Source organism: Rhododendron vialii, chromosome 2a, assembly GCF_030253575.1.
Source record: "Rhododendron vialii isolate Sample 1 chromosome 2a, ASM3025357v1".
Lineage (NCBI taxonomy): Eukaryota > Viridiplantae > Streptophyta > Magnoliopsida > Ericales > Ericaceae > Rhododendron > Rhododendron vialii.
In genome coordinates, this window is record NC_080558.1 from 18498671 (window position 1) to 18549409 (window position 50739).

General features: G+C 39.5%; 4 protein-coding genes across 20 annotated transcripts in view; 3 read left to right on the forward strand and 1 right to left on the reverse strand.

Annotated features, from left to right (window-relative positions):
* Positions 1 to 2616: 2616 nt before the first annotated feature.
* LOC131311870 (B3 domain-containing protein Os07g0563300-like) lies at positions 2617 to 19579 on the forward strand. 2 transcript variants are annotated; one of them, XM_058339500.1, is made up of 13 exons: positions 2617 to 3293; positions 6228 to 6309; positions 6485 to 6583; positions 7200 to 7539; positions 7706 to 8030; positions 8285 to 8381; positions 8881 to 9055; positions 9664 to 9743; positions 10409 to 10786; positions 16123 to 16172; positions 16698 to 16811; positions 18134 to 18204; positions 18533 to 19579. In XM_058339500.1, exons 1-13 carry the CDS (start codon positions 3181 to 3183, stop codon positions 19198 to 19200), a joined length of 2592 nt encoding a protein of 863 aa, XP_058195483.1. In that variant the 5' UTR covers positions 2617 to 3180; the 3' UTR covers positions 19201 to 19579. The 2 variants fall into 2 exon arrangements, with proteins under 2 accessions (XP_058195483.1, XP_058195475.1); XM_058339492.1 differs by having other exon boundaries at positions 2732 to 3293; positions 18134 to 18216.
* Positions 19580 to 23352: 3773 nt separating this feature from the next.
* LOC131311887 (U4/U6 small nuclear ribonucleoprotein Prp31 homolog) lies at positions 23353 to 24767 on the reverse strand. The gene has a single exon (XM_058339512.1). The coding sequence runs from the start codon at positions 24709 to 24711 to the stop codon at positions 23716 to 23718; it is 996 nt and encodes a 331-aa protein (XP_058195495.1). The 5' UTR covers positions 24712 to 24767; the 3' UTR covers positions 23353 to 23715.
* Positions 24768 to 27730: 2963 nt separating this feature from the next.
* On the forward strand, positions 27731 to 34566 carry LOC131311894 (uncharacterized). Of its 13 annotated transcripts, none has more exons than XM_058339554.1 (4): positions 27731 to 27954; positions 29686 to 30644; positions 33686 to 33794; positions 34379 to 34566. In XM_058339554.1, exons 2-3 carry the CDS (start codon positions 29765 to 29767, stop codon positions 33784 to 33786), a joined length of 981 nt encoding a protein of 326 aa, XP_058195537.1. In that variant the 5' UTR covers positions 27731 to 27954; positions 29686 to 29764; the 3' UTR covers positions 33787 to 33794; positions 34379 to 34566. The 13 variants fall into 13 exon arrangements, 11 of the variants coding, with proteins under 11 accessions (XP_058195537.1, XP_058195552.1, XP_058195585.1 ...); XM_058339547.1 differs by lacking the exon at positions 27731 to 27954 and adding an exon at positions 28006 to 28078; XM_058339532.1 differs by lacking the exon at positions 27731 to 27954 and adding an exon at positions 28012 to 28078 and having other exon boundaries at positions 29667 to 30644.
* Positions 34567 to 47563: 12997 nt separating this feature from the next.
* LOC131311948 (internal alternative NAD(P)H-ubiquinone oxidoreductase A1, mitochondrial-like) overlaps positions 47564 to 50739 on the forward strand; it is a 10253-nt gene continuing 7077 nt past the window's right edge. The window contains exons 1-3 of one of the 4 annotated variants that reach the window (XM_058339613.1): positions 47799 to 48188; positions 49014 to 49072; positions 49901 to 50568. In XM_058339613.1, the coding sequence (XP_058195596.1) occupies positions 49984 to 50568 (585 nt within the window). In that variant the 5' untranslated portion in view covers positions 47799 to 48188; positions 49014 to 49072; positions 49901 to 49983. Of the gene's footprint in view, positions 48189 to 49013; positions 49073 to 49900; positions 50569 to 50739 lie in introns of all 4 variants that reach the window. The other 3 variants (XM_058339627.1, XM_058339635.1, XM_058339618.1) reach the window with 3 other exon arrangements.

The following is a 50739-nucleotide window of genomic DNA, read 5'->3' on the forward strand; positions in this document are numbered from 1 at the left end:
TTCGGCGGTATCTTCGAGACAACTTTGCGGATAGTCTAGAGATGATTTTTGAACAATTTAAATTTGGACCAGTTCAGAAATTCAGTATAGATGGTAGCCATGTGTTTTGGTTTAGACTGAAATTGTAGCCTTGACCCCTCATGTTAGGTTATCATCTCAGGTTTGGTCTAAGAATCGTGCACTTTGACTTTCAGACATCACCGAAGGTGATCCAGAGATGATTTTTGAGATTTCGGATAAAGGTCTTGTCTGAAATAAGAAAACAAAGGTAGAACATCTACTGCTTTCGGCTGACATTGCGTATAAACTATGAATTAGGCCACAAGCATGTTTCAAAGTTGGGAGGTCTATTCAATTGAAATTTCAAAGTTTCAAATTTTTCCATGGAATTTCGAGAGTAGAGCGATTCTTAAAATTATCTAATTAGTCTACGGCATGAATTTGGTATTTTTCTGAGATCGAATCCTAGAAAGTTTTTGTAGGTGCGCCGCGCTCCGAGTTTTTGCATGGCTAGGTGGCAAGAGTGAACTAGCATGTGTCCAAGTCTAGGACGCATGTCACAACCCACTCACCTATTCTTTTGCCTATAAATAGGACTTATTTGCATTCTAGTTACATTTTTTTCAAAACATAAAATCACACTAGAGAGAGAGAGAGAGAGAGAGAGAGAGAGAGAGAGAGAGAGAATATGCGTTCAAAAAATATAATGAGAATAAAAAATGAATGTACAAGTATTTCTACATTTTCACTCGATCATTTATTATATTTTTATTTGCGTAATTGATAAAAATGTATGGTTTGGCTTTGTGGTACTATAACTTCCTAAGTCTAGCATATACTTGGTTCAATCCAAGAATTCTTTTTTTTTCCAAACTTATATAAGTCAGTTAGTTAGAAAAAATAATCAAAGAGCATTACCGTGTTTCAAACACACAACCGTACAACTTGATCTAGGCGTCCATCCTGCTCTATTTTGGATAGTCTAATATTTCATGTTTCGATTCAAAAAAAAAATGCCAATAATTTCAGAAGGGTCATGTGGCTCTCTTATGCCTACATTGGATTGCCACTGCATATGAAGCATGTGCTTTTTCATTTAAATTTATATTCGAGTTGGATAAAAGCCACTAAACAACTAGTGAACCACGTTAAAGTCAAATGAAAAGTGTAAGTTGTCACTTGACACTGTTGATGAAATTAAAGTTATGGGGAGAGAGTAAAAATTTACTCAAACTAGAGGGACCAAAAGTGAAAGTTCTCTCTTTGGCCCGTCTTCCAAAACTGTCCCCAAAATCTCGTGCTCCCTGCTTGTGTTTAGGCCATAGGAAGGAGTGATTATTCACAAGCAATGCTATATACCCCAAAATGGTATTCCAAAAATATCCCGAAAATACCCCAAAAGAAAATCATTGGGTGAATTTGAACCGTTGATTTCTCTTTTTAGAGTATTTTCGGGGTACCTTTTCTAGATACTTAGAATTATCGTTTTGAAACACCCATTATGTGATGGTCTATAACATTTTTTCACCATGCATTAAAGCAGTGTGACACATGTTTAGAATAGATTATGCATCAATTTGAGTAAGAATCTCGAAGTATCAAATGGCATTTTTGTACTTCAAAGGCACAAAGTAGTTTTCCCTAGGAGCGAGTGAGTATATTTCATAAATAATATTCCATTTATACTAAATTTTTTGTTATTTTTTGGCGTATATATTTTTTATAAATACTTTTTGACCTACAAGGTCTTTTATATAATCATAAAAACTTTGTTCAATATATAACCTTAACATACATCAAATAAGATTCGTGTGACTGATAAAACATTTATCTATTAAAATATAAGTACTCCTTCTTAGAGCATCTTAAATTCTTACTCATTTTATTATTCATATTCAAAATTTGAGTAAAAAGTCTGAAAATTCATCTCCAATGCTATACCTATTTACCTACCCATTTTGAGTTTTACTCTTTTCCTCACCAAAATTTTAAGAGACCCATACTCTTATCTATTTTTCTCACATCCTCTTTTCATTCTCATTAATTACAAGTTTGTCATTTATTAATTACAAATGTGTCATTTAGTGAAAAATTTGGATAAAAATAAGGGTTTAGTACTGGAGATGCCTTACCCAAACCAAGCTTTTGATCAAAATCTCTATCCAAAATTGGGTGAAGAAAATGGTCAGGGTTGGTGATAGTTGAGACAAGAGTAATGACAATTTTATTTGATGATCTTGAGGTATCACCACATAGTGTCCAAATATTTTTATCCACCACACATTTTTACGAAGTCCTATACTAAATGTATGAATCATACAAAAATATGTGATAGATATGAGCGTGAAAATATGACATAGATCTAACAAAAATTCAGAAAAGACGGACAAAATTCAAAAAAAAAAAAGAAAGTTCACAAAATTGGAGTTAGACAAGGGTGCGGGGCCACCGCCGAAGACCACCAAATAATTACCCGGAGTAGTGCGGAATTTCCCCATCGACAACTACGACGGAGCTGGGACGACGACACTTCTCATGGTAAAAAGAGAGAGTTAGAGAGAGAGAGTGCGTGAGTGAGCGAAGTACGCCCAAACAAGAGAGAGCAAACAAGAGAGAGGGAGAGAGAGAGAGAGAGAAGAGAGAGTGAGAGAGAGAGAGAGAGAAGAGAGAGTGAGAGAGAGAGAGTGCGTGAGTGAGCGAAGTACGCCCAAACAAGAGAGCAAACAAGAGAGAGAGAGAGAGAAGAGAGAGTGAGAGTGCGTGAGTGAGCGAAGTACGCCCAAACAAGAGAGAGAGAGAGAGACGACGCCAGTCACGACTCAACGTGTTTCTAAAGCCGTGTATCTTTCCACATATATCTACTACGCACACATCTACTCTCTCTGTCTCTCACTCCTCTCTTATATTCTCTCTCTCTCTAAAACTAAAACCCTCTGCCGCAAGCCTCCTCCCCCTCTCCCTCTCCCTCTCTCATGCTCACAGATACGGCAACGTCCACCAACTCACCCACTCTCACTCTATCTTCCACTAACGTCTTCTCTATCGTATCCGTTCCCTTCATTTTGAAACACCCTATAGATGCGTTACCGTCGTTGTCCTACTCTCTCTCCTTCGCCGTCTCTGCTTTCTCTCTCTACAGTCACCTAGGGTTTTACCTCCGGTTCGTCCGTGAGTGCCTCGATGTCGTCGACCAAGGTCTGCTTCAACTCCAACTGTAAAGACACGTTGGACCGGTCCAGGAAAGGCTGGCGGCGCCGGACCGGCGAGTTCGCCGACCTCTGCGATCGTTGCGCGTGAGCAATTTCTCCCCTTTTTTTGTTTTTCCTTTGTTAAGTGCTGATTTCTGTTATTTGGAGACTTGTTGATTTGAATGGTTTAAGTGGCTTTATAAATGAAGTGCCTGCTCTTCTTTATCCGGCGCACCCGAAAATAGGAGTGAAACAAACCAAACCAAACCAAACCCAGCCGATTCTTGTGTCCAATCGATTGGGGTCGGCCGCATGAACCCTATTTTACCATTGAGCTCTGTCCAGGCCGACCCGTTCACTTAGATTTAGAAAGTCCAGTAGTGAAACAAACAACGTTAATATTTTTATTTACGGCTTTGTAGAGTACTTTCTTCATTTGCTTGATTTTGGTTGGTTACTGGAGGTTTTGTTATGTGCTTCTTCAGTGACTATCTCTACGGTTGTTGACTGGTTCAGTGGTTTTAGGCTCTATTTGTTTTTGCTTTAATTAGGTTTGATTTTCAGTGTTTGGGATTTGTGGAATGGTTTAAGTGACTTCTTTTTGATGTGGTACTGCCGAAGGAAAAAAAAGTGGAATGGAGAAAGTGTTTGTTTTTGGGTTTATTTTTCTTTATTTTCTCGATTTCGTTGCTTAGAGGAGGTTGTGGGTTCGTCTGGAATATGGGGAAAGGAAGAGAAAAGAAGGGGAAGTTGAGAAATTACCCCTTCCCTTGTTTGGTTTGGGGAATGGTTCAAGTGGTTTCTAGAAGCTGTTCAAAAAAAGTGTAACAAAGGAAGTGTCTTTAGGGCTTTGGCAAGGCTTTTATCTTAGTTTGCTTGTTTTTGGTTGCTTAGCGGAGGTTTAATTACATCAATGTTCTAAAAGTCGCTAGGCGCTAGTCGGGCTGTCGGCCGCCTTCGAGCGATTAATCGGTGCATATTAATTAGTAATCGGTGATTAATCGTTAGTTGGACCTAATTGGATAGGTCCCGGCAGCAATTAATCGGGGATCAATCGCCGATTAATTCCTTTTTTTAGAACACTTAATTATGTGGTAATGGACTAAGTTGTGGCGCAAGATGCGACCTTTTTTAAGGACTTGATGCTGAATAGTGATATTATTGTTGTATTTGCTTGATGAAATTGGACGTTTGTGGGATGCATTTGCTATAGTAGTAGAGTGTTATTTTTGTCACATTGAATTGCTTTTTAAGAAGGGGTTGTGAAGCACAAGTTTCAACTTTTGCCCGATACCAAGTGAGAAATTGCACATTGCGGTTGGGGCTGCAGCAGGGTTGGGTTAATGAAAGACATGGTAGACCTATTTTTTTTGCTAAATGAAAAATCGTAAGCGCCGAAATGTGCATAGTCTTGTACGCAGGGAGGATACAACGAAAAAAGCAACCAAAAGAAGATCCAAAAAAACACTCTACTTATCTACCAGGATATGCAAATCCCCGTAAGATCAATTACCTGGATGTTCTACAATTCGCAAAAATTGACAAAAGCATCCAACAAAAAGTGAAATGCCCTCTCTAAACCATAATTACAAGGTAGAAAGGACCATTCTTTTAAAGAAGAAAGGCTGAAACAGTACTTTCAAATTTCAAAACGTTCCAAAGTTCTACTATTTCTCTCTCCGTACGCTACAGTACTACACTTAATTTAATGAGGCACCGCAGCCTATACATTGTGATCACCTCTTTTAGGGTACTAGGGCAACACGAAAAAAAGGCCCTGCATGGAGCTTGGCATGACCCATGAAACATTGATGTCTGTGGAAAACAGGTCCCAAAGCTCAGAAGCTACCGGAGAATTGGATAAATGATGAGTAATGGAGAGTGTCCTGCTAAGTGTCATTTGCAGTTGTTTGTTTGCCAGCAACACTGTGTACGATGCTGTCTTCTTGGCACTGGATATGTTTTTCCTCACCCATCCCCCAATAAAGGAAAAGAAAAACAAGAATAACGAAAAAGACTTAAAAAAATCAAGAGAGAGAGATTCTGAAGCTCATTTTCTTACATGCATATAACACACTACAAAATTTTTTGGGGAAACTTGTATGGGAGTTGTTATTCTTCCATTTTAAAGGAAGTTATGTAGTGGACAAATTTAGTTTCACTGGCTATTGCAATGAAGCCAGAAGCTTTTTTTAATCATCTCACGGGATAAAAGTCACTATTGGGACAAAAATCTTGAAGCATTTATCTTCGTTGATATTGCTGTTTGTAGACCTACTTGTATTGAATAGGTTTCTTAAAATAGGAAGCAAAAGCAAGCCAATTAGAAGTACAGATGGCTAAATTTAGTGGGTTTGTAGCCAACCAATTGAAACTTAAAAGCTCTTTTGGATTCATTAGTCTGTCTCGTTATATGGCAATGGAAAAGATGGCAGCTGAATTGAAGTTGTTAGTGTTCCTTGATCTCATAAAACTAGTTGTAGGTGTGTTTGTGCCTCCCAACACTGGAGGAGTCCAATATTGAGGAAAGATGAATGTGAATAAAATTTTGAACAGATCCATGCTCTCACATTATTTAGTTTGCTATTGACCACGGATTGTTGCTGATGCTGAATGCTATGATTTACTTAGGTGCATACAGCCAATTATGCTTGCAAGTTGCATCCATATCAAAACAAACCAATCCCTTGACATTCTGATCCATACACCATTTTCTTTACAGATTGGTGATATTTCCGAGGCCACTCTACATTGTATGCTACATGGATCCATTTTGTATTCACTTATTTTGAGATGTTGAACACAGTTCGCTGAAAACTCATCAGTGACATAGAGCTGGAGATAAAGCATAATTATGTTGCATACAGCCAATTTTGCATGCATCCATTTCAAAACAATCCTCGTTTGACATAATGATCCATACTTCGTTATCTTTACTGATTGGTGATATTTCCATGGTCACTTGTTTTGTAAATTATGCGGATCCAGTTTCTGTTCAGTTACTTTTGAGATGTTGAACACAGTTTTTTGTGTCCACAGTTCTGCTTATGAGGAGGGAAAGTTCTGTGAGACTTTCCACTTGAATGCTTCTGGTTGGAGGTGTTGCGAGTCTTGTGGGAAGGTGAGAGAAATATTTAGTTTTTGTTGCCCTGTTTTGCAGAATTCTAGACCTTCTTCTGTTGAAGTCAGTAGTGCTGACATGAGATAAACTGTAATTTGTCTCTGAGACCTTTTTTTTTCTGAATCTTTTTGTAATTTATTATCCAGATGTTCTGATGAATAGTTCATCTTTGCAGCAAATTCATTGCGGATGTATAGTGTCATTTCATATGTTTGTACTGTTGGATGCTGGAGGTATTGAGTGCATAACTTGTGCACGGAAAAGTTTTATTTTGGTGAGTTGTTTACATTATTGTTATGGTTCATCTGCTTTGGGAACCACTAGTTTGTTACTTGTAATCTATTATTGATGAACTCCTTGCAAACTTGAATTGTTTAATGCTGATTCTCGACTTGGGTTGCGTTTTTTTTTTCTTTTGAACTGCTACTTGGGTTGAGCTGGGTTGACATTCTGCAAATAAACTGAGGTGGTCATATGATTCGCTCAAATTGGGGATGGGTCCATGATCCAATCTGGTTTAAGATAGCCTAGCCTAACTAACATTGATCAATCCTGATCCCTACTTAAAACATCTCTTTGACCTGAGTATTACCTGACCAGATGAATCTGTGTTGTGAACAGATCAGTTTGTTTCTGTTAGTTTACAATTCATGTAGCGAGATAAACTTGGCGTGCTCCATGTGCCATACCCATTTAGGTATTTGCACTTCTTGTAGTAGCACTCTAGTTCGGTCTAAATTGTATTGCGAGATATCTTCTGTCTTAATACTTCATAATGAATGCCTTTCCCCTAGTGTAGCACCTGCTTCTACTGTATCTTCTAGTATATTATGCCTCTCAGTTTTGTGTGAACGTTCATCTTTGGTATATGGCATTATTGCATGTTTCAGACGCCAAATCCTGCATGGCCGCCGCCTTCTCTCTTCCTTCCTGTACTGCCTGAAAGAAATAAAGACTTCTCTTCCAAAAACTGGACTCAGATAGCTGGCTCAGGTCCCATGCCATGGCGGCAAGCACCCAGTTTGTTCAGTTCTTCATCTGCTCAGTTGGAATTGCAACCAAGGATCCCTTTTGAAGTTGATACACGAAGTGGCAGTGATAGACTTTTTAGCATTGAACGCCCATCTACCGCCTCTTTGGAAAGGAAGACAGCAGACAAGCTATCTGAACGGTTAATGAATGGTAGCCTGAAGCTCGGTGCATCTGATGTACTAGAAAATGGGAATGCAGGTACCTTTTCCTACGTACACATGATCCAACTAATAAATAAAAGTCCAGGATGTGCTATGTCCAGTCGATTACTTGCTTTGTCCCTCCAGCCTGCTACATTCTATTGAGCATATTCTAACATTTACTTTGAGTTGTTGGTTATCTTGATGTGAGCATTGTGATGCAGGAATCAACTGGGCGGAACAAGCTAATGTACGTGTAAATGTTCCCCTGAAATCATCCTTTTCAAAAAATGACACTTCTACTTCACACTTTAGTTTGTCTGTATCGTCTCTATCCCCAAATGATGCAAATGATCAAACAAAGGTTCCTGGCACTGCTGCTCCAAGACCAACTCCTACACCTGTAATTGGGAAAATTGGAGCCGGATTGTCTGGTGAGACCCAGATACGAAATGGAAGGCCTAGGGGAGAAGCCCGACCACGAACTCAGTTACTTCCTCGGTACTGGCCGAGGATAACTGATCAAGAGCTGCAGAAAATCTCTGGAGAGTATCCTAATGTTGGACATGTTTCTATGTTATATTATCCAAATCATATGGTAATATGGTATGTAGTTATAGTAGTAGAAGTAGGCTCTTCTGAATTCATGATTTCCGGTATGCCCTTTAATTATTTAACATTTGAATTTTGTTCCAAAAAGGATGCTACATTTATAACTTATGTTTGACGTGTCCTTGTACATGTAAATTTGTCCAATTTGCAAGTGAGCAGTTTATCACCTTATTACCTTAACCACATATAAGTTCAAACTCTGTATTTACTCCTTTATTTGAGAAGATGCTAAGTGCCAGTGATGCGGGGAGGATAGGGCGCTTAGTGCTTCCCAAAAAATGCGCAGAGGTGAGTCTTTATGCTTGGTTTCCATCTTTAACCTTCCACTGCGTCTATCCTTTTAAATTTGCAAGATCCTGGTGACATTAAGTGATAACAGTGATTGCATGTGTACTGTATACCAAAGGCTTGTTGAGTTGAGTTTTGTATTTTTTCTGTACAGTAAACCTGCACTTGAAAAGTTGTCTAGTACTTGATTAAAAAAGGATTTGGAATCCTGAAAATATTGAGTTTACGATTTATTTTTGGGCAAGTGTATGAAAAGAATATGTTATCCAAATAAAACAGAATTAGTACATGCACACTGTATCTAAATGGCATGTACATATATGAATTACATTTAATTGGAAAACATAACCTTGATTGCTTTGGTAACTATTTAATGATGACTTTGTAAGAACCCAAGTAGCTAAAAGCCTGACAGCTGTAGTTTTCAAAGCTAGCTTCTCGGAGTAATTCATCTGATATTATGCTGATACATTAATTGTGCGTTGTCAATGTGAGACAGACCTACTTTCCGCCAATTTCCTCACCAGAAGGTTTACCCCTCAAAGTCCAGGATTCAAAGGGGAAGGAATGGATCTTTCAATTTAGATTTTGGCCAAACAATAACAGCAGAATGTATGTTCTAGAGGGGGTTACTCCTTGTATACAATCAATGCAATTGCAAGCTGGTGACATAGGTAACTTTCCCCTACATTACTAGACCGAAATTCCTTTGTGCCTTTGAGTTATTTGAATGGTGCCTGACTGCCAGGAGATACTCATGGTTTAGATGCTTTTGGTTGAGATGGGGTTTTGTGACATAATAGGTGTAATGTTCCAGTTGGCCAGATACCTCGCTTGGAGGCTTACTGTGCTCCCTTAGTTATTCCTTCTTTTCCGTCATATGGACAATTTCTTTGCATGGTTTTCCTTTTACTTGCATTTCTTTCCTTTCTTCCTTGACTATAGAGGGAGACTCAAACTTGAGCCTCTTTGTTCAGGGAGGGCGACCTAAGCCTTTGCGATGTTTCCGCTAAGGGACATTTGGTCTTAATACTTTTTTAATATTTAATTTTTCATCAATTCAGCTTTTCATATTCACCTGCCATAATAGTGACTTTTATCCTTCTCCATTTTGATAATCTTCTAAGTTTCTGCCGTTCAATATTTTTTTTTTATTATCTTGCAATTTCTGTTTCTCCGCTGCTTTTTTGTGTCCTCTCTCCTATGTGCCCGTGAAATTATTTGATTGTTCGTATAACGAGTTCTTTTGTTTCGGTGCTGAGGTTTGATGTTGTTTCTTCAGTAACATTTAGTCGGATAGATCCAGAAGGGAAGTTAGTCATGGGATTCAGAAAGGCCTCGACTGCTCCAACATCCGATCAGGTTTGTCTTTCAAAATAAAGCAGTGCTTTTTGTGTTTTTTTTAGACAAGAAAACCAGCATGGTCTTTAGAACCGAGCACATGGTAGAGATTCAACTCTGGGTCCCAAGTGTGCATGCAGTATATTCCCTTTTCTTGGTATCAGTTTTGCACTTGGAGAATGCTAGAGAGTTGACAGGCTTGTTTATTGTTTGCTAGGCATGGTTTGTTTTCTATCACTTGTCATAATTCATTACGCATTTAACATTGTTAGATTCCCTTAAACTTCAGCAAAAGCTTGGAATTCCTTTTGTGTCCGCGCGATGCTGTAAATATTTTGCTACTTTTTATTTGTAATAATAGAAGGGATAGCACACGCTATACAAATTGTTTAGTCCAATCTGATTCTAGAGGGAGCAGCACACACCATACATTGGTGGAAATTGTAGTTTGTTTTGGACTTGTTGATTAGATATATTTGCTCTACTACAGTCTTAAAGTGTTACGTTTAACTGTTAAGAACGAAGTAGCTTTTAGTCTTCTAGTAGAGTATAAAACCACTTGTGAAGTAAAACTGAAGTGATGGGTGGGTGGGTTGGGACTGGATTCATTGTTACGTTATAGAAGTTTCACTCCAAAATTATCTTTTAAAGTGCTGCACATTCACTCCATTCCTATCTATATACAGGGCAATGAAGCTGTCAATGCTAGATCTGGAGATGCGAGTGCGAAGAAAACAAAAGCTGGTGAAGTCTTTTCAACTCCTCATCAATTGAAAGGTCGCTTAGTATCGCCTGGCATTTCGCCAATCAACCAGGCTAATTCAGCTGATCAAACAAGTCCATGGCCCAAAGATGATGTATCTCGGTGCTTAACCAAGGAAGTAGTTGGAGCTAAGAGGAAGAATAGCACCTTGGGTTCAAAGAGTAAACGCCCAAGAGTCGAAACTGAGGAATTGATAGAGCTCAAACTGACATGGGAACTAGCTCAGGGACTATTCCGACCGCCACCAAACAATGTCTCAAGTGTTGTGGTGATTGAAGGATTTGAATTTGAAGAATACGAGGTATTACACTTTTTTCTCGGTGCATGTTTGACTTGGTCTCTAGGGTTAATGCTTAATTACAACAGCATATTAGTCTAAAGTCCAAATGAAACAATCCCATAAGGGCTTTAGTCCTGTCTAAGTTTCTGTGATGTATAGAGTCCATTAATAAAAAATATTTTAGAGTTTAGAGTCTGTGAAAAGACAAAATTGACTTTAATGAGACAAGGGCTTTGTTTGGCTAATACAAAAAAATGTCTTTTTTCATTTAAATTGTCTTAAATGAGACAAGGGTTTTGTTTGGCTAACACAAAATATGTCTTTTTTCGTGATTTTCGATCTTGTTGCACTTTTATAGTGTACCCTAGGGTTTTAGGCAGTTTCATAGGGTTTTAGGGTGCACTTTCCTATTATAGAGTTTTGGCGGTTTAGGCACTTTCATAGGGTGCCTTAGGATTTTAGGCACTTTCATATATATGGTACCCTAAGGTTTTAGGCACTTTCATAGGGTATCCTAGGGTTTTAGGCACTTTCAACGCCGGTCAACCTTGGTCAATGCTGGTCAACATTGGTCAACGCCAGTCATTGGTCAACACCGGTCCTTGGGAGGGGTTTTTTGTAAATCCTGGGCAGAAACCTTTATAGTATGTCCTACTCAATTTGCTCTAATTACAATTCCTGACTTCTTGATATAGTAAGAATGTAGTCTTATTTTAAAGTAAATAAATGTCCCATTACGGAATTCAAGAATACATCCATAAACAAGTTCAAATTTGATTTATCAATCAAGTTAACAAAGGAACATGCCACGGATGTATCTTTGCATCTAGTGATGAGATTTTGGAAAGTAGAGGCATGTTCCATGGAAGATACTTATTATGGGGACAAAGCAGACCAAACGTAAATCCAAGTGTTTGATTATCATATGTGACCTATATAGCACGCACACAAATACGAATATGAACATGGACACGGGACACAGGAATTCTAGAAAGATGTGGACACAGACATGGAGAAAGAAAATTAGTACAAACACATATGTACATTGTATCTTTCATACTGATGGATATATATTGATGAAACTTTAGAGATGGTGGAGGAGAGTGATTGTTGCAAAGTATGGTAGTGGGTGGGGAGGGTGGTCCTTAGGTAATTTGAGGTTGCCTTATGGGGTGGCACTTGGAGGGGTATCATTTATGGATGGGAAGGTTTCGCTAATAATACTCGCATGTCAGTTGGTGATGGGAGAAGGGTAAAGTTTTGGGCCCATGTGTAGTGTGGGGATGTGACTTTGCGGTAGCCTTCTCCGAACATCTATCTTTTGGCTTGTGATAGGGATGTGACAGTCTCAGATTATCTTCTACTGCATGAGGGGGCATTGGTCTTTGGGACATCCGGTTACGAAGGCATGTTCGTGATGGGGAGGAGGAAGAGTTGATGACTTTTTTTCTAGAGTGTATGATATGCAAGGGATAGGAGTAGGGGGTGATGAGATGCGCTGGAATTTGTCAAAATCAGGATCTTTTCAGGCCAAATCTTATTACCAAGCGTTATGTGGGAGTGAAACTCTATCCTTCCTTGGCATGCGATTTGGAGAACAGCGGCACCATTGAAAGTGAGTTTTTTTTGTTTGGTGTGCGGCGCAAAGGAAGATTCTTACCATTGACAACCTGATCCGAAGGTGGAGAATCATTGTTAATTGGTGTTCTATGTGCAAGAGAGACGAGGAGACGGTGGATCATCTTTTAATCCATTGTCCTTTGGCTTGGGAGCTTTGGTCGTCCTTTGGCTTGGGAGCTTTGGTCTGTGGTGTTCTGCTGGTTCGGTTTACAATGGGTTGTGTCAAAGGAGCGTTATGGAACTCTTAATCACTTGAAGGGGTGCTAGAGTGGTAAAAAGAAGGAAGCATGTTTGGGCCATGATTCCGCTTTGTTTGGTGTGGACTATCTGGCGTGAGAGAAATGTGAGATGCTTTGAACTTTGAAGGAGTAGAAAAGCCTTTATTTAAAATCAAAAGCTTTGTGGTTAGTTGTTTGTATAGTTGGGACAAGGGAGCATGCAATCCTTCTCTTGATCAATTTCTAGATTGGTCTGAATTGTTTATCTCACATAGTGGTGTATATAGGCCTTTTTGTCTATGGCCTTTTTTGTATACGGGCGGCATCACCTTAATGCCTTATTTCTAATATAATTTATTTACTTATAAAAGAAAATATTGATGAAACTCAAGATATGTATATACTGATATAGTTATGCATAGTATTTATATGTCCATGCCTGCTGCTTTAGTAGTGCTGCATCATACATACGTATATAGTGATGCCCCCCACCACCCATGCGAGCACACATATACATTTTCAATGCTTGCAGACATAGATGTAAAATACATATGTATGTATTTCATGGTTGGAGAGGCTAGGCTTCTATGGAGTGTTTCTTTTCTCTTTTGGGAAAAGGGTCTTTAACCCTAACCATTGAAGTGATAACATATTTGTTACAACCTAAGAAACAAGGATACGGACACGTGGACACATTATTCCTCTAAAAATTAGGACACGGACATGTTGGGGACACTTCAAATGTAAAGTGTATCTGTATTACAGAGGTCAATGAATTCATATAAACGTTGGAGACATTTTAACGTGTCCTTAGTATGTTCCAGGAGTGTTCCCAACATACCCTGGGGTATCAACAATGTGTCTAAGGGTGTGTTCCACTAACTAAAATAAGTAATTATTTTTAAATAAGTACATATTTTTTGAATTAAAGGTGATGTATTGTGAGAGAATGACGTAAAGCGGGAAATAAGGACTTAACAAATTAATAAAAACATTGGACAAGTATTAGACATGTCCAATACATGTCTTGAGAGTGTCGTGTCCGTGACCGACATGTGTCGAACACAGATACGTGAGGCATTTAGATGTGTCTCTGCTTCTTAGGTTACATCCCCTTTGGATGGTAAGAAAGGGTGAGATAGAAAGGGGAGCCCTTTCTATCTAAATCTCACTTTTTTAATGAGATTGGGTGAGAAAGGGGGAGAGCCTATCAAAAAATTTTATTTTTGTCTTTTTCTCTCCATTTCTCACCAAAATCCTCAATCCAAATGAGTGATTTGGCTAGATACCATAACCCTTTCTTTTCTTTTCTTATGAAATCCCTCCATTCAAAAGGGTTGTTAGAGCTTGTCCCACATTGGTTAATTATAACCTTGTTTCGTTTTGATCTAAATGTTGTGGATCATTTGTTTACCTTTTCACCTGCTGGCCAGGGTCGCACGTGCAGGGGAGTGTTAGAGTTTGTTCCACGTTGGTTAATTGTATCCTCTATAAATAGTATATGAGCTTGGGTGGCTTCTTCACTTATTGCCAATTGGTTTTGAGTTAGATGTTTTAACAAAATGATGTAAAACAATTAACAAAACCTAGGTCTCCCTGTACCCAAGGGTGAACAAACCTTAGGTATCCCTATACCTAAGGGTGAATTGGAATCCCCGTGCCAACTCAAGAAGCAATATTTTTATAGATTTAGACAATAATCCAAATAACAAATGAGAGCCCCAATAAATAGGCTTCCCCAAAGAGAGAACAACTAACTAAGATAAACATCATCTAACAAGAAGGATAATCAATCTAAAGTTCTAATGAGATAAAACTCAAAAAGAGTAATCAATCTAGATGAATATTGAATAAACAAATCTAATAAAATCTAGATTGGCCCACAAATATCATCCTCCAACCATAAGGTCACTGGTTGGGCTATCTTCCGGCTCTGGCGCTCGTAGAGTTGCAAGAATAGGGCTCGGGGCCTGGTGTCCTCACCAACTCTCCTGGGTGAGCAAAACTCGACTCTGTCAAGTCTGGGGAATGCTGCTTTGGTAAAATTCAAGTAAATCAGGAGCAAGTTGCTGTAACTCATCTCATGTCATCCATATGGAATCCGATGCAGGGTGGCCACCCCAATGAACTAGGAGCTGTGGGATGCCTCCATTCCTGGTGGACACAATTATGATTATCTAAAATAGCCTCAACGTAATCTTTTTGTGCTGGTTGGACAGGCAAGGGAGTAGGGTTGAGAAATGGAAGGTCATTTGGTGGGTCGGAAGGGTCGACAAACGGGTCAGATGGGATAAACCCGGGATTGTGATAAGCACTCAAGTCTGCAACATTAAAAGTGGAGCTAACACCATACTCGGGTGGAAGATCGAGCATACAGCCATACACGCATTTGGGCCAACTTGTTTTAAGACTTTGAAAGTGCCTGCACTACGAGACTGTAATTTTCGAACAGCGCCAGGCTACCATACTCGCTTTTTTTAACTATATATATTTTGTACGAAACAAATAAATAAACAGAAGAAACAGAGCAAATTAACTCTTTGCTTATTCATAGAAATAAATGGACATAATGAAACAAAATCTAAAGCTTGGAACCTGGAATGGTGATCGATGACGCAACTTGATTTCTTTGCCGCCCTTGAATCCATGGTTGCAGAGCTAAGGGTGTCTTCGAACCCCCTTGCCAATTCAAGAAGCAATATTTTTATTCATTCAAACAATTCAAACAGTAATCCAAGGTGACTTGGAATCCCCATGACAACTCAAGAAGCATTATTTTTATTCATTCAAATAATTCAAACAGTAATCCAAATAACAAATGAGAGCCTCAGTAAATAGGCCTCCCCAAAGAGATGAGAACTAAGTAAGATGAACATCACCTAATCAAGCTAAAGTCCTAACAAGATAAAACTCTAAAAGAACAATCAATCTAGATAAATACTATTGAATATACAAATCTAATAAAATATAGATGGGCCTGCAAATATCATCCTCCAACCATAAGGACATTGGTTGGGCTATCTTCCAACTCTGGCACTCGTAGACTTGCGAGAATCGAGATCGGGCACGAACGTCTGCACCACAATATTTATCCCTCAAGTTACAGATACAACCCCGTCGTGTCCCCATGTGTCCACCCAACCCCCCCCATCCCACTGTGGAAAATAAATTAAATGTTATGGGCACGCCACCCATGCGTTTTCTTGCATGTCCATTTCCCGGGCGTGTCGTACACGGGTACGGCAAACTCTGAGGAGTGTCAGTGCTTCAAAGTAAGTGACAATGTCGTCTTTGATTTGTTATGTCATGTGGGCACTTCTTTCAACGTGAGATGCTGCCTCAAACTCATTAACTCCTTGGTTCTAAAATCAGCATGCGAGGCTGTTGTTATCTGCATGTAGTTTCTTAGAAATGATTTTCTACTAGTTGTGACTTAATTTAAAGCTTCTGGTGAATATTTTCATGTGTGTTTGTAGTGATATTTAAGCTAGCAGGGTTCTGACTTGATTCACTTTGCAGGATGCACCAATTATTGGGAGGCCTACAATTTTTGCAACAGATAATTCTGGGTAAATCACTTGAATCGTCAAACTTGTACTAATATGGGATTTTGACATCAGTTTCTGATACTAATCCTTCGAGTTCTATCTGTGGTGAGGGAGTGTTTTCCACAGGATTCGTCCCAAGGCTAAAACAAGTAAAATAACCTCATGCTATATGGGTCTTACAAATAAAGCTATGGCAATACCTACTCATCTAGTTTCCGGTGTCTTTTGGTTTTTGTATGAATTTTAAGGACTTGATATCTTTGGATTGGACACCCCTCACCTTTGCCAAATCTTGGGATTTATTGTGGATTTCATCAATTAAAGAATGCATTCTGCAAGTTTCTGCAGCATTTATTTCATCCGTATTTGGTCTCCATATGGGAAAAAAATACCAGAATGCTTTTTGTCTTGAAATTATCTTTTTTCATTTTGCCGTGATGTGTTGCCAGATGCCAAGGTCTTTCTACAATTTTCTAAATTGATGTAATTATTCGATTTACATCTCTTTGTTCTACTAAATACCAATGCTGTTTCGCAAATATTCAGTGAAAAGATCCAATGGGCTCAATGTGAAAACTGTTTTAAGTGGCGCAAACTTCCTGCTGATGCTTTTCTTCCCTCAAGATGGACCTGCTCTGAAAACTCGTGGGATCCAGAAAGGTAAAATGGACATCCTTTTCCGTTTATGAAACCTGATTCTGTCAATATATCTTTTGGCCTATGTGTGGATTACCCCCAAAACAAGCAATGAATCCACCATATAATCCTCATCTCCTTGAGGGATGCAAATTTGTGTACATTATACAAGTATGTTTCCGAAATGCGTTTTATTGCATCATGATGATTTTTTTTAGGTTGCTTGGCTATGTCGATGTTCTGAGCTGTGTGGTTTGTATCAGGGGCTGTGATGCTTAGATCACTATATATATCCCGGCGGTTCGTTTTTTTGATTAGTTTCAAACTAGTTATGTTTAGCACTGACACACAGTATTGAAGTTGTTAAAACAGTTGACTATCATTTTCTGTATCCTAAGGTCCTCGTTGCATTTTGAATTTTTTAAATTTTCTAGAGAGTTCTATAAAACCCTACTGAAAGTGTCTGGAAGCTTGCAACCTCAAAATGTATTCTAAAGTGGCTCAATCACTGTGGTTAAGCATGCTTCCGCATTGGTTTTTGGTTTTATTTGTTGTTCTTAAACTTAGCTCCTATTCAGTAGCAAAACATAGCCTTCCAGCAATCCGTGGTAGGCAGTTTTATCTTTTTCGGCCATTGTAACTCTATTTGCAACTGCCTATTTTTTCCATGTTAAATTGCCACATTTCCAAGCTATCTTGATTGAGCTATGGTTAACATGGCTCTCACATCGTTTTTTGGTATTTGCCCTGGTTCGCATTATTCCTTCCATTAGTATTTCTTTTTGTTGGTACATACATTCCTTTTTAAATTCCGAAATTGTATTGGGTTCAGCTTTTGCTTATCATCTACTATTCTCGCAACGACTCATACGGGTAGATGATCTTCAAAGTACATCATAAGCACGTAAATTGGGAAGCTCTAGTACAATCTTCCTCATTGGATTCTCCTCTGCCCACATATGCATGTCTTCAATTTTCCTCATTTTGGTGAGCAAAACCTTGCACTCTCCAGGCCCATGGTGGGAGTGGACTTATTTGGGAAATGATCGTCAGTTCATTTTTAAGCAAAATAAGAAGGGCATCGATGTGTTCTCTTAATCATTATTTCCATCGAAAGTTCTCAAAGTATTACCAAATGAATGCTTCCTTAGGTGTCTCAGTGATATCTTCCCTCAACTTGAGTAATTTGAATGAAACAGAGAAAATCTGATGGTACCTCTTAAAACATTCACAATGGAAGCTCGAGTACTGGTGTCTTCGTCTCAATTCATAGTGGTCCTTTCTGCCACCTCAGTACTCCAATGGCACTTAAGGAACTATGTTAATATTTCCCATTTCTGCAACAGGTCTCTGTGCTCAGCGGCTCAAGAATTGACTGCAGAAGAGCTTGTATGTCTTCTGCCCACCAGTACTCAGGGTATGGAAACATGTATTTCTCTTTCTTTCTAAATGTATCCTAATTTCACTCAATAAATGATTCTTCAAGAGCCCGAGGAAAAAATGGATGGAGGGGAGAAAAAAGTTCAATCTGATCGTTGGATCACGTCATTGTGCTAACGTGGTTTTACAAACCAATTGCAAACACTATCATGTAGAAAGTGAACTACTATGTAAATATGACCAACTGATCCCCTAATCCCGCTAAGCACAAGATCTGCATAGTGGGGTTTACCATACACATACATGTGGTAGCTATGCTCGGTATTGTCGACTAAGTGATTTCACTCGTGATTGTGATTCCGCAGCTCCTTTTAAGAAAATCAAGGCGGCCAAACGGGATCCAGATTCGGATGAAGCTTTACAGGCACTCGATGCACTTGCCAACCTAGCCATCCAAGAAGAGGGCGAGAACCTACCAGAATCCTCACAGGCCACAACAACAAAGCACCCGCGCCACAGACCCGGATGCACATGCATCGTTTGCATTCAACCCCCAAGTGGAAAGGGCCCAAAGCACGAACAAACCTGTACCTGTAACATCTGTTCAATGGTGAGGCGCCGTTTCCAAACCCTAATGTCTCGGCGCGAGAAGAAACAATCGGAGAAAGAAGCAGAAAAAACCGCTCTTCAATATCCGGAACAAAATCCCGAGTTTCCTCTTATGTTTCCGGATGACGAGGAATTCCAGCTGTGTACTGTAAGTCCAGTCGAAAAAACAGTAAACCTCGCTTCACCGTTGAAAGGCAACATTATTGACCTGAATATACAGCCGGAGAGAGATGATGAAGTGTCATCTGGTTCGGATTCCGGTGGGATGATGAGGTTGGTTCAAGATGCTACTGAGAGGTACCTCAGGCAGCAGAGATTGTCGAGCTCTAGGAATGGGAATTTAGGCGGCGAACAGACACTGCTTAGCGGGGTTTTACCTTTGGGTACAAATGCATCAGCATCTACATCAGTCACTGAGCGGTAATAGGCGAGACCTATGTTATGAAGATGGGAATACCATTTCGTTGTATATTTATTCGCATTGGCTTTGTGCAGTTGCAAATCTGTACATAAGGAAGAGGACAGGTAGGAGATGGACCGTATGGTGTAGGAACCTATAGTTTTGCTGATTTATGTATGGCATTTTCATCCTCCTATCTGTAGTAATAGAAGTGGAAACCATTGTTGCAATGGAGGGAAAGATGGTAATGTGTCTGACTGGGTAGTGGGTTGAAGCTATTCATTTCTCTTTGTTGGAGCTCACCTTGCTGCCTTTAGGTTTATAAGATGTAACTAAGATATATGGATGTTTTTGTTCATTTTACTTTGGTCAATTGACTTGAATAGAAATCGATTTTAGGTAATTTGTGCTCTCTCTCTCTCTCTCTCAAAATACCAACTTTTGTCAATGAATTCAAATTTTACCAATGGTCCCCAAAATATTAGAGAATTGTCAATTTGATCCCCAACATACAAATCATGTCTATTTTTTTTGATCCGCAAATCATGTCTATTGCATCCCCAATTTTTACAATGTACGTTTAAATGATTCCCGGAGCTACCTCCGTCCGCATTTACAGTCAACTACAAGGGCATTGTTGTCAAACCCCTCTTTTTTTTTACCAATGGTCCTCATCATATTAGCAAAATGTCAATTTGGTCCTCAACATACAAATCATTTTCTTTTACACCCAGAGATTGTATCTATAACATATACAAAGCCGCTAAAGCCTGCATGACAAAGAGAAGAGGTTAATGGCTATACTTAAAAATGGCCATCTACTCATCTCTATGGTAACGAAAGAAAAAAGGAAGAAAAAAGTAACACGGGTAAAGAAAGAAGTACCCTAAACAAGGTAATTCGAAAACCACAAAGCATGAATTCAAAAGCTCATAATGAAGAGCTTTATGAGATTAAAGGACTATTGACAATTACCAGCAACAATGAAATTTTGGATACGTGCAACAGTAGTCCCTTCTGAATGATATCTATGATTCTACTCTACCAAGTCGTGGCAAACGCAATACACTGTTTATCATTGCCTTTGAAACAAAACGACCATGTTCGTTCCACTTATTTACAAGCTCACACAAACCAGTCAAGTCCCAGAACTGGGCAATGCCGCGATGGAAGAGTTGTAGGACGACTCCAAATCAAAAAGAAGTTAACGAACCTGCTGCTTTGTCAACTCATCCACTGCTCCCATCTTAGACAGGCTGGCAATCCACTCCTTCATCTTTGTCTTCCCCTCAAAATCAGAGGGCAAAATGGCAAAGCTTGTTGAGTGAGGATAAAAGATCCGAAAGCAACGGGTGGACCTGGTCAACCGCGATCATATTCATTTGTAACGCGTGGGAAGCTGCTTACTATTTATCAAAGAATGACTCCAGGTCTTCCGGGAATGATTTATGTCGCAGATGCAACAATGCCAGGGAAGAAGACAATTTTATTATGTTGACAATTTTATTTATCTCCCCAATGGCACTCAAAGGTCCACTCTTAACAAGTAGTGCGTACATACTATAATATTTTTAAGCGAATAGAAAAGTACTCATCGAAAGCATCTGGCAAGGGTTAAGGTTGAAAAATCGAACTAAAATATTTTCCTTCCGTTGAATTTGTGATGCAATTTAACCCCTGATTATAATCGTTGTTGTAACTTGTAAAGCAACCGAAGTCCAACCAGTTTTTTTCTAATAGAACCAATTAGAACTTCGCTTGTTTGGCATTGAAAATTGTAATTAACATTCACCTTTGACTTAATCTTTATTAAAACCTAAATAGTTCAAAGTCAGCCCTCATTCCATAAGCAACCAGACACGGCTTACCATGAAAGCCTATTCTGCGGGTGGCAAAGTGAGCGCCTTGCTTGGCTTTTTGACCGTCTCTTGCAGGCTCCCGTGATTATCGAATCTTTGAAACCAGTCCTCTTTTTTTTTATCAACAAAAGTAACATTTTATTAATGATAGAAAAAGGGATTTCAATTGAGAATTGTGAAAAATACAGCTTGTGGGACAAAGCCCAAAACAACACCTGAAGGCCTAAAGTGCCCAGATAAAAACAATACAGCTCAAACATCCTAAAAGCCAAAAATGTCAAAAATTAACAATGAAGCCCAGCTCAAAGAAAATCCAAAACCTAGCCCTAAGAAGACTGCCCTTCCGAAACAAATAGAAACATCCAAGCCACCGCTGGCCACCCCTTCGGAGATGCCTCCCGGAACCCAAACATACTAACACTGCTACATATGCTACCCTTGCCTTTAGGCGAGAACCGGGCCATCCAACAACAACCACGACAGGAGCCACGCCAACCACACCATCGAAAAACTCAACAGAAAACCGACCGGGCTTTCACAGGCTAATTTGGGCATACACGATGGTAGTGGGTCAAAAAAATAGAGGGGAGAAAGAGAAGACAAGGAAATCGAAAACCATAGCTGTCATCTTTCAACCATTTAAACCAGAGGTACACTGGTACTGATTCGGTCTGGAGTCAGATGAGGTAAACCTTAGGCTATATATGCCAGACATGAAAGAGTTGTTAATTTGATTCAGTTGGTAGTCCGCCTGGCTTGGTAGCTTAATTTAGACACTTTTGTCAGTTGTGTAGTGTAGTATAAGTGGATCTCTCAAAGGCATAAGTTGACATAATTAGTCATCCCTTGTTCGGTCTTTTTTTTTTCTTTGCGAAGCGATGAAGCACAGTTGCGTGATTCTCCATAGCCCCTCTCTGGGCTTTTAGTACAAAGCACAAGCCCCTGATTTGGAAGCTTTGTGTGAAATTTCATGAAGAAACAAAAGTGTGCGACTTCAAGCGCATATATGTATCGACTTAATCACTCTAATGGTCTAGTCGACCGAACAAGGAACCATGCGAGCTGGTTAGATCGGTTAGTTAGCCGGCAAGGGAGAAAGAACCTCTAAAATCCTCATAAGAATGAACCTCCTAACACCTTCATTTATACTCGTATGTAAATGAGTTCTTACTCTATGCATGGTTTGCTTAAATTTAAGAAGAAACTCAAAACTTTCAAGGTCATTTTTGGCTTTTAAATCAACTGGTCCATAATATTGTCAAATTTTATTTATCTTCCCAATAATGGTAATCAACGTCAACTCTCGATAAGTGGAACTTTATCATAATATTTTAGGTGAATAGGAAAGCACTAACCGGAAGCATCTTACAAGGGTTAAGGTTTATATGTGCTGTTCAAAAAAAAAAAAAAAAACGTTTAAATCATGAGCTAAAATGTTTTCCCCCATGACACGTAGCATAAGTAGTGACACTATTTAACCCCATTATTATAATCGTTGGTGTAACTTGTAAAACAACTGAAGTTTATTTATATCTCCAATAATGGCAATCAAGGCCAACTCTCAACAAGTGGTACCATATCATAATATATTAGGCAAATAAGTACTAACTGAAAGTATCTAGCAGGGGCTAAGGTTGAAAAAATAGAAATAAAATATTTTCCCTCAATGATGCTATTTAACCCCACAATCATATTCGTTGGCGTTACTTGCAAAACAATTGCCATGTAACTTATTTTCTACTAGAGCCAACCAATTTGAACTTCGCATGTTTGGGAATTGAAAATTGTAGTTAGCAGTCGCTTTCGAAAAATTTCAGCAATCATGTCGCGAACATAAGCCTTCTCGAGCTTCTCTATGGCTTTGATGATGGCAAAGAGCTCTGCAAATACATAAGCAGACCTTAACTTGCATACTTATATTTACAGATCCCTATGCTGAATACAGAGCCAGAAGCAAGGGGATTTAGAGCATGCCCAATCCAAAAGGCCTTTTTGGCCATCCAAAATGCCGAATTTGCGCATGCTACAATGGTTCAAAATGTCAAAATGTGGCAACCAGGCTCCAAATTTGTGTAACTATATTTCTTTTATCTTCACAAAAAACCAAATACAAATAGCATCGTGGGCTCGCCACAAGAGAGGAGGAACAAAATCTCCTTCCAAGATTTGACAATGGCCAAAGTTTGTGCCTGATTTTGCCAAGACTTTGGCCACCAGTTTGGTGATACATTGGAGAGCACCAAAAATAGGTGATGGCACATCCACTTATACTTTGGCCCCAAGCTTAGCATTGGATTTCTATTGAGAAAAACTGGCTTCCAGATCAGATCAGCATGGGTTTTATGTAAGCTGTTCAAGAGAGTCGAACTGTGAAACAGAACACACGCGATTATGTATGCAGAGCAGACATTCTTCCAAATTACATATGCCCTGCATGTGTCTAGATTATTTGTCCAAAATATAATACTCCATAGGAAGCACCTAGCATAATGTATGAGATGAATGAAAACAAAACAAACAAATCAGGGCAATTTGATTGAAGGAAAGATCGAAAACCTACGTCAAAACTTAGGCTTACTAAACAAAAGTACCATATCTACTTGCACTAATTTCAAAACCAGTCAACCAACAAAAGAAAAACCCAAGTCGATCTCCAAGTCCATCACCTAAAGAACTCTCATCAGGAACTAACCGACCGCCACCTCAGTCCCTTTTTATTGGGCTTAGAATCAGGTACCGGAAGCGGTTTAGGTTGCTTCGCTGGTGGTGGCTCTTGCCACTTTTCAATCTTTCTATGAATCACATCGCGAAAGGCTCTCCCTGCAGTCTTCCCAGTTGGATCTACTTTGTTAGAATCAAAACGTGCCGCCAGCGTCGATTTTGCAGACACTAGCCGGCAGGCACGCATCCTTAGAAAAGGGGGTGTACTCTGAAAAATCTCTGCTTGTTCAATATAGCCCACACGACACTGGGATGTTACAGTAGAAAAACCTGCCAACTTCTTCTTCTTAGCACCAAGGCACTGGACATTGCAACCAGGCATCTCAGCCAATGCCGATAGACCACCAGCAGTCCCCATAAGTTTCGCCGCAACTGCACTCCCAACAATAGCGGAGAGATTCGGTGCAATATGTCCCATCCTACTCTCCACACAATCAAGCAACTTTTTCTTTGACGAATCAAGAGCAAGAGCACGATCACACGCGTCAATTGTCTTTCTTAGGACTTCCTTTGCAAGTGCTTTACCGCTAGTGGTTGAAGCCGCAATGGAAACCACCATGATAATGGCAGACGGTACAAGGCCTTCCAAATCGACAACGGTCAAGTCCATCTGATTGCCGATCCTTTTAACCACTCGAGCATAATCAATAGGGTGATGAACAAGTGATTTGAGCTCGGGAAATTTCAATCGATACCCGTCTCGGATAAAATTATGGATGATGACAATCTCATTCTCAATGGCAACTAACAATGCATCGCAGTCTATTACTAGCTGGTACTCGGGATCGTCTTCAAGAACTGCGCCATTCTTCGACATATCAAAGCCCTTTTCAAGGAAATCTTCAACTTTCAGCATTGTATCAATGTACCGCCGGGTTTTCTGCAACTTAGAGACACCGTCTATATCATCGTAATTAAAGTTTTCTAAATCAGCCATGTCGCCACCATCAGCCATCGTGCTTCCAAGGGCGATTCCTGCTCGATTTTGGGCAGGTTCTGAATCGTCTTGTTAGAAAAGTAGAATCGCCAAGAACCTAGCTTTCGTTCACATTCTAAAACATGGTCCTAACTTGTCTTTATATAGGCTAAACAACTTGGTGACCAATAAACCTAAACAAACTTGCATGACAAGGAAACCTAGACTAACTAGGAAATACGGATATTAACCAGCCAGGAAACATAATAAAAACAACGGTTTTGCCAACGGGCGCAACGACATGGGCGGAGCTATGTTGGGGCCCGACTCCCTAAGCGTCCGAGTTTCAAAATTTTTATTTTGTATATTCTTGATTTTGAATATTATTGATAACTAGCGTATGGGCACGATTCGAACAGTCAGCACACGGAAACAAATACTGAATTCGCGTGCAATATACGGCTCAAACAATCACAACACGCAAATTAATACTGAACTTGCGTGCAATATACCAACTCGTGTCCAAAACAAATTCTACTATGCTACAAACAATAACGCAACATATCCATTGATAAACATCATAATCTTAATGAAAAGGAATTGGGTAACAAATATGCAAAAAATAATGGAAAAACTCACCTCGGTGGTTTCGATGAAGTAGATTTTGGTGGTGGTATTGAACTTCTCAAGAGAGATAGAGGAGGGGAGAGGTAGAGAAAGTAAAGAAGAAGAATGTAAAAATCATATGAATGATGTATAGAAAATTATATTTTCGGTGATTTTCATGATGTACGTTTGATAGCCTAGAAATAGGAAGGGAGGATGCTACGGATACCGACCCAAGCACACAAATAGTACTTACAGACCGTTTGCGGGGCCCACTTCGGACCCGCATGAATGATCCGAGCCGTTCAATAATTTTTAAATAAAAACTGAGTGGGTTTGTGAAAAATTAGCTCCATCCGATATGTATAAGTGTTCGATCCAATCTTCTCATTTTTCATCCAATCTTTCCAATTTTTTTTCGATTTTTCAAAAATGGAAAAATTTGATCAAACACTTACACATATCAGATGGAGCTAATTTTTCATGGGCCCACTCGTTGTTTTTTAAATTATTGAACGGGTAGGATCATCCGTGTGGGGCCAGGAGTGGGCCCCGTGTACTGTCAGTGGCCATGGTCGGTGTGCTCGGGTCGGTATCCATAGAGTTTTCGAATAGGAAAAGAATGTGCTTTGATTTCGGTGATCTCGGTGGCTTTAATTTCGGTTTTGTACAAAGATTATATATGATTTTGGTTTTCATTTGAATAATGCCTTAATGGGTGGTTTTGAATACAATAACTTAATTAATGAGAGTAATTTATGGGAAGAGAGAGAGAGCTTCATTCCTTTGATCCAACGAGTATAACCTTATCACTAACTACGATCGAACGGCTGTAGATGCATTTATGTTTGTATGCCCCGACATTTTTAAAGAAAACCGCTCTGTTTTATAATATAGATTATTCGTGTATAGCTACTTATAATCTTAATAATTTTGGTTCGATTTGATAAAAAAACTAATTATTTTACATTCTCATTTCTCAATTTCATTCATAAATAATAAAAAATACGCAAAAACCTTATGATATAATAAGTATACGTTTCGATAAAAAATAAATGTCTTCTAACCCGGCCCCCGGAGTCAAAATCCTGGTTCCGCCACTGCGCAACAAGGCGCCGGGTAAAAGTATAAATAGGAAATTTCTTCACTGAGACTTTTCATCTTCAAAGCTTCTTTGAGAGCTAAAACATCACCTTGGACTCATCTTTTTTTGACTGATCCTTGCATAGAATTCTAGATTTTCCATCACTTAAAACTCTTGGAAAATTACAAATTATCATTGCTGACACAATGTGGGTAAAAAAAAAACCCAAAAAAAAAAAACAAAAGAAAGATAAAAATTGGAGAGTGATTTTGTCACTCCCATTTTGTTAATGTCATTCCCCTTTGTGTCTATATAAGATGATTTATTTTACGAGAGAAGATAAGTGACGTTAACAAAAAGGGAAGTGATAAAATCAATTCCCTAAAAATTACCCTATATCGAAACTCAAACTTGCTAAACAAAAATTCCACATCAACGAACCTTTAGAATCTCAATAAGGGAAAAAAAAAAAACCCAAGACATGCCTTTAAAAAAAAACATGAAATTCGTCTCTGGTTTTACTAATAAAATCAATGATGCATGTACAAGAATATGGATATAGAATATGGTTAATTGATGCAGCGGAAGCTAATTGAAACACAAAACTACTAAATTGAGTCCGAATCCGTTGATTCGTAACGAATACCCGGAAATCGAAATCCTTCTCTAAACCTGTTTAGTCAAAGAATACCCAGAAATAAAGGCATCAAACACTTTGTTGATTCCGTAGAATACCAAAGAATTTGACATAAAAGAGAACAATCTTTATAATTTCATTAATCATCAAAAACTCCATAGCTACTCTAAGGCTTATAACTCAATTTATAACAATGTGGAAATACTGAAATGGAAATAAAAAGATTGCCAAGAAATCTAATTCTTGGAGAATAAGAAATTAACGAAAATAGAAAAAGCAAATCAAAGCAAATTAGGGAACTAATTATTCTATGCTACCTATCTAAAATTATAAAATTCCTAATAAAACAGTAAACTCAAAATAATATGTAATTAATATAATATTTTTAGTATTACGACTGCATCATTAATTTATGTAGGCAGATGGAGGGGGAGATCTGTTGTTGCGAGTTGTCCAAAAAGCAAATTGGAGGTCTTCGTCTGGACCTGTGGGAACTTGTCTGATATTTTGTTGCCAATAGGGTATATTTCCAAAAAAGTAGGGTATGTAGGCAGATGGAGTGCTGGTAAATACCACCAAGAGATGTTGCATTCAGCGTCAATCTTTTTTTGTCTGAAGTAATCTTGTTGTCTCATTTCCCAATGTTCAGGAAGGGAATTGAGAAAGGCTTGCTTGAGATTGATATCATCCATGCCGTTGAGAAGAAAATCTCTGAGACATACAGTCATAATGAATCTCTAGATCTTTCCTTTTGAATGAACAATACTTCATGCTGAGATATTCTTATCGAACAAACAGAGGGGCGAGAGAGAGGAGGAGAAGGACTTACGAAGAGCGGAAACGCAGGGTTGCGGACAGAGAGAGAGAGAGTTTGCGGACGGAGCGGTTGCTTATGGAGTTGCCAGAGAATACGGAGTCCGGTTGCTCTCCAATTCCTCAAATTCTCCATCCAAAGGTGAGTGAGGATTAATCTATTAACTAATCTATTTCTTTCTTTCTCAATTTTAACCCAATTATAACCCCACTGATATCCAATGCCAACTAAACAAAGCCTAGGCTACGTTTCCCAGCGAAGGATGGTAAACTCTCTCTCTCTCTCTCTCTCTCTCTCTCTCTCAGTAAATACATACGTGATGAATCTTTGTACTGCTGTTAGGTTTTCAGTCTTCCAGAAATACAGTATAGAATCTACACAAACAATCATGTTCTAACCTGATCACTATTTCTGATTTTCTGTATTTCTAGATGTAAAGATAGAAGATTTAGGCGTTAAATTTATTGTTTCTCTACAATTCGAATGATTTTCTGTGTTACCCAAGAAGACGACTCCATGATGACTTTAAGAAGCACCAGTGTTACATTAGACTCGGATTTAATTGCATAAGAATTCAGTTGATTTGATAAGAAAAAATGGTAATTTGTTGCAAATTGGTCTTTGTTTTATTGCGGGGGAACGTCGGTAAGGGGAGACAACTGTTGGGTGCATATTTTCTGCATCCAATAACACAAACCAATGGCTAATTGGTTGAGCCTCGGGTACTTCTTTTGAAAGATAGAGGTTAGATTTATCTTTTCTCTAACAGAAATGCTAGTTGGTAGTTACTAGTTATTTACTAAGCTCGATATGCCTACTGGAAATCCTCGTATTGTCAAGTGGGTACTAGTATTGTTTCTCTTGCTATTGATTCGTAGTGCATTGGGGACTCCGTACCGTTCGATAATGGTTAATGCTTTGAGCCCATGCATGTGCCACATAGGTGGATCAATCACAACAGTAAGATGTTTTGTCTCGGGGTAAACTCATAGTTTCTTTCAATTCGATTAGCTTCTTGGATAACACTTGATTGAATGGAAAAAATATTGCAAGACTCTATGAAGACTTGAAAGTATAGGAAGTTGCAGAGTTACAACAGAACTCGGACTAAGAGGACATAAGAAATTATTCCACACAAAGAATTGCTGGATCGGTAATTTGTTGTATAGTTGGCTTGGGGGAAAATGGGGTAAGAGGGACAATTGTTGGGTGCATGTTTCCTTGAGAACCTGTCTTGTGAAAGAGTTAAGTTTGATATTTTCCCCGAACGGAGAAGGCTAGTTCCATATTATGCTTGATATACCTACCGAAAAGTCATGTGGGTACTAGAATTGTGTCTATTGACATTGGTTTCAATGGTGCTTTTTCTTCTGTCCATTGATAAATATATAATTTCTTGCGATTACTTGTTAAGTGATTACTGTCTATAGGTTTGCCCCATGAAGTCGTCTGACTTAATGCCTGGCTAGTATGCTTGAGGTTTAAATGACTATAGAGTCATTATGTAGCTTTATATCCATAATTGTTATTATTTGGAGGAGAAGACACCAGCTAACTACAGTTCTTTTTCTACAGTTTAATAAGATATATCTCTCAGGTACAATCATAATCTGCCATTACCCCAAAGGATTGTAGGGGACCTATGGGTTTTTATTTTTGTGTGTTCTTGAAAGACTGATTGTCATATAGTGTGTTCTGATGAGGTGTTTGTGCTATCTTCTAGACTCGTTTCATATTTTGAGTTTACGGTGCATATATCAAAATACCTTTGTTTTATTGTCATGAAATATCAACTCGACTTGGCATTCAATCATTTGGAAAGATTGTTTTTCTCATATATTCTTATCCATCAGTTCCTACTTTTGTTGCTAGCTGAAGCACATATAAAAGGTTGATTTTGCCGAGGGGAAAAAGGAGAGTATAAAACCAGTAGTAGTGACAACATTAGAGAATGGTGAAACTCTTTGATTCTCACTGTCACCTCCAGGACCCAAGAATCTATGCCAAGGTCCCACAGCTGATTACAACTGCCCTTGAAACTGGTGTAGTTCATTTTGCTGTAAATGGGATCTCTGAAAAAGACTGGCATCTGGTGAAGCAAATGAGCAATCACTACCCTAGCGTAGTACCATGCTTTGGGCTCCACCCCTGGTTTGTTCCCGAAAGAACTCCCAATTGGTTCGCAACTTTGAAAGCATTCTTTGAGTCTACTCCCTCCGCTGCAGTTGGCGAAATTGGCTTGGACAAAGGTTCATATGGAAAGGAGATCGATTTTCAAGATCAAATAGAAGTTTTCAGAAAACAGCTTGAACTTGCCAAAGAGTTGAAAAGACCGGCATCCATCCATTGTGTTCGTGCCTTTGGTGATCTTCTTCAGATTATGAAATCCGTAGGGCCTTTTCCTCACGGCGTAATTTTGCATTCTTATATGGGGTCTGCTGAGATGGTTCCTGACTTTTCTCAACTTGGTGCTTACTTTTCGTTTTCTGGATTCCTAATGTTGATGAAAGAAAGCAAAGCAAAGAAAATGTTGAAGTCGGTGCCTTCTGAGAGGATATTATTGGAAACGGATGCACCGGATGCCCTACCGAAATCAAATGGCGTGGATTCTCTTTATCCAGTTGAAGGAGATGATTCTCTCAATCAGTCCAAAGATGCAAGCGCGACATCAGATCAGCCTAAAGAAACTCTTAATCATCCGGCTAACATCCATAATGTGCTCAAGTACGTCTCATCGTTGCTTGAGATGAGAGAAGAACTTCTTGCAGACTTGAGCTATAGGAATGCGATACGCTTGTTCTCTTACGAAGGGTCGAAAGTACAACTGGAAGGTTAGTTTACTTGCTGCTTGTGTTTTTTAAGGATTTGATCATATAGTTGCAGTCTTGAAGATAATTTGTAACCTGCTGCTTTCACTTCATACATACCACTCAGTTTCAAGTAAATTGTTCATATGCATACATGAACGTTTGATACTTCATCTTTCTGTCCGTGGTGCAACTTTCTCTTTGATTATTCAGAAGGCCTATTCAAGTCTAAGTTTCTTGCATGAAGTTTGTGTAATGTGCTTTAGATTTAAGAATTAGAGATTTGGGTTATCATTACTAGTTACACGTTCTGATAAGTAAATATTCCTAATTGGCGCTTAATAATTGTTGTAGAATTCAAATTTGTGACGTCGACCACCGTAGTTTAAATGTTGAATCTGATTGCATGAAATCTTTTATTAAATTCTTCAAGAGTAATAATGAAGACTAGATATTCTTTTGTGACAAAGATTAGATATTATGCACAGATGAATGTTAAACATTTCCATGATCATCAAATATTTACATTTCTTATGGTAAAAATATAGACTTTTAAATTATCCCTAATTATAGATACCATGATAAATTTAATATCTTCTAATTCAAAGCTCAATTAATATAGACTCTTAAATTATCCCTAATTATAGATACCATGATTAATTTAATATCTTCTAATTCAAAGCTCAATTAAGTGTCCTAGTAATTTTGATTTTTTAGGGTCTGGCTCTACCTTTCAATATCATAGGCTGTATCTTTGTGGTTTACGGGGACAATTAGATTTCATGGACATTTTGAAATATTTATTCTTCAAAATTGTGATGTTGCACATGATCTGTTGAAAAGTATATTATTTGTAATGAGTATTTATAGTAAATATAATCTACACCAAGGGAAATGAAGAAAATATACACGTAAACATAATAAAACGGAGAGAATATAAATGAAAACATAGTAAAGTAACAGTATATTGGATTTGATATGCATGAGAACAAAAGGCCTATATAAAGAGAACATCCAAACCAATTTAGTTCCATAAGCTTTAGTTTCTGCTCATATTTCATTCCCACCATGAGAAAGAGAAATCTTGTAAACCAAAGTTCTGATGAGGTGGAGTGGTTGACATTGAAACTTGCAAACGGTGGCGAAATTAGCAATCTTTCTTTTACTGTCGACCAAATAAACAATCCCATTCTGAAAAAACTGAAGCAATCTCAACGCAAAATGTTGAATGATGAAGGAGACGTACTTCTGAAGTTGGTGAATATGGATACTAGCGAGTCTTATAACGTTAGTATGAAGAAATTAAGGGGGGAAGACACTTACCTGTTTCATATAAGCGATAAAATAAAGTTTCAATCACGACAAGAGATTAAACTTCGATATGATAATCATGTCATTTACTTCCACATTGTATGAAGATAGAGGGTTATAAAATGAATTTACCTCTGAAAATGCATGTTTTGAATAGACCTGTATAGACAGGAAGGCATGATTTGGATATTATAGATTGAGATTCTATTTGATTGAAGTATTAGTCGTTGAGAAACTTGGTTAAAAACTTAAAAGTCATATTTCTTATATTGGATTGGAATGACAGTATATTAGGTTTTGATGGTTTTTGAATGTTATGTTTTCTATCAAAGTTCTAGTATTTTATCCATAAAGCAGATTAATATTTTAGGTAGCAGTTAGTTTTTGTTATGGTAAAATTGTTGAGATATATGTGTTTTTAGAAGAATGAAAATCAACCAAAGCTGGTGCGACACAGGTTTAAGAGTTATGGGTAGAAGAACATGATATACATAAGTGGATTCTTTCTGGATTTTTGTAATTTTTTATTTTTTTTGCTGGCAGATTGATATGTTGAACCATATGACTCCTACAAAGATTTGATTCTTAAGCATCATCTCCCATATATGTTACTCAACTCAAATAAGATGATCAAAATCACTCCAATCCAGTATCTCATTATAGTTTGAAAACATCCTTAGATGCTTCTGTGCATGATTGGGTCAAAATTATTTGCTACCCAATATAAAGCAACTATAAACAGAATGAATATGGCGCAAAACAGAAGTCATTGGCCCTTAGCTTTTCGGGTCTGTGCAAAATCCTAAAGAGGATCCTCTTAGGAAAAAACACATAAAAGAAGTTTGTAGGTAAAATAGGAAATACCTTCAACTTTTTTTTTTTAATTTGCTAGTGCCCAAACGCAGATTAGATCTAAAAACTTGTCAAGAAGAATATATCTGGAAAAAAAAAAAAAAAAACACAGAACAAGAAATTCAGTTCATAAAAAGTTAGTTCTACACGAGATAAAAAGACCAAAATAAAATTGACTATAACATCTTTGTTGGATTTGGAATAAAATTGGTGTCCACCATTTGATTTATTCAGAACAAGAATCATTTCTTTAAACTCAGTGTAATAAGGTTTTGGACCAGGTTGGAGCCCAAACTTGATGAATGAGTCGTGCCTAAATGTTGGTTTAGCCCGCTTAAGCTTAGGGCCTGCCCTTTGCCATAGTAGTAAATCCACAGCCCTCTGGTTGGGCCGACCCTTTGGCTTGTCATATCTGTTGCGGAGAAACACTCACTATCATCAATCTCACAAGAGATTGAAAGAGGAAGAAGAAAAGTATTGTTAGTTGAAGCATCTCCAATGGCATAGCGAAAGGGAGTTGTGATCAACACTACAAATAAGAAGCTTTCCAACAGGATGCTTGTGGGTCATTATTTCACCTCCCACAATGCTAAAGAAGCTTCTGCAATATAGGAATACCAAGAAGCACAATAGTAGTCTTTAACCTCTACGTTTAAAGAATACATTGTGAATTTGATACCCGAGTTGTGTTGTATCTTTCTTATTAATAATGCATACCAGGCGTAGTCACCTATTTATAATTAGCCTCTACTTTTTAAGCAACTACTAATTGAAGTTGACACCTCATATTGTGTTGTATCTTCTTCCTAAATAAGGAATAACAGTGTCTTATTTGTGAATTGTGATTAGCCTTTCTTTTTAAGCAATACATCTTCAAGTTGATACCCCCGTTGTGTTGTAAGTTCTACAGAGACGTGGAAATACCAGACATCTTGAAGTTGATTTCATCATAAACAAGGATACCTGTATCAACTTTTTACGCAGTATATCTGGAAGGTGGTAACTTAACAGGTTACCCATGTTATGTTTTATCTCCTTCATAACCAAGGAATTACCAAACGAAGGGCCTTATTTGTGATTAACCTCCTCTTCTTAGGATCTATATCTAGTGTTGTATCTCTTCATAGACAAGGGTACTCAACGTAGTGCCATGTTTGTAATCAACCTTTAAGCAATACGTGTCATAGTTGGGTTGATACCCATGTGTTATAACTTCTTTACAAAGAAGGAATTAACAGACATAGTGCCGGTTAACCTTTTGTTCTGTTCCACACTTCTTGAATTTGATACCCATGTTGTATTGTAACGAAGCCGAACACAATGTCATAATCGTGATTTTTTCTACTTCAAAAAAAAAAAAAATGCACTTTTTCCGCCCTGTATTTTGAAGTTGATACCCACGTGTTGTAATCAAAACCAAACATGGTACCATTTAACCTCTACTTTTTGAGCAATGCATATCGAAGTTGTGATTGACTTCTACCAAATACACCACACCTCTTGAAGTTTTTTGTTGAACAGAATCTTGCAGTTGATATTATCCGTCTATGTTATTCATGTTGTCAATGAATTAACCCTTTAATTATGGATTGCAGGCAGTTAGTAGGCCGTAACTGGAATAGCCAAATGTTGGACTTCTTCCGCGAGGCTAACGAAGTGGTTGATGGAATGACTAACTCAGTTCCTTATCTGTAAATGAAACCTTGTGTATTTAAAAGGCTATGCCAACTACTTAACCTGTGGAGTAGTTTTTGATCATTTCACAGCTTTGTTACGATTCCAATTTTCCTTGCGTTTAACATATTATCGGGTTGAGCTTCCCTCCCTATCATGATTTATGAATCTTAAGAGGTTCGATTGGGCTCGGTTATGCCATCACCGTGTATTTGTGATGTTTCAGATCGTACAAATTTTGCAAAGCAAGGGAAAAATAAATCACTGGAAATAGCCGCGTGTTCGAATCATAATTCTCTTAAAGAAAAATTAAGCAACTTTTGGAGAGGGAAAATAACCGCTAACTAAAACTACGTACTATTTTAAAGTTGAAAGTAACTAAATCATGCGTCTGCATTGTCCAATCAATTTGATTATTTGCATGAGTAAGCCTGATTTTGTAAGGTGGAGAATTTGAAGACTGGAGCCCACCAAATCCAAAAGTACCCTCTCTCCTTTCTAATCACCAAAGGAAGATCTTGCAAAGCACATTCAAACGGTTTATGAGTTTTTTCAACGGTCAAAATTTAAAAATCAAATCTTAAAAATAAAAAGATTTTATTTTTAAATTCGCACCGTTGAAAATACTTTTTGACGGTTATAATTGTGCCCTACAGGGTGTCTTGTAGAATCTCCGGATATGACTTTCGCAAAAGTTTGGATAGTGTGCTCATAGATTTCCTCGTTACTCGTTAGTCTCGCCTTATGTACATAACCAAGGAAGAAAGAGAAACCACCATAATGTTTAGAGGTGTCAAACGGGAGGTGCCGTGCCGGCTCGAACCGTTTAGTTCTGTATCAATCGATGTTGGCTCATTTACTTTATCATGTCATGTCATTTCTTAATCGTGACGTGTCATGCTATTTTTTAATCGTGCTGTGTTATGCTGACCCATTTACTTAATCGTGCCGTGTCATATCCATGTCGGCACATCTCCAACCGAGTTTTGTTGAAAGGGAAAAAAATCTCCGAAAAGTGAAAATTTTATCAACATAAAAAGTGTAAAATATTATTTTACCGTACAAAATATTATGTCACAGTATAAAATAATAAGATTAAATTTTTTTTTGTAATAAAATTAGTATTTGGTGTGCCATGCCCATGCTGCGGCCGTCTAAAACTATGTCGGGTCGTGTTCAGTTCACTTCTGTGTCGTGCCCGTACCCGTCGAAAATTGTGTCCGTGCTGTGCTGTGCCACATTTAAATGTGCCGTGCCCGTCTAAAACCATGTCCGTGTCATTCTGTGCCACATTCAAACGTGCTGCGTCAGCTCGGCCCGTTTGAAACCTCTGATAATGTTCTTTTCATTGCTAAGAAATGGTCGCCAGATCATGATTTCCTGTCCAAACATTGACGAGGTCATTGGAATCAACGACGTTCACGGTCAATGTGCATGTGCAAAATGAAAAAGAACAATTCTTGTAATTCGTCACTGGTGATTTGGTCACGCAAGTGGACGGTGGATATCAAATTCCAACGTCCAACGAAAAGAGGAATACGAAATTGAACACCTTCCCCACCAAACTCCTCCCCAAGAGCGTGGAAGAAGAGAGGAGGAAAAACGTGACCTGCCTCATGGGTTAAGTTCGATTGATTGTTGAGTTTGTTTCCATACAATTAATCAGGGTTCGATTTTTGGAATCAAATCGCAAGAAAGTAATTTTCGGAAATTTTCTAGTCCCGGCATGAATAGTCACCGGCATTTGATCGGACCGGGGAAGGAATAGATTAAGGTGCGCGTAAATTGGTCCGGACACTTTGATCGTTGAAAAATAAAGAGAGAGAAAAATGTGACCGAATTAGGACCGTCAAAAGCTTAGGTGAGATCTCTTGCCATTTGAGTCTTTGACACGAAAAATATCCCCCAACAGCCAACATTCAAAGGAGCTATCATTGTCTTGTGTAACTTGTTCATGGAGAGAAATAACCTGTTCGTAGGAGAGAAATAATTTGTTCATGGCTCTCCACAATCTCGACCGTTCATTTCGACAATTAATAGTTGAGATCTGATTTTTAACTTTGATCGGTAACAATTAATTTTTATCGATCAAAATTAATTTTCAATCGGGATCATCCAAAACATTTTTCGACGCGCGCAATTGAGCGTCATAAATCTTACTATTTACAAATTGCTCCGTAAAGAAGTTTTTCTCTTCTCATGTAACCTTCCACCACGTGACTACAATTGTTGAAACTTTATTAGCTATCGATGATGATCGATCAATGTGACCGCCGATCGAATTGGAGTCGTTCATTTGAATCATTTTATTAGAAAATTGCCTCGCAAACGGGGAAAAGTAAAAAACCCATCAAATTCTGAGTCATGACTCTCTCTTTCCCCACGTTGATTCCAAATTCGTTTACGGCCGTAATTCCATCTGGATACGCGTTTTAGGCTCCATTTATTTCGATGTAGAATATTTTTCATGAAAAATATTTTTTATTTTTATTTTACGGTATTTGGTTGGAACATGAAAAATATTTTACAAAATAATGGCAGACTACTTGTTTAAAAATATTTTACTCGAGTAAGCGCTCTCTCTCTCTCCTCCTCCTCTCTCTTGTTTTGGATCTAATATGATTTGAAAGAAAAAGGGAATGAAATACATGGAATTAAGAAATGTAGGACCATTAGGGTGAAATGCAAAAATCACTTACGGCCAAAATTAGAGGAAAATAATTTCACCCCGTTGGTGTACAATGTTCTACCTTAAAAATATTTTCCTCCTTTTTCTAGCCAAACAATGAAAAACGGAGCCTTAATCAATTTTCTTTCAGTACATGGCTTATTTGGTGGTAGCCCAAAACACTCCCACAGGCAGCCTCCAAAGGGTTTGGCCAAGCAAGAATGAGATAGAAATAAGTGATTGTCCTCTTGAGATCGCATGTTTGAATTCTACAGGGGTCAAATAGTTCAAACTTTGGTGCAATTAAAAGGTTTGCTGGCTCGTTAACTTTACAATCCCAGAATTAGTCGATATGAGTTGGCCTGAACATCCGATTAAAAAAATATATAAATAAACTCCCACGAGCATAGGTGACGGACGGAGGACTCTATTCCTAACCAAAGGAGGGAAAGCTAGGTAGGCACACTTCTTTGTTTTTTTTTTTTTGAGAACTAGGTAGGCACATTTGAATTAAGAGCTGACATAAATTACTCTTTGAATCTATATCACGTGCTCCAAAAAAAAGGCCATCTTGGTTCTTAAGAGAATCACAAAAAGGGTGGTGCTCTACGTATTTTTAGAATTAAATAACAATGATAGAAATATTTCTTTATATTACTACTTTAGACTTTATAATGCATGCTAATTGCTTTGTCACCAACGGTTAAAGTAGTTGGCTTGAATTTTACTTGACTTGGTTTCAAAACCTGAAAGTTACAATAACATTATTTTTAGGAAAAAAAACATTTCAAAAAAACAAAAAGCTGCCCAGAAGACTCGAACTCAGACATTCCACATAGACTAAAATAAACTTACCACTGAGCTAACTAATTCATTTGTGTTATAAATTGAACAAATAATATATATACTAATTTACAAATAATATTGGAGTGCTCCTAAAATTTAAATTTTTTTAGATGCCACTTGGGCCTAGATCGGCCTTGGTTGGTGGTTCAAATCGAACTGTCCGCTTAAAACGGAAAAAAAATTTAAAACATAGAAAAAGGATTAAAAGTCAAAAGCAAATTTAAAGCCCCAAGCTAAAATCTAAAATTGCTCGACAAACTCACTCTAAATTACTCATACAGTCATATGTATATGTAGGTGATTAGGTGTTATTTTTGTTCACGATCTGTCACGTACTCGATTTTAAACATAATTATAAGTGATTTACATAATAAAAATACTCACAAATATCCGTACGGTACCCAAAAGATCACTATATTCTCATTCCCAAAGCAAATACTTCCAAGTTCACACGGTTCCAAAATATTACAACATCGGCTCAACGGCCCCAGATTTAACATAAGTAGTGAAGTTCGAAAGAGAATCAATGGTTACAATATCCCGAGTCAAAAGAATTACAATTTAAGTTACAAATACATCTTTCAAAATAAGTTTACAAAGATGAATAAGTAACTCCTTCGGTTAGCTTTCAAAAATAATGTCCACACTCCAAGCACGCCAAGCAATGCAAGCTATGGTCCCGGGTTAGCACCTGAAAATAATATAAGGCTTGAGCTACACTAGCCCAGTAGAAAAGTCTACGCAAACTCTATATGCAAATGAGCGAAACGAATGAACGAATGATAAAAGATCACAAGACAACAGAGGAAGCACAATTTTCATGAACAAGTGTCCCAAAATCTCCAATTTTTCTTTTATTCAACCCATAAATCATATCCGTTCAATTCATGTCTCAACATGTCGTGTCGTTTTTGTGTCTGAGCCGAAGCTCCTGCCGGGCTAATTTTGGGACCCCGATATCCCCTGCCAAGCACCCACCTTGAAGGTTAAGCCTTGAGTAATTATTTTGAGCATTAGCTCCTGCCAGGCTAATTATGGGACCCTGATATCCCCTGCCAGGCACCCACCCGTCGATGGGCCCTGAATGTTCGCGCGTCGTTCACAAGTTCAAATGTATTGTTCGAAAGAGTGTCGTGCAAGAAGTCCAAATTTATCACTTCACGGTCCTACCAATTTTGAACAATCTTAATGCATGCCACGTTAAATAGGGAAACAAGTAAGGCCACCTGATTTCTCATTTTGTATGTATATAATAATATAAGTACCCTTAAATGGTCCAAGGCTTTGGAAAGAAAGAAAGAATGGGACTTCAAGCGTCAGGGAAATTTTTACTCTTAACAGGTTACCTACCGGTAGGAAATGGGTACCTACCGGTACAAACTGGAAACAGAGGGTACACGATTTTGGCTCACAAAAATTCTACCGGTAGGAAGAAAATGGTACCGGTAGGAGTCCGAGAAAAATTAGTAATCCTACCGGTAGGAAATAGCTTCTACCGGTACAAAAACTGATCAGGAAGGCCACCATTTTGCACGAGGAAAAATTTGAGACAGGCTACCGGTAGGAGAAAAGTTCTACCGGTAGGAAGCTAATTTTCTGGCAACACAACAATGTTCTACCGGTAGAAAGAACGGGCCTACCGGTAGGAATCCGGAATTTGGCGATTTTTCATCAGATAACAGATTTTGATCCAGACCAAACAACAACCAATATCAGCTCAAACAAAGCATGAAAATACTCAAATAAGACATAAGAGAACCCAAATAACATATAAAGAGAGGTAGAATTTCCTACCTCGAGTATCCAAACCGAAATCAAGGAGATTGTGCAAACCCTAGCTTCCGGAGTCCAAATCAAGCAACAATACACCGAACCAAGCTTTGTCCAACGCGATACAAGCTCGAATATACTAGTAGACGATGGAGTTAAGCTTGATTGTTGTGAGTTTTGAGTGATTGGGTGAGAGAGTGAGAGAGATCGAGAGACGAGAGAGTGATGAGATGAAATTGAAAAAAAGAAAAGGATTTCTCCTGGTATACACGGCACACACACATGCACTAATCACACGAACACCCATGGCTTTTAACCTCTCACATTTTGACCCCCAACTTTAATATTCTCATTAATCCACCACTTTTCCATTTATAAAATAACAAAATTATAAAATGAATTTACGGGTCTCTACATCCTACCCTCCTTAAAGAAATTTCGTCCTCGAAATTCAAATAAACGTGCTCACTAAGTCATGCACCACTTATACATGCAATGTCTCAATCACCAATATTATGCAACATGTTAAACATTAAAATACTTCAATCTCGGATACTCACGTCGGTATTTATGCCTGAAACAAGTGCGGATACTTCTCTCTAACCTCATCTTCTCGTTCCCAAGTTTGATCCTCGTTACCCTGACTTCTCCATAAGACTCGCACTAACGGTATCGTCTTACCCCTCAACACTTGATCGCGCGAATCTAAGATACGGACCGGTTCTTCCCCATAAGACGCATCGGCCTCTAACTCGATTTCGGACCATTCCAACACATGCGACGGATCCGGTTCGTACTTCCTCAACATAGACACGTGAAACACATCATGAACACCCGATAGCCTTGGTGGCAAAGCCAAACGATACGCAACCTCCCCAATTTTCTCAATGATGTCGAACGGCCCGATATAACGCGGCGATAGCTTTCCCTTTTTCCCGAAACGAGATAAACCTCTACGCGGCGATACTTTGAGGAATACATGATCCCCTTCTTCAAATGACAACGGGCGACGACGACGATCGGCATAATTCTTTTGTCGGCTTTGCGCGGTTAACAATCTTTGGCGAATCACCTTCACTTGTTCGGTCGTTCTCTCTTGAGCTTCCTTAAGGCGTTGACGAATTACTTTCAAGCTCTCGGAGGTCTCCTTAATCATGTCCGGTCCTACAAACGTAGCCTCTCCCAATTCGGTCCAACACACAGGCGATCGACACGGTCTTCCATACAAAGCCTCATACGGTGCCATTTCGATACTAGATTGATAGCTATTGTTGTACGCGAACTCAACTAATGGCAAGTGGTCCTCCCAACTACCCCGGAAATCCATCACACAAGCCCGAAGCATGTCTTCCAAAATCTGAATCGTTCTCTCGGATTGCCCATCGGTTTGAGGATGATACGCGGTACTAAATAGAAGATTAGTGCCCAAAGCAGCTTGTAAACTCTGCCAAAAACGTGCGGTAAATCTCGGATCTCGATCGGACACGATGGACACGGGAATCCCATGAAGTCGAATGATCTCTCGAATATACAAACGGCTAAGCGTATCAACGGAATCGGTGACTTGAATGGGTAGGAAATGAGCGGTTTTAGTCAAACGGTCCACAACTACCCAAATAGCATCATGCCCCCTTGGCGATCTCGGTAAACCCGTAACGAAATCCATGGTCACATGCTCCCACTTCCACTCGGCCACTGGTAATGGTTGCAATTCCCCCGCGGGTCGTTGATGTTCGGCTTTCACTTGTTGGCACGTGAGACACTTGGACACGAAAATCACAACGTCCCTCTTCATTCCGGACCACCAAAATTGTCTACGCAAATCATGATACATTTTCGTTCCTCCCGGGTGAACGGCTAACGGAGAATGATGAAACTCTCGTAAGATTTCTTCCCGACACGAAATGGGTACGAACAACTTTCCTTGATAGCGCAAGCTTCGGTCGGCGTGAATCATCCACCCTTCTTGAGCGTTTCCACTAAGGAATCTAGTACGGAGTTCCTCTGCTTCCTCATCATGTTGCTGGGCCTCAATCACTCTCGTCGATAAAGTCGATTGTACCGTCAAGTTGCATAACGTGACCCCTTCCCGAACTTCCTCAAAGTGCATGGCGTAGGAGCCCAAGTCGTTCATTGCTTTCCACTCATGAATCGCTAGGCTCGCTAGATGTGTCGGTTTTCTACTCAATGCGTCAGCCACAACGTTCGCTTTCCCCGGGTGGTATTGTAATTCGAAGTCATAATCCTCCAAATGCTCCATCCAACGGCGTTGACGAAGGTTAAGTTCCTTTTGAGAGAATAAGTATTTCAAACTTTTATGATCGGAAAAGACTTCAAACTTCTCACCATATAAGTAATGACGCCAACTTTTCAAAGCAAATACGACGGCTGCAAGTTCTAAATCGTGTGTCGGGTAATTCCACTCATGTGTTTTCAACTGTCGTGACCCATACGCTACCACTCGTCCCGCCTGCATCAACACGCATCCCAACCCTTCCTTAGACGCGTCACAATACACAGAGTAGCCAACTCCACGGTCGGGCACAATCAAAACCGGCGCGGTAGTCAATCGCTTCTTTAACTCTTCAAAGGCTGTCTCACACGAGTCACTCCAAACGAATCGGGTCCCCTTACGTGTCAATCTAGTCATTGGTGCCGCTAAACGAGAGAAGTCTAAAACGAAACGGCGGTAGTACCCAGCCAAACCCAAGAAGCTTCGAATCTCGAATACGTTCTTTGGTCGCTGCCAATTCATAATCGACTCTATCTTTCCGGGATCAACAGACACTCCACCCTTCGAAACCACGTGGCCTAAGAATTTAACTTCGGATAACCAAAACTCACACTTACTAAGTTTAGCGTATAGCTGGTGCTCTCTCAAGAGTTCAAGAACAATGGTGAGATGGGCTTGGTGTTCCTCCTCCGTAGGCGAATAGATCAAAATATCATCCACAAAGACGACGACGAAGCGATCAAGATAAGCACGGAAAATACGATTCATTAGGTCCATGAAAGTAGCTGGAGCGTTCGTCAGTCCGAAAGGCATAACAACGAACTCATAATGGCCATAACGAGTGCGGAAAGCGGTTTTAGGGATGTCCTCTCTACGAACCCTCAATTGGTGATAACCGGACCTCAAGTCGATTTTAGAAAAACAAGTGGCACCCCGAAGTTGGTCGAACAAATCATCGATTCTAGGCATGGGATACTTGTTCTTAATGGTGACTCGGTTTAGCTTACGGTAGTCAATACACAAACGGAGTGAACCATCCTTCTTTTGCGCAAAAAGAGCCGGTGCTCCCCACGGAGACGTACTTGGACGAATGAATCCTAGGTTCTCCAGTTCTTGTAACTGAGTCTTTAGCTCTCTCAATTCGGCGGGTGCGAAACGATACGGAGGTACGGAGATAGGAGCGGTACCGGGAAGTAGATCAATGGTGAACTCAATCTCTCGCTCGGGAGGTAAACCAGGTAACTCTTCCGGGAATACATCCGGAAAGTCGCAAACCACTAAGGGTAACTCCCCACGCATGAAGGCATCCTCATCTAACGTCAAGCTCGCCAACAATGAATAAACCGACCCTAGCTCACGAGGCCCACGTAAATAAGGTTCCAATGGTTCTCGACGCTCCCCAAAGAATTCAAAACAAGGACCTTCGGGTGGACAAATACGAACTCGACGCTTAAAACAATCGATGGTAGCATGAAATTTGGATAGCCAATCCATTCCCAAGATAAGATCAAACCCCGGCATTCCTAAAACGATGAAGTCGAACATAAAACGACAATCACGGATAACCAACTCACAATCTCGACAAATACGGTCAAGAGGTGTTCTACCCCCTAGAGGTGTTTCGACAAACAAAAGAGGACTAATAGTTTCCGATTCCAATTCCAAAGTACACATAAATGATGCAGCAATGAAAGAATGCGATGCTCCAGAATCAAAGAGTACTTTAGCAAATGAGTTGAACAAAAGAAAATTACCCCTCACAACAGAAGTTTCCGGAGCCTGAGAAGTGGTAGGTGGGATAGCAGAAGTGATGTTGAAAACTCGCCCCTGGGTACCCTGACCCTGCATAAAACCCCCTCTCTGACCAGAACCTTGAGCAGGCGCGGAAGAACTCGCTCCCTTATCAACCCCGGAACTCTGAGCTGACGTAGTCTGACGAAAGTAAGGCTGCTGCTGCCTCTGAGTACCCCTAAACGGCTGGCCCACATTACGCCCCGTTCCCGGCTGCTGCACAGAACCTGACTCACTGCGCGCTCCCGACCCCTGAGGACAACTCCTTGCGAAATGATCCGTTTTACCACAAATATAACAAGTTTCCCCGAGGCGTGGACACTGAGCACGAACGTGTCCAGGTTGATTACACTTGTAGCACACAGTTGAAGGTCTAGACAAAGCACCCCGGATCCCCAAAGAAGAAGGCGGCCTAAAGTTCGACGAACTACCCTGCGGTGTCTGAGATGGTTCCCTTGTCCTTTTCCTCCCTTGGCTTCCAAAGCTCCCCGATGAAGAACTCGTGTTCACGGTTGGTTGTCGTGGTTCCCAAACTCCCCTATTCCTTTGTGCTTCTTTCGGTATCTCAATACTTCTCGCACACTCAACTACCTCGGCGTATTTAGTCTTGCGTTGTACCATTACCATCCTCCTTACGGTGTTGTGCAGTCCTTTCTCAAAGCGTCTACATTTTCTCTCTTCCGTCGCCACCAACTCTGGCGCAAAGCGAGATAAAGATTGGAATTTTTGTGCGTACTCCAACACGGTCATGCTTCCTTGCTCTAACTTTTCGAATTGGTCCCTCAATTGCTCGCGGCTAGTTTCTGGAAAATACTGCTCCTCAAATAACGCCTCAAATTCAGCCCATGTCAAATTCTCAACGTCTGGCTCATCTATTTGAGCCGCGGTCCTTGCCGCTCTCCTTGCATCTTTCCTGCTTTCAAGGACGGATTCCCACCATTCACCGGCCTCCCCAACTAGTTGCACCGCCACGATACCTACCCTAATGTTATCTTCTGTGATATTAAGAGCTCTGAAAAGTTTACGGATTTGGGCTAGCCAATGGTCCGCTACCAAAGGGTCGCTACTAGTCCCATCGAACACTGGAGGGTTTCTACGGCTAAACTCCCGCATCGCCACCATAGCTCGATCCTCGACATTCTCTCTAGGTGCTTGGTTTAAAAGATTTGCAGCTGTAAGTGCTGCGACGAGGTCCCTAGCGAATTGGTTCTGAGCAGGAGGTACACCTGCACCTCGACCGGCCCCAGCCCCCGGGTTCCCACCTGGGTTCTCCCCATGATGACTAACCTCGTCCTCAAGAGGTACCCCACGGCCACGACCACGGCCTCGACCACCCCGGGTTCCAGCCCCAACTCGTCTGACACGGGTCTTCGGAGGCATCTTACTACACGATATAAGAAAAGAAACCATTAACCACAACATTAAAACTATGAGGTCGAAGCCCTCAACTTCCTAACACGGGTTAATAACTCTCCGACACTCTACGATAACGAAAATGCAATGCCAAGTAATCACATGAATGTTAGTCACACAAGCATGCACAAATTTTGTTAGAAGGCGCGACATTTTGAACCCATGAGACAAAACGTCTCCCCACGGTCTCTAGGTGTTCTAAACCTATGCTCTGATACCAAGTTGTCACGTACTCGATTTTAAACATAATTATAAGTGATTTACATAATAAAAATACTCACAAATATCCGTACGGTACCCAAAAGATCACTATATTCTCATTCCCAAAGCAAATACTTCCAAGTTCACACGGTTCCAAAATATTACAACATCGGCTCAACGGCCCCAGATTTAACATAAGTAGTGAAGTTCGAAAGAGAATCAATGGTTACAATATCCCGAGTCAAAAGAATTACAATTTAAGTTACAAATACATCTTTCAAAATAAGTTTACAAAGATGAATAAGTAACTCCTTCGGTTAGCTTTCAAAAATAATGTCCACACTCCAAGCACGCCAAGCAATGCAAGCTATGGTCCCGGGTTAGCACCTGAAAATAATATAAGGCTTGAGCTACACTAGCCCAGTAGAAAAGTCTACGCAAACTCTATATGCAAATGAGCGAAACGAATGAACGAATGATAAAAGATCACAAGACAACAGAGGAAGCACAATTTTCATGAACAAGTGTCCCAAAATCTCCAATTTTTCTTTTATTCAACCCATAAATCATATCCGTTCAATTCATGTCTCAACATGTCGTGTCGTTTTTGTGTCTGAGCCGAAGCTCCTGCCGGGCTAATTTTGGGACCCCGATATCCCCTGCCAAGCACCCACCTTGAAGGTTAAGCCTTGAGTAATTATTTTGAGCATTAGCTCCTGCCAGGCTAATTATGGGACCCTGATATCCCCTGCCAGGCACCCACCCGTCGATGGGCCCTGAATGTTCGCGCGTCGTTCACAAGTTCAAATGTATTGTTCGAAAGAGTGTCGTGCAAGAAGTCCAAATTTATCACTTCACGGTCCTACCAATTTTGAACAATCTTAATGCATGCCACGTTAAATAGGGAAACAAGTAAGGCCACCTGATTTCTCATTTTGTATGTATATAATAATATAAGTACCCTTAAATGGTCCAAGGCTTTGGAAAGAAAGAAAGAATGGGACTTCAAGCGTCAGGGAAATTTTTACTCTTAACAGGTTACCTACCGGTAGGAAATGGGTACCTACCGGTACAAACTGGAAACAGAGGGTACACGATTTTGGCTCACAAAAATTCTACCGGTAGGAAGAAAATGGTACCGGTAGGAGTCCGAGAAAAATTAGTAATCCTACCGGTAGGAAATAGCTTCTACCGGTACAAAAACTGATCAGGAAGGCCACCATTTTGCACGAGGAAAAATTTGAGACAGGCTACCGGTAGGAGAAAAGTTCTACCGGTAGGAAGCTAATTTTCTGGCAACACAACAATGTTCTACCGGTAGAAAGAACGGGCCTACCGGTAGGAATCCGGAATTTGGCGATTTTTCATCAGATAACAGATTTTGATCCAGACCAAACAACAACCAATATCAGCTCAAACAAAGCATGAAAATACTCAAATAAGACATAAGAGAACCCAAATAACATATAAAGAGAGGTAGAATTTCCTACCTCGAGTATCCAAACCGAAATCAAGGAGATTGTGCAAACCCTAGCTTCCGGAGTCCAAATCAAGCAACAATACACCGAACCAAGCTTTGTCCAACGCGATACAAGCTCGAATATACTAGTAGACGATGGAGTTAAGCTTGATTGTTGTGAGTTTTGAGTGATTGGGTGAGAGAGTGAGAGAGATCGAGAGACGAGAGAGTGATGAGATGAAATTAAAAAAAAGAAAAGGATTTCTCCTGGTATACACGGCACACACACATGCACTAATCACACGAACACCCATGGCTTTTAACCTCTCACATTTTGACCCCCAACTTTAATATTCTCATTAATCCACCACTTTTCCATTTATAAAATAACAAAATTATAAAATGAATTTACGGGTCTCTACACGATCTATCTCTCTGAGGGTAGATGAGTGTTTAGACTTGTTTGCACTTGTTCAGACTTGATTGGACATGAAGTTTCGGAGCTCTACTCAAATCCGTGCAAATCGCATTCAAATCGAACCGACCAAACAACACTCACGGACGGTTGACGGATGGAGAAAACAACAATTCACAACAAATGGATCAAATCGGTTCCGGTTGACGGATGGAGAAAATAGCAATTCACCGCAAACGGATCAAATTGGAAACCGAATCGATCCGATCCGATCCACCCAAAAACCGATCCACGGCAGTCATAAAGCATTGTTGAAGAGGTTCGGAATAGTGAAAAGGGTGAAATTTGGGAGCGAGGGAGCAATATTCATTTTCCCCTCATGGATCGGACCATGAATTGATTCGACTCCCTTTTTGATCGTCCGTTTGTTGGCTAAACTTGATGGAAACTTCACATCTTGCCGAAAGAGACTCCTAGCTAGTCAAATCCCCAAACATTCCCCAGGTTTTCGGAAACTTCGCATCTTGCCCTTCCATTTCCATTTGGTCCTTTTTTCCTTTTTTCTTTCATTTCGTTTCCTTTCTCTCAGCTGCAATTTCCCATTGACTGCCAGCTAATTAAGGCGGCAAGTTCTGCGAATATACGGCGACTTGTTGGTTCTTCCCCATATAGATATACTACTATGAACACATTCATGTCTTTGTGAATAATATATTTTTTGTTTATTGCCTCTTCGCTAAAACCTCTGTAAAACAGAAGGGTTTTGGGCTCTGCAGTTTCTTGCGGTGCAAGTCGGCGCCTCTGATTCCTTCACATTTTTCTAAACCATTTTCTCATTAAACAAACACCGAGCAGAATTTACTAGTATTCATTACTGCGAAGAAATCAGATACTCTCTCTCTCTGTCTTAAAAAACTGCCTCCTGAAAATCTAGGGTATGTGCTCTGCTCGACCTTTTTGGCCCCACCGCACAGAACAGTACCGTAGTTCTTCAGCATTTCTAGTTCCTATTCTGCATATTTCATAGATAAATATTTGGTGCAAAAATACGAAACATGGCAGGATTATTCAAAAACCCAGTTTTTTTTTTCATGGTAATATTTTCTCTGAGTTACTCTTTTGTCACTGATTTTCTTTGTCAAGATTTCGATTCGTCTTTTCTTGATCTGGGTTTTCATCACAAAAGCTCGCATCAGTTATGAAATTGAAGGGTCCCGTGTATTTATCTGTGTTTGAACAAATTCAGTACGCAGTAAAAGTTTTCCGTTCATATTTATGCACATTTAAGATGAGGATCTGGGCTAAGTATTAGCTTGAAGATCGAAATTTTTTCGGCACTTTTATCAAATAATTAATTTGTATGTAATAAACTTGAGTGGTGAACTGGTAAATATTTTTGAATATTAGAGCTTGTGTGTAACAATCAAATTTTCAGAAAAGCAACAAAAAAAAAAAAAATTGGTGGAAAGTTTCATGAAGCATCTTTGATCTGTCTTTAAATTCTCCATCTTGCTGTAAATACTTGGAACACCGTGAGTATCATTTGTAGACCTCTAATTGTTTGTCTTAAAGCGTTAAAGAAATTTAAAGATGCTAAACAAAAGTTATTGCTGACTTTGATTCATCAAGATAACTTATATGACTTCTGAATAATTGCCCTTTTCGATTACTGAGAATAAAAATGGTCCATGTTCAGTTTTTTCATTGCTACTTGCCTCAATTTTATTTTATTTGCTAATGGCAATAATTGTTGGTTATAGAGAATATATCAGGGCTGTCTCAACTCTCAAGTAAACAGCGCGAACGTTTTGCTGTGCTGGTAAATCATGTTTATTGGGCACTTTTCAAGCTTTTAGCAAGTTTATGGAGGCCAAGAAGCAGGGATGGCTTTAGTTTATGTACCATCTTGTAGCGCAACCAGAGTAGTAAATTATTCAAGCTTTGGCTCGAAGACTTAACAGGCCATGTTAAAGCTGTTGGAGCCAATCTAAAGTGAGTTTTGATTGAGCTGTTCAAGCTCGAGTAGTTTGGTTCTTGTAATTTAGCACAAGCTCATTGAAATTTGAGGCTACTTATGTGGGAGTCAGAAATGGAAAATAATCCAATTATCCAACAGACTTGCACCCTTCTTGGGTTGTTTGGCGACTCTCTCCTGTGAGATCTTGGAGCGTCCTCGTGGTCTGCATGATGAACTGTCATGATACAAGCACCAGAAGCCAAACTTATTGTTCATAAACTAAGTCTAAGCATACGGTCTGGACCTTCCATTCAAAAATATCAGAGTCTTTATAATCACCATAATTCCCTACATAATTTGTCCAGCTGGGTTTCAATTGCATGTGCCAGCTACTAGTTTGGTGAAGAATAACATGTTTTGGTTTCAAGACCCATTTAGGATGTTACTGAGAGTATTCTCTTTGGATCTACTGTCTACCTACAGCTGATGAGTAGAGCTAAAGTTCGTTTTGTTTGTTAGGTCACTTGCTTTTCAGGCATCCATTTGGCCTATTTGGCAAACCGTCCTATATGCCAAACTTTCCTCATTATTGTTTTCACCTCTCCACATTTCTTTCCGTATAAAGTTACCTTGATTAAGTTCTTTATGCAACTTTTTCCCATATGATTTACTTACTTATAGCAATTTCAGGCAAATTCAACCAAGTTAAACGAGCTGAATTTTCTCCCGAGAAGAGGCCCCAAGTGTATCAGCCTGCTCTAAGGACTTCTGATATGGCATTGGCAAGATTAGCAAGGACTGGCTTTAGGCGATCGGGATGTGCCATTAACAATTCCGCAAACGAGAAAGATGTCTTCTTTGAGGGTGTATTGACGCGAAAGTGTTCTTCACCTTGTGTTGAAAATGTTCTAGTCAGTGGCAATCCATCACAGCTTTCAAACATCAGGAAGACAGGTCAGATAAATTTCTGGAGTAGGGGAATAAGGATATCTCCGCACTCTCATTTTCCTCAGGCAGAGAGGATCGTTGAGGAATCTGATCCAGTGCATGAGAGTCCACATTATCCTACACTAGAAGCAACTAAACAGGGTGAAAAGCCTAGGGTTGTGGTCCTTGGCACCGGGTGGGCAGCATGTCGATTCCTTAAAGGGCTTGACACCAAAATATACGACGTGGTTTGCATTTCTCCGAGGAATCATATGGTGTTCACTCCTTTGCTTGCTTCAACAGCTGTTGGAACCCTGGAGTTTAGATCAGTTGCCGAGCCGGTTGGTCAGATTCAGACTGCACTTTCAAAGGACCCAAATTCCTTCTTTTACTTGGCGTCTTGCATGGGGGTTGACACAGATAAACATGAAGTGAGCACATCTTCCAGCTTTATTTTCCTAATGTAGAATATTGTTACATATCTATGATCACCGCATTTTCCAACCTAAATTAGAATGAGATTATACTACTCTATGTTGGCACTTGGCATACAGTAGCGGCTGCACAACTGGTGAGGGAAGTCACAAGTGATAACTATTTGA

Coding starts and splice junctions, on each gene's coding strand:
- LOC131311894 (XM_058339554.1), top strand. CDS start 29,765: ATGGTGAAACTCTTTGATTCTCACTGTCACCTCCAGGACCCAAGAATC. Junction 30,645..33,685: donor GTCGAAAGTACAACTGGAAG/GTTAGTTTACTT, acceptor TTGTGTTGTAAG/TTCTACAGAGACGTGGAAAT.
- LOC131311870 (XM_058339492.1), top strand. CDS start 3,181: ATGTCGTCGACCAAGGTCTGCTTCAACTCCAACTGTAAAGACACGTTG. Junction 3,294..6,227: donor GACCTCTGCGATCGTTGCGC/GTGAGCAATTTC, acceptor TTGTGTCCACAG/TTCTGCTTATGAGGAGGGAA. Junction 8,031..8,284: donor CTGCAGAAAATCTCTGGAGA/GTATCCTAATGT, acceptor ACCACATATAAG/TTCAAACTCTGTATTTACTC.
- LOC131311887 (XM_058339512.1), bottom strand. CDS start 24,711: ATGGCTGATGGTGGCGACATGGCTGATTTAGAAAACTTTAATTACGAT.